The sequence below is a fragment of the Cryptomeria japonica genome, chromosome 9 (genome assembly GCF_030272615.1).
Source record: "Cryptomeria japonica chromosome 9, Sugi_1.0, whole genome shotgun sequence".
NCBI classification, from domain to species: Eukaryota; Viridiplantae; Streptophyta; class Pinopsida; order Cupressales; family Cupressaceae; genus Cryptomeria; species Cryptomeria japonica.
In genome coordinates, this window is record NC_081413.1 from 533698737 (window position 1) to 533770825 (window position 72089).

Below are 72089 nucleotides of genomic sequence, written 5' to 3' on the forward strand. Positions count from 1 at the left end.
AAAGCATGCAAACCATAACACAATGATTTTTTACATGGAAACCCAACTAGGAAAAACCATGGTGGGAATTAGCATCTACAAAATATTTACACTCTTTTAAAATGCGTCCGGTTAAAGGCCTAGCTTGGTTAAGAGCTTACAATATGCCCAGTTAAGAGCAGACCTTGTTAGGAGTCACCTGGTTAAGGGATTTTGCCTCAGCCCTGTTAGGAGCTCTACCCTGTTAAGAGTAACCTTGTTAGAAGATTTCAAACTCAAGTTAATGAGCCATCCGGTGAAGGAATTTACAATATAAAACCTTTTAGGATCTACCTGGATAAGGGATTTAAAATTGTTGTAACTGTTAGGGGACAACAAGGAAAATGATCTGATTATAACACTTCCTTGCTTGCTAGTACAGATCCTTTTCAGCACAACTCTGCTACACACATGAAGACACTTCAAACTAGTTCAAAAACACCTTCTTCTCAAACTACCGACACAAAATCTCTTCTCCAACTAGCCCTAAATACACTTTATAGTTAGGGCGGCTACAAACCCTAATTACATCAACAAGATACAATGAATTTACATTTAGTGCGACAAAACACTATGCCAAAATACATTACAGATCTTAGGATTTGCTAACCTTGTCCATTTAGCAGAGCATCATTTGGTGAACCCGACGTGAATCCAAACACCAAAAAGATCATTTTTTTTAAACCAATAACATGTTTGAATGTTGAAATTGTCACACAGGTTGCGCTTTAGCGCTATTGAACTTGTTCTAGCGCTATTGATACTTGTTGTTCTAGCGCTATTATCCTTACAATAGCGCTATTGTATCAAGTTTAGCGCTTTTGACACTGTTTTGGCGCGTTTGACGCTGTTTTGACGCTATTGACATTGTTTCGGCGCGTTTACCTTCTCTGTCTTTCTTTTTCTTTTAGCGCGTTTGTGTTAAATAGTGCTTCTATTCAAACATAGACTAGCGCTATTGTAACAGAACGTTGTAAAAAAGGACCTTGTAACCGAAAAAGTGAAAGTTTTTAGCTTGTGGAAGCCCCCCACCCCCACCCCAAAAAAAAAAAAAAAAAAAAGGATTTTACTAACCAGTTGTTGTTTGTGCAGGTTTAAAACTCACCATTAAAAATCACAAACTTTCTTTTGGTGCTTTAAAACTTGAACAAACAAAATTTTCTTGCTTTCTAGTTAGGGTCACTTGTTTCTTTGGTGCATTAAAACTGGACAAAACAAACATTTTGTTTTCTTGCAAGTTAGGAAACACACTTCATTTGGTGCTTAAAATCAACACTTCTATTTTTTCTTGCATCAAAAGAATTTACAATCCACACTTCTATTTTTGGTGCACATAAAATACACAATCAACTTGTTTAAAAACTTTTTGCAAAGCGATTTTTTCTTCATACGTGCTTCAAATTCAGTTGACCAGGATTTCCAATTTCTAGATTACAACACATTTTGCCATTGAAGTTAAAACAAACACCATGATTGTTGGAGCAACATCTCCAAATAGTTAGATCACATTGCAATGGCAGATTAAAAAGAACAAGTGTTTTTCGTGCTTGGCACACTTGTGCAAAAAGTCGATCGAGTGGTCCCACTTCTAACACATACTATCCTCTCCCTTGGCTTTCGTGGTCCTAGGTGCAAGAGAAAAGTGTTAGTAACACTCAAATTTTTTATCTTTTTAAGAGAGGCCTACCAAGAGACACATCACTCTTGGGAACGACCTCGCGCAGTAAATCCTTCGAGCCGCTATAGAAATCAGGTGAGAACGAAAGCTGTAGCCTTGGGTATAGCTGTTCCTATAGTGTAACTGGCCGAAAGGACAAATGGGCCCCATTAGTGGTCTGTCCAGCTTAATTAAATAAATATTCGCTATTTATTTGATTAAAAATCCACTAGCCATCAGTTAATTAAATTAATATTTAATTAATTCATCTCCAAACATTCTCCTATTAATTAAATAAATTATTCAATTTATTTTAATTAACTCATTAAACCAAATTCACAATCAATTAAATGAATAAAATCTATTTATTTAATTAAATCCCTCTTTTCCTCTTTTAAATAAATTAAATAATTAAACATTTATTTAAACCATTATCCCCCCCCACTTGCATTTTCCTACAAATACAACTTGCACACATTTATTGAAATAAATGAATTTTTATTTTTAAATAAAATCTCATTTTCCCTCACCCACCAAATCCAATTACATTCCTAAATCCCTTTCTAGATTCTTCTAAAACCTTCCTAATTAGCCTAAATCCATCCCCTAATTATTGTCACATTCCTAAGCAAAATGAAGTCACTTCTCAAAGATTTCAAAAAGTCTTTGAAAAGTATTTAATGCTTTGTGTGTTCAACAAATTAACCCCCAAAGTCTTCCAAGACCACTAATGGCTCTTACATGACCATCTATGGCTCTTACATAACCATTTATGGTTATTTCAAACTCGTCTCCCCAAACATTTATTGTTTTGACCATATTTATCCTTTTTACATTTGCACAAGAGTTTATCCATTGGATAAAAGCTTTACTCTTTGAATAAAGAGTTTATTCATTCAACTAACCTTGACTTTAACTCCCAAGGTCATATCAAGCATTTAATGCTTATTCCCTCTCCTCTCAACCTATCTCACAGTGACACTTGTCATCCTGGGATTGGGTTGAAAGCCCTCACATGGATTTGAAATCATTCAATCCTGACCCTTGTTGAGATTGCTCAATCTCAACCATCCATTGCTCCATTTTCCCTATAAATAGAGCCCATTTCTTCATAATCCAGATCCTGAAAACTTGTATGCATTTAACCTATAGGCATTTTAGAGAGAATTTAGCATAGCAAACTAAAATCTTGTTATTTTGGTTAAAATCAATCATTTCAGTAGCATCTAGTATTTTAGATTTTCATTTTACATTTGGAGCACAATACTAAAATCTCAATCCTCCATAAGCATCCATAGTGCAAAAAGCTACTGAGAGCTACACTATTTTGGAACTTGGAGAGGAGAGGAACAAGGGAGAAGGAGCTAAGAGCATGCTAAGAGGCATTTGGAGATGCCTTATTATCTTTGTTTCATTTGTTAGATATATTAGCATGATTTTAGTATCTCTCTTGATATGCTGTTTAGATTAGTTTTTGATTGACTAACATTAACGATTTCGTGTATCTTGTGTTGTTTGTCATTTGCTAACCTTGTCCATTTAGAAGAGCATCAATTACAACAAATTTCTAGATGATTTTCGTCATTGAATGATCACCGCACATCAATTTTGATAAGCAATCAAACCCTTGTTTCATTCTTCTAAGCACTTTATTATTTCTTAAGAAATTTGATTCTTGTACGCGCTCAAATACCATCTTATCATTACACATGGATTATGACACATCGCCACTAAGTTATGATCATGATAAGATCCACCGCCAAACCTTAAATCATCACCGATTAAAGATCTGATACCGGTATTCGTTCTTCTTCACAGAGTTCATTACAGTCAATTACAAATGTGCTTCTCAGTTCACCTAAGTTGATGTGATTTCAATCACAGACTCATGCCAATGTTATGAACATATATTCTGAACCGCAACACCTGAATCTTCACCAATCGTTCGTACTAGTCACTTGATCATCGATTTGTTCCTGTTTAGCAGTTGACAACAACTTAGCAGTTTTGCTATCTAACTAATTCCACTACCAGTTAGGCTATACCGGTTGGTCTAGATGACCTATATGAGGAAACAAACATGGTTGCCATCAATGACAACACAAATAAAGTCATCAAACATCCTATTATAATTATATCATCATCATCATCAAGCCAACAATCTCCCCATATCAACTTTACCAGTCATCTTCTCATCTCATCATCATCTCCATCAGTTATGCCAACAATATCCCCCTTTGGCATTGATGGCAACACCAAAATCTCATCATGCAAAATTGGAACTCTAACTGTTATGACTGTTGTACTTGTTCTTCTCCCTTTATTAGTTCTTCTCTTTTTGCTCTTCACTGTTCTTCTCTCTCTTTACTTTTCTTCTCCCCCTTTGACAGCAATGCCAAAGGTGCAAAGTGTCAAATTTATCTTTTGTTGCTATTGTTTTCTTCATCTTTGTTGCTCTTATTTTCTTCATCTCTGTTGCTCCCCTTGAGGAGTATCCCTTTTCTCATCAATCCAGAGTGAAAGATCTTCAATTAGTCCACTGGATTGATGTTGCAACAACATCTTAGTTGACCTTATGTAGGGGTATAACCCCTAGCTTGCTTCTGAGATACTCAAAGGTTGTTTTAGGCAATATCTTAGTGAAGATGTCAACCAACTTCTCCTTGCTTGACACATGATCCATCCTGACTTTCTTTTCCTGCACTCTTTCTCTCAAATAATGATACTTCAATTCAATATGCTTTGTTCTAGCATGCATTACCAGGTTCTTTGAAATGTTTATTGCACTTGTATTATCACAATATATGACCACCGATTCTGTCATATTCTCCTTGGATCCTTCTAATACATGTCTCATCCATATTGCTTGAGTACAGTTCATAGATGCAACCACATACTCTGCTTCTACTGTAGACTAAGAAATGCAACTTTGTTTCTTCCTAGTCTAGGATACCAGTCTTCCTCCTAGAAAGAATGCACCACCGGTTGTGCTCTTATGGTCATCTATATTACCTACCCAATCAACATCTATGAACACCTTCAAAGAGAAGTTTCCTTTGTATGGATACCATAATCCATAATCAATAGTTCCTCTAAGATACTTGTAAATTCTCTTCACTGCCACCATATGAGTCTCTTTACGATTTTTCTGATATCTAGCTACTATACCAACTGTATGAGCAATGTTTGATCTGCTATGAACAACATAGTGTAGTTTACCAATCATTGATCTATACTCAGTTTCATCCATTGGATCTGAATCATCTTCCTTGGATAATCTGCAACCAGTAACCATAGGGGTTCCAACTGGTTTAGAGTCTTCCATTCCAAAGGTTTTCAATACCTGCTTCACATATTTGGACTGGCTGATAAAGATTCCTACTTTCATCTATTGGACCTGCAAACCATTGAAAACTTTGATTTCACCTATCAAAGACATTTCAAATTCCTTTTCCATTTCTTCTGCAAAAGTTAAACTCGTGTCATCATCTCCTCCAAATATGATATCGTGTACAGACACTTCTGCAATCAATAACTTGTCTCCTTTTGTCTTCAAGTAAATGTTGTTGTCCTCACTGGTTCTTTGAAATCCAATCTTTATCAGGTGTGAATGGAGTCTCTCATACCATGTCCTTGGAGCTTGCTTTAACCCATATAAAGCTTTATGAAGTTTGCACACCATGTCCTTTTCTTCAGTCAATGCAAACCCATCCAGTTGTTAAATGTAAACCTCATCTTCTAGAATTCCATTAAAAAATGCATAATTAACATCCATGTGATATACCTTGAATCCTTTGAATGTTGGAAATGCAAGTAGCATCTTACTCCTTCAAGTCTTGCAACCGGCAAAGTTTTCTCCATAATCCTCACCTTATTCTTGTGCATATCCTTTGCAAACTTGTCTAGACTTGTTCCTAACCACTTCACCATCTTCATTCAATTTGTTCCTAAACACCCACTTAGTAACAATCACATTTTTATTAGTTGGTCTAAGGACAAGTGACCAAGTGTTGTTCTTCTCTATTTGATCAAGCTCTTCATTCATAGCCTTTATCCAATCATCATCCTTGAGAGATTCCCTCAATGTCTTAGGTTCAATTGTGGAAATCAGACAAGCACTTTCTCTAATCTCTCTTCTTGTTTGTACTCCAACATTCTTGTCTCCAATTATATGATCTACATAGTGATTCAACTTTACATATCTAGGTATAACCAGTTCTGGTATAGAAGTCTCTTCTTGTTGTTCTTCTTCATCTTCCACCGGTTGAGTAGTATCCTCCACACTGTTCTGCTCAGTATCATTTTGAACTTCTGGTTCAATGATCACTATCTTTTGTTCATCTACACCATCAGACTTGCTAGTATCATCAGATCTGTCAGAATACTCATCAACTTTCATATTAACACTTTCGACAATCTTCTTGGTTCTTTTGTTAAAGCACTTGAATGCTCTTCTCTTAGTTGAATAACCAAGGAAAGTTCCTTTCTTGACCAATACCTGGTCCATTATGTATACTGCAATGCTGACTGCGTCTCTCTGAAACATTTTAGGTACATCCCCTTGTATCAACATTTTTCTTGCTTCTTCAACTATGGTCTGGTTCCTTCTTTCTGCAATCCCATTATGTTGGGGTGTCCTTGGTGCAGATAGTTGTCTCTTGATTCCATTCTCATCACAGTATTTCACAAATTTAGCTGATGTGAATTCTCCACCCTAGTTAGATCTCAACACTTTAGAGTCTTACCATTTTCTTTCTCCACTAAGGCTTTGAATGCCTTAAACTTGCTAAAAGCATCAAACTTCCTCACAACTAGGGTTTCCGATCTGAATGCTCTTCCATCGATTCACTTTTCCATAAATCTTCACAATCTACTATCAACTTTGCCAAAGTAACAATTAAATGCTCTTCTATGTTTATGTCGCTTTCCAAATGTTCTCTCGAAAATGCTAAGTGAAAAATGAGACTATAAAACACCCTTTTATTTGCCTTTTACCAACTGCATTTAATGTTAAGCCGGTTGAACGTACCCTAATCACCGTTCAACCCTAGAACTTGCTACCGGTTCACATATCACATCCAATTTATCGGTTTGAGTTGTAACCGGTTCAAAATCACTTCATAACATCATTTTGCATCAAAACATGCAGATTTGACTTACCGCACACCATTCAGGAGGTCTGGAAATAGATCTGACAATATGCTCCCCCAAAGCTTCATACATAGCTTAGTTTTCCAGTGAGGTATTCTCCACACCAGGCGAAGAATTGGAGTCCTCTGATGGTTTCTCCTCACTTTTCTTCCTTCATATCTTATTCATCTCACTTATGGTTTCTTCCACATCTATCTTCTTCTTTCCTTTCTGGTCAATAGACTGATTAACCGGTTGGTTCATTCTAGCTCTACAAAACCTTGCAACGTGTCCCAGTTTGTGACAGTGGAAACATGTCATTACGGATGCTCTCCAGGGTCTAGCATTACCTCTATCAGTTCTTCTCCATAAATGCATAACCACATGACCATAGTTGTGACAAATTGAACATGTCACATTCCATCTATTCTCCATTTCATATAGACTATACCAGTTCACATAAGGTCCTCTGATGGTTTCTCCTTACTTTTCTTCCTCCATATCTTATTCATCTCACTTATGTTTTCTTCCACATCTATCTTCTTCTTTCCTTTTCAGTTAATAGACTGATTAACCAGTTGGTTCATTCTAGCTCTACAAAACCTTGCAATGTGTCCCAGTTTGTGACAGTAGAAACATGCCATTCTGGATGCTCTCCAGGGTCCAGCATTACCTCTATCAGTCTTCTCCGGAAATGCATAGCCACACGACCATAGTTGTGACAAATTGAACATGTCACATTCCATCTATTCTCCATTTCATATAAACTAGACCGGTTCACACAAGGTCTCTGCCAAGTAGGGTTACTCTGGTCATTGTAAGATCTTTGCCAAGTAGGGTTTCTCTGGTCATTGTAAGATCTCTTCCATTCACCATTAGACCTCTAATCCATGTAAGATCTCTAACTGTTTACTCTTGAACTGCACTCAACAACTCTATGCCCATACTTGTTACAATTGAAGCAATATCCATCAAAAGTACTAGGCTTATATCCTTCATATGCAGTATCCTCCTTCGTATGCTTAACGATCTCATGCTCCTGATCTCTTATTTTGTCTTCATTTGTCCTCCTAGCTTCCAACTCTTGGCTCATCCCGATGGTAAGGGCTTCCCACTCTCTCCTTGGATTTGTCTTTTCATCATTTGCCTTTTCCACCTCATTAGACAAGGCATCAATGGTTGCTTCCTTAGATGAACTCTTTTCACTGAGTTCCATTAACTGCTCAACCAACTCTCTTCTCTTAGCCAATGAAGCTTTGTACTTGACCTTTAGTTCACCAAAACTTCTTCAGATTCTGCAAGCCTATTTGAAAGCTCTATGTAACTCATTGAACCTTCCCCCATGTTAGCCTTAGAGATCCTTCCCAAGCAGTTAAGCCTTAAGGGAATTAGGCTCTGATACCAATTGATAAACTTATAAGGCACTAAGAGGAAGGGTGAATCAGTGCAAGCAATAATTTAATAAATCTGATAACAACTTTCACCAACTTGAAAATCAATAAGCATGCAAGAAATATAACCACATAAGCAAACATCCAACAAAGCATGCAAACCATAACACAATGATTTTTCACGTGGAAACCCAACTGGGAAAAACCACGGTGGGAATTAGCACTCACAAAATATTTGCAGTCTTTTGGAATGTGTTGGGTGAATATTTTGTCACCAACGTACTAATGACAAAATATATGATTCACACACAACTATGTTGAGAAATTAATCTCTCCTCTCATCAAGGGGAGGTTCCCTATGAAATTTCTCCTCTAATTAATAAGAAATTAAATTTGTGGGTTGGTGTTGGGCATATAACTCTTTTTTTTCAGAGTTTATGTATTCTCCCTTCACCTAGTTACAATTTCTCTACCTCTTTAGATACTTAAAGAAAATAACTATTAATCTAACAAACTACACAAAGAGTTACTTTTAAGCAGCACAAAGTCTCCTTTATGGTAACACTAATTCACACTGATTGTTACAAATTAAACAATTAGAAACTTAGCTTAAAGCTCAAAGTCTTCAAGTATAGATTTCTAATCCATTAAACTACAAATAACCGCAGCAATACAAAGCTTACTACAAGTCACTTAATTTATCAGCAGATTTCTCAAGTATGCTAAGAGCACAAAGTCTATTGGCAAGATTTGAGAGCTCTCTAACCACGTAGCAATGTCTTAAAGATCAAAGAAGTAAAGGTAATATGTATTCAATGGACATAGGAACATTAAATAATATAAGCAACTTTCTTGATACAACACAAAGTTTGCAATCAACAAAACTGTTTTCTTTATTTGTTTGATTGAATTTTCACCACAAAAGCCCAAAGTCTTAATTGGGATAAAAATCCAGCAGAGTTTTGCTAAGCATGAAAAAGATAAAATATTTACAAAAAGGTCCTCCTTATATAGGGAAAGTAGTTGAGAAAAAGGTGGGCACATTTGACTTATTCAACTGCACAGTCCCATTTTACCACAACTACTACACAAAGAAGATGTGTAGCTGCATAAAAATTGACAGCATCTATTAGTGCAGCTGTATGAAGAAAGGGTGCCAAGAGGGGATACTTCATCCTTGATTCTCTTCTTCATTGGATTTCTGGAAGCCTTCGAATTTAGCAAGGATGGCTTTGATCTCTGCTTCGTTGGGCGTCAAGGTAGAGCTTGTGATGATTTGGACGCGGGACATTGCATCTTGAATCTTCACCTGTTTCTTCTTAACATCCTCCAGCATGGATGCGAGGACTTCAAAGCTAATCTAAATTTCTAACAGTTTATCAAATGTATCAAGCAAGAAATCTTGTCCTGTGCATTGATCCATCAAGGAAAGGAATTCTTGCGTGACAACTTTAGTAGTGACGAGATTATGATCACCATCATATAAATAGCAAGGGAGATCACCAACTTTGGCAAAGATAAGATCAACCTTGTCATCACCTTCTTTCTTCTCTCGGTCTAGCTCTGCAATCATTAACTTCATTGTCTCTTGCTTATGAGGCAATAAAGACAAGATCTAAATGTATTTCTCCCTTGTGAGAATTACCTTATTCTCAACCAGGACATCTATCCTGAAGTCCTCCATTTTGCTCCACAAGGTAGTATTTTTCACAACTTCCTCAACCTCCTAAGACAAAGAGGTTTTGAGTCTTGGCATCCAACTCTGGATTATTTCATAATCAAACAATAGTTCCACTGTTGAGCTCAGAAGATGAGAGCCTTCTAACCTTAGTCTTGAAATCCACTCATCCATCACTCGACCTTTAGCTCCTACTTGTTCAATCTTCTTGAGAGCCTCTGTATCTATTAAGGATCCTATAGGCTCTATCTCTTGAGATGATTGTGTGACTTTTAGAAGAAAATTGGTCAGCTGTTCACACTTTTGCTTTAAGATATTTTTCTCATCCCTCTCTTGATCCAATCTTCTTAATAAATAATTAAGGGTTGTTTGAGAATATAATTTCACACTCTCATGAGTTTCCACCCCGAGCTCTACAACCTGCATGGTATAATCTTCAAATTGTACGTTGCCTTTGTCCTTGTTTGAGACACCATAACTTCAGCATATTTTCTCTTGGAAGCAGGGTCTACTACCACCCGAGATACTGTCTTCGGCTTTTTGATTCCCTTAGGTTTTGGAGGAACTAAAAGTTCAAAGTCAAACTCATTTGGAGATATCACCTGTGTTTTCCTCTTAGGAGCCACTACTTCCATCCAAGGGGGAAGTTCTGGATTGGCTGATGGGATAGTAGCTCCTTGTTGACTTGGAGTTGAGGCTTCGGAAGGAGGTTGACTGGAACTTGGAGCAGTTGTGAGTGTTATTGAGGGTGCTGATATTGAGGCATCTAGTGGAACATTTGTTGTTGCTACCTCTTCAGTTATAGATGGAAGAGTTGAGGGTGCCATGAATGTAACTTCAACACTTACCAGTGGAGGAATTATTGTGGTGGTGGTAGTATTAATAGGTAAATCTATTGAAACTTGTTCTGCAAGTGCATCTTGAAAGGTCTCATTAAAATTCATCATGGTGGATTCAAAAGTAGATCAAGGGATGTCATCTAAATTAGAGAAGTTGGTTATTGTGAAAAACTGACCAGCGGTCTCTGATTGAGTCATACCCATACTTAGGTCTCCATCTTCTTGAATATCTTGCTCCTCTTCATCATAATCAGATTCGACAGAGTGGATGACTACTTGTGAAGTGGTTGAGGTATCTACTTCAACTGAATGTGGTACTTCTTCTGCCTGTACTTCCTCTTGTTGAGGAAATTCACCTTCTTCAACCTCCTTGTGCTTTCCAGCTTCACTGACAGGTGGTTGTTTTGGCTCCTTCACCACTGCTTCCTGTGATGCTGATGATGATTCACCCTTCTTTGCCCCTTTAACTGTAAATTTGATTTTGGGTCCTTTACCCTTCGATTGTACCACAGGAGCTGAGGATAGTGCTTGTGAGTCTGCCCTACTCTTGGTTCTTGTTTTAGCTGTCGCTGTCTTGCCTAATGGACCATCACCGTTGTCATCATCTCCTGAACTAGTGGGAAGTTGTTTCATCCCGAGATTCTTTTTTAGCAACCAAGCATTAGTGTTTGCTAAGATGGGAGAGATCCTCTACGTAATGGACTTTCTTTCCTTCTTTGACCATTACACAAGTGGAAGTGGGGAGTTAGCAATCTTCTTCTCATAATAAACAAGGTCCACTATGTCATCGGTGTCTTCCATAGTCATTGGGATCGTGGCTATATCCAGATTTTCAATTTGTTTTAGAGTAAGGCGGCTGAAATCCATCCTTCTTATATCCTCCTCATTTTGACAATCCACCCAAACATCCTCAATCCTATAAACATGAGTGTATGTCCTTTTGAGTTTTCTCTTTATACCCCGAAAATCAAAATTGGTTCGGACCTTGAATCTTCTCATGGTATTCCACTGCATTTCCTCCTCCATATTTTTGGCCTTGGGATTGGTTAGCATGGAATACCTGCCAATTGACTCTGGAAATTTCAGCCCAGTCTTATGTGCTTGTGATTATTTCTCATGCACACTAATCAATTGTCTGCACAACTCCATAAGGACAATTTTGTCTGAAGGGAATCTTGGAAGGATGAAGGGCTCACCTGAGAAGCATCCAATTTGGATATAGGTGAATGTGGGAAATTTTAGAAACACACACCCAAAATGAGACACCCTGTTGTAAGCGGCCTCTAATATTCTTCTCTTCTGCAGGCCTTTATCAAAAATGCACTTCCATACAACAAAGAAGGCGTCATTAACCCTCCTGTAATGATTACCTTGATTTTTGATAGTTAGTTGGTCATAGTACTCCCAAACGGGCACCACTCTTCTGTCACCCTTGGTTGACAAGCCTGGATATTGCCTCATTGAAGCAACTACGTAAACCAGGTATGAGGTCATATAAAACTTCAGTGTTACCTTGACCTCTTTCAATTGGGCACAAAGCGCATCATTGATCTATTCTCCCCAATCAATTCTTGCAGCTCCCTTTTTTATTATATTCATGTAGTAAGTCATCCAACTTTGGAAATAATGAGAGTCTTTTAATCCTCTCACTCTGGATAACATAGTAACCATGTCATTATATTCTTCATTAAAATCACTCTTGTGTAAGGATTTAGGCCATCGTGAGGTGAGGGAAGTTCTTGCAGCAGAGAGATAAACAATATTTATCACCTTTTTGCATTTATCCTCATGTTTCTCGTAGTACTCTTGAGCACTCTCTTGAGAAATATCAACTACTTCTTCAGCTGATGAGCCTTTGAAGACACTATTGAAGAATATACTTTCTAGGGTCATGATGATATTCTGATCATCATCTTTTACTTGCCTTGTGCTTGGATCAAAGTGATTAGCCACTGCCAGTACAAATTCAGGATCGTGAGCCGCAACTAGGTAAGATGCATACTTATGCAACTCATATTTGATTAAACTGGTTAGTCGTGCAGGAGCCTTTTGGACCCAGTCAAAAAATTCTTGCATGTCAACATACCCAATTTCGGTGTCCCTGATCTCCTTAATATTTGAGTCTACTGAACTCTCTGGGTACATATTCAAGTACCTGTCGTATTTGTATTTCATCTTTTTTAATGATGCTTTACTTGGAGACGGTTGTCCTGAGGAAGACTCGGGCTTGTTGTGAGAGAGCTTTGACATTCGTGCACAATGACTGCATTCAACACTGATGATTAGCTATTCATCATAATCAAAATCAATTTTTCTCAAACGGATCAAAAAATAGGACTGAAAATAGGTTTAGGAGTAAAACTGCCAAAAAAAAGCAGGTCGGGGAAAAATGTCCGACCTGCTTCTTTACAAACAAAAATTTGCACATCGGACTTTAAAGTCCGATGTGTCATTTGGAAAAAAACAACTTGCACACCGGACTTTAAAGTCCGATGTGCAAATTTAGGAAAAACATTAGCACATCGGACTTTAAAGTCCGGTGTGCAGGGAAAAACTCAAAACAAGCACATCAGACTTTAAAGTCCGATGTGCTTACAATGGGAAGGACAACTGGTCGGCATGTCGGGTTTTAAAACCCGATATGCCGATCGACTCCCCTCTGCATATCAGATTTTAAAGTCCGATATGCGGAGGTTAAGATCCCGCATATCGGACTTTAAAACTCGATATGCGGAGGGACTAATCTTCAGCTGCACACCGGACTTTAAAGTCTGGTGTGTAGCTTTAGAAAGACGGCTCCGGAGGGCAATTGGGTTTTGAAGTCCGATTGTCCTCCGGAACAAGGGATGCAATCGAACTTTAAAATTCGATTGCCCTCTGGAGAGAAAAACGAAAAAGACAAACAAAAACAACAAGGCAAACGAAAAACAAACAAGAAGCAAAACCAAAAAAGAAACCCAAAAAGAGGAAAACGGACCCTACCTCTTCCGCTTCACTGATGATGGAAAAAGATCCAACAATGGAGCAAGGAAAATCCGAATCACGATGAGTAGGAGCAGAGGAGGGCGTGCGGAGAAGAAGACAAACCATAATGAAAATTAAAACGCAAAAAATTAACTTTAAAAAGCTTTTAACAAAACCCTAATTAGCAATAAATGCGGTATTAATACAACTCGCAGTCGCAGTTCGGGCTTTAAAGTCCGAACTGCGAGCAAAGACCACCTGCAATTTAGACTTTGAAGTCCAAACTGCAGGCAAAGAGGCTTGCAAATACACACCAGAGTTTAAAATCCGAAGTGTATTTGGCCAAAAGAACCCTGCAGTTCAGACTTTAAAGTCCGAACTACAGGTAAAACTGTGAACTTAAGAAACAAGGAAAACGATAAAAATGGAAAGCAAAGGACGAAATGAACTAACTGACCAAGTCGGTTAAGCTCTCCTAGAAACCATAAGGTACGAAACGGACCAGTTTCGTAGGGTTGCCTCATGATTTTGGCCATGCTGAAATCGAGGACAACAGAATGCACCCAGTTAAAGGCCTAGCCCAGTTAAGAGCTTATAATATGCCCAGTTAAGAGCAGACCCTGTTAGGAGTCACCCAGTTAAGGGATTTTGCCTCAGCCCTGTTAGGAGCTCTATCCTCTTGAGAGTAACCTTGTAAGAGGATTTCAAACTCAAGTTAATGAGCCACTTGGTGAAGGGATTTACAATATAAGAAATGTTAGGATCTACCTGGTTAAGGGATTTCAAACTATTGTAACTGTTAGGGAACAACAGGGCAAATGATCTGATTACAACACTTCCTTGCTTGCTAGTACAAATCCTTTTCAACTCAACTTTGCTACACACACGTATACACTTCAAAATGGTTCAGCAACACCTTCTTCTGAAACTACCGACACAAAATCTCTTCTCCAATTAGCCCTAAATACATTTTATAGTTAAGGCGGCTACAAACCCTAATTACATCAACAAGATACAATGAATTTACATTTAACACGACAAAACATTCCGCCAAAATACATTACAGATCATTAAAACACAAATTTCTAGGTGATTTCCATCGTTGAATGATCACTACACATCGATTTGATAAGCAATCAAACCCTTGTTTCGTTCTTCTAAGCACTTTGTTGTTTCCCAAGAAATCTAATCTTTGTACATGCTCAAATACCATCTTATCGTTACACACAGATTATGACACATCATCACTAAGTTATGATCATGATAAGATCGACCGCCAAACCTTAAATCATTACCAGTTAAAGATTTGATACCAGTATTCATTCTTCTTCATAGAGTTCGTAACAGTCAATTACAAATGTGCTTCCTGGTTCACCGAACTTGATGCGATTTTAATCATGGACTCATGCCAATGTTATGAACATATATTCTGAACCGCAACACCCGAATCTTCACCAATTGTCTATACTAGTCACTTGATCATCGCTCTGTTCCTATTTACCGGTTGACAACAACTTAGCAGTTTTGTTGTCTAACTGATTCCACTACCGGTTAGGCTATACCGGTTGGTCTATATGACCTAGATGACTAAACAAACACGGTTGCCATCAATGACAACACAAATAAAGTCATCAAACATCCTACTACAATTATATCATCATCATCAAGCCAACAATCTCCTCATATCAACTTTACCGATCATCTTCTCATCCCATCATCATCTCCATCAGTTATGCCAACACTTATATCATGCTCGAACCTACAATCAGCCCAGACATCTTCAATCTAATGAACATGCACATATGCCTTCTTCAGATTGTTTCTCATCCCTCTATAGTCAAAGTCCTATTTGGCTTTGAAGAATCTCATGATGACTCTTCTCGTCTCATCCTCCATGACTCTGGCCTTGAAAATAGAATTGATAAAATATCTTTCAATGAAGATAGAAAATTTCAAACCAGTCTTGTGAGAACCTAATCAAGACTCATGTACTACATTCATCTGACGAGCAAGCTCCATTAGCACAATCTTGTTAGAAGGATATCTAGGGAGCATGAAGGGCTCACCATTGAAACATCCAACCCTGATATAGGTGAAGGTTGGAAACTGAAGAAACATACATCCATATTGATTGGCAACTTCCCATGTGTGATTAGACACCCTCTTATTATATAGGTTTTTATCCATCATAACCATATAATAACCAAATAAAGCATCACTGACTCTTCAGAAATAATTATGACTTTCTTTCAAGATCAAATGGGTATAGTATTCATGTACCTCAACTTGCCTTCTGTCGCCATTTGTAGTCAAGCCATGAAAGTGTCTCATTGAAGCCACAACGTACACCAAGAAAGAAGTCATATATAACTTAAGAGTAGAAGGAACCTTGGCGAGCTGCTCACAGATGACATCACTGATTTGCTTTCCCGAAAATATCTTCTCCTTGTTATGTCTGATCACATGGATATACTGATACATCCACTTATGGAAAGTATTAAAAGTGGGAGTCCTTTAACTCTACTTAAAAGAGTTATCAAGTCATTGAATTCCTCAACGAAGTCACATCTGGGAAGAGTTTCCGACCATCTTGCAATAGTCGGCCTTGGAGTTTTAAGCCAATTGTCATTTATATTACGACTACACTTGTCATAATTCCCATCAAAGTAGGCTACAACTGACTGCATAGTGATATATAAAAATCTCTCAATACTTGGACATTTGAACACTAAATCAAAGAACTCCTCATTAAGCCTAATTAACTTCTTTCTAGATTCATCCTTCATGCTTCTGCTTTTAGGATCAAAATGCTTCACCACTGCCATCACAAATTTAGGATCCTGTGCTGACATGGGAAAAGTTGCAACTAAGGGTATACCACTATTAATTACAACTTTCATATTTCAATATGAAGGTGGTTTCTTGATTCTCTTGAGAAATTATTCTAGGTTAATCAACATGACCTATCTCCGTGTCTCTAATGTGATCAATATTAGAAGTAACTGAAGAAGAAGGAAAAACCGGATGTAGGTCTCGTTTCTTGAACTTAATCCCTCTTTTGTTTGGAGATACCTCTGCCATTATTATGATAACAATACCAAGGAAAATATATATTCATTAGTATCAACATGATCCATTTTCTCAATTCATTTGTATTCATATAATTTGGGCAAATTCTGACAATAGTACATTTGGGATAATTAGGTTTTCCAAAAAACCTATTTTTGATAACTTGATATTTCCAAAGTAAATGGAATGAAAAATGACCATTTACATCTGTGCAAATAAATGAATTTCAAAAAAAACATTTCAAAAATCCATTTATAAAAATGTAGAACGAAAAACGTAATCAAAATTCATTTAAAAACATTCTAATTACATTAAGAAAATCCCAAAAACGAGTGTAATTCAGGCTTATAAACTTGGTGTAAATCGGGTCTACGAATCCAATTTGCACCCAAACTTCACAAAAAAGTGAAAAGGGGGTAAAACAAGGAAAAACACGCTTTCGATGACAAAAATATCTCGAAAAGCAAACCATAGAGAAAGAAAAAACACAAACAAGCAAAAAGTTTTGGGGTACCCTCATTTTCCTACAAAATCCACTTGCATGCCTAAACCCCTTCTAGATTCTTCTAAACACTTCCTATTAAGCATAGTTACCTCTTAAACATTTGCACAATCCTTAAGAAAAGGGTCACTTATCAAAAACCCTCAAAGTCTTCATAAACTATTAAAGGCTTTGTCTTCAACGAGCTAACATCTAAAGTCTTCAATAACCATTAATGGTTAACTAAAACTCAACCCTTGGTTAGAGACTTTCTCTCTAGATTATTCATTCTTCAACTCACGGGTCTCTTCGAGCATTCATTGCTTTGACCATGGTTATCCATTAACCCTTGCACAAGAGTTTATCCTTTGGACAAAAGGATTATCCAATAACTCAACCCTAACCTTACATATATATATATATACATATATGTACATGTACATATACATACATACATATAGACACCTAAAATTAATTAAATTAATATTTAATTAATTTAAGCCTGTCAACATAATTAACCAGTTTAATTGTGTTAATTCCCTTCTTCTTAAGGTTAATTAAATCAAATTTAATCAATCTTATCACTATAGTCCAATAATTAATTTATTGATTATTTCTTCATTCTTCTAAAGTTATCTCAACCATTAATTCTTCTAATACCCGCTTAGTTAAAAAAATTTAATTAATTAACCTAACTAAAGTGATTCCTACAAATCACTTTCCCTGATCTCCACTTAGCCTAATTAATTCTTCTAGAAGAATGATTATCATTATTCCTCAATTTTAAATTCCACTCATTCTCTCTCCTCTTGTCACATCCTCCTAACTTTACCACTTGCACTCTAATCCCTCTTTAAACCACCTAATCAATCCCCTTAATCATTTGCACACCCCTAATCACCTTGATCAGGGATGGGTCAACTTTGATCATTTCAAGGAAATTCAAATTCTTTGAATATCCCCATGCATCCTCTTATTTTGGAATTTTTAATTCATTTTCCCTTCCCCCAAGGAATTTTAAATTCTTTTTCTCTTCCCAATGTACTTGGGAGCTCTTCCCCACGTACCTTGAGAGGCGTGGAGACAAGAAATATTTTCATGGCAATCTCTTGAATCCCACACCTTGTCCTCTCAATCCTCTCTTCCATTTCAAATCAGTCTCAACCCTTCATTCTCAAATCAACTTTGGCCTCCTCCAATCTATAAATTGGAGTTTCATCTCCTCATAAATCATCCACTTCCATCATATTCTTGTGTTGTCCATTTGAGGATGAAAATCCTCCATTATTCCCTCATAATGCCCAAATCATCCCACACTTAGCCATTATCATCTAATCCATCCATCTATCAAACATTGTCCAATCTTGTTGTGTAGAGGAGAGCAATCCACATATCATCTATCAAATGAGCAAATTATGTAGAGCAATGAGGGCTCCTCTACTTCATCAAGCTCAACCAGAGGAATGGTAGAAGCTAAGGTATAATGGTTTATTTGTGTATTTGAATGCATTATTTTGGGTTTTATTTGGTTTATACACTAACCATTTGGCTTTAGATTTTCTCCCTCTTCAACATATATATACATATACATATATACATATGTATGTATGTATATGTTATATATGTATGTATATATATATGTATGTGTGTTTGTGTACCCACAATACATGGATGTTCTCTATTTGGAGACATACAGTGGAAAAGGTGACCCCCAATCTCATGTGAAAACATTTCAAACTTTGTGTAGCGACTTCTTGCATGATCATAGACTAGTGGAAAAACTATTTACCCACACCTTAAGAGATAAAGATTTACAATGTTTTTTCTCTTTGCCTCCTCATTCTATTGATTCTTTTCATAAGTTGTCTAATGCACCTGTGCAACATTTTCATAACAATGTTTGTCCTCAAAATTACTTTAACTGATTTGATGCATTGTAAGCAAGGAGTTAAAGAAAAAGTGATTGATTTCATTGGAAAATACAAGCATTTGCATTCACAAATTACTTATCTTGTGCTTGGTGGTGATGTTCAAATAACTTTCATTAATAATTTATAAAAAGGATAGTAGAGATTTTGTTTTCTGATTCCGCTTCTTTCACACACTTATGCATAACGCTTAATAATTATTAGCTTCAAGTGAGTCAATTTTAGTCATCTTCATCGATAGTTCTGGCTGATAATAATGAGGAATCTAAACAATCCTTTCAAAATTTTAAAAAAACAAACAATAGTTTCATCAAGATCAGTAATAATTCTTCCAATCATATTGATTCTCAAGTGGCAGTTGCAACACCAGGTCTGGCCCCTTTATCATTAATCTTTACATGTTGTAATTTCACTCCTCTTTTTGAATCATTGCATAGTGTCATGCTTAAATTGATCAATGCTAATGTGATGAATATTCCTCCCATCAAACCCATAGACACCTCTAATCCATTGCCATCTTCCTTTGATCCTAAAGCCTTTTGCTAATACCATTGTCAAGTTGGCCATGATGCTGAGAAGTGCTATAAATTGAAGGATGCAATCCAAAAACTCATTAATAGTAACACCATAACCATCGAGGGTGTGAATGATAAAGGAAATAAATTTGTGGCACCTCCTAATCTAAACTTGCAAATCTTTACCATCCTTTGCCTTCTCATTCTATCAATTTCGTTGAGTGTATGCATAAAAAAGTTACAACTGCTAGTGATGTGTCTATTGAAGCCAACCATGTTGTGAACTTTATTGAGCAACTTAAGCCTAAGCTTGGCCCTTGCATCACCTTTTACTCGAGGGAGATTATTGACTCACCTGATGGACCATTATACATTAGTGTGAAGATTAAAGGAAAGCTCTCACGAGGAGTGCTCATTGATCTAGCATATAAGTTAAATGTTGTCACGAAATAATGTATCTTTACACAACAATTTTATCAAGATGAATATGATAAATCTAATGTTATGATTAAGGTGCATAATGGTTTCATTTGTCCCACTGCAGGTTTTGTCACCCTTCTTGTAGAGGTTTCATTGCATCTGTCACTTTTGGAGAGGGTTTTTTTCCCATGTGGTTTTTCTCCTTTTCTCCATTTATTGAGACCTCATTGGTGTGAGTTGCATTGGTTCGTAAACGAGTACCTAATCACGCCTTTGTTGCCGGGACTCATTCATACATACATTTTGTATTCATTATTAGCTTTTTAGCTTATTGTCCCTAAGTTAATCTTAAGGGGGGGTGTTGGGGTAATTTTTTAGGACAATTATCTAATTCTTTATTAATTAGGTCTTTTAATTTCTTTTTCACTTAAGCTAAACTTAGGTGCTTTTTTACTATCTAGAGTTTGCTTTTCTAACATTAGTTCTAGATGTAGTTGAGCTTAATTTAGCTTCTACTTTGCATTGCTTTAGTTCAAATAAATTTTAGCATTATGGTTTGCACTTGGGGTTTTATTCATCCTTTATAAGGATCTATTCATTCATTGTAATTGTACCTCCAATATTGTATCTTCTATCATTCTTTGTGCATAATACAAAATTCTTTGGTTGTTATAGAGGATATTATCTTTACTCGATCTCTTTTATGTGATAGATGTTTTTCTTGCAAATGAATCTCAACTCTTGTGGTTAATCATCAACTTCTACAATAGGAATCTTTAAAAAGAGGGAATATTTTTAACATCTACGAGGTTAAAGATGTAGTTTATGAGATAATAGAGAATTTTTTTGAACAGATTTTGTAATAAATTTGTTGCTAATAATTTGTTATTTGATTTGAATGTCATTGTATACATTACATTCTAAAATAAAGTGTTTTTCAATTTCCATTGTTTGACCTGTGCAAACGATACAACTCTCTTCCCAAACCTTTTTGATATTTCCCATCTCTCCGTTTCATACCAAAGACAATGTGAATTAGTAGGCTTTGAGAATATTTTCTCTCTAAAGGATATTGGCCTCTAAAAAGAACTTTAATTAATGGTAAAAAAATTAGTCCAATTCCTCAAGATAAATACATCTATCTAAAAAATGTTGAGATACTTGATGCTTATTTTATTTTACTTTAGAATTAGCATCCAATATCATTGATCTCCGTGTTGATTATTTATGTAAATAATAAAATAGTGTGAGGAGGTGTATCAATTTCAAAGCATCAAAAAAATTATCAATAAATAATGCAATGCACGAAGAAGGAAGATTAGGATTTTCTTGCATCTTGCATCTTGCCTAAAAGTAGAGATGGCAAGTAAATCTCCACTACAACTTTTTTTCTTAAGAATTTGAACCCTAATAGAGAGAGATGAATAGATAAAGTGAGAGGGAGTGGGAAAAAGATATAGTTCTTAAAGATGTAGAGGGGAAGATAGAGAAAAATAGTGAAAGTGATGATAGAAGAGAGAAAGGGGGAGAAATACATGTGTGTGAGGAGAGAGATAATAAGGGGACACAGATAAAGAAAGATAAATATATATATACATAGGAATAGAGGAAGAGAGAAAGAGACAAAGACAGGGAGGCGGGAATAAAGAGTAAGAGAGAGGGGGATTTGAGCTACTATGCCATTGATTTACATTATGGGGGTCCTTAAAAAGACATTCTGTGCTTTGAAAGGTATATCCACATGGAAGATGGATTGTGAAGAAATGAAATAGGTGGAAACCCCAGAGTGTAGAGGTAGACATAGATGAAGAGTGAGGGAAAGAGAGACACATTGATAGAGACGAGGAGAAAGGGAAATATTAAGAGAAAGATAGATAGGAAGAGATAATGTGGATGGAAGAGAATGAGAGATAGAAAGAAAGGGGAGAGAGAGGCACAAATAATAATAGAGGGAGATAGATAAAGAAAAACAAAGAGATAGAGTGGATAGAAATAAATATAGAGTGGTGTAGAGAGATAAATATTGGGAGAGAGAGAGATCATAGATAGAGATGTAGAGAGACATGCAGAGAGATAGAGTGATGAATATGAGAGAGAGAGGGATGGAGAGATAAAGGGAGATAAGATATATCGAGGGAAAGAGAGAACAAGAATAGAGAGACAAAATTTCATTTAGTTTTTTCATGCCAACAAATCTAATGATGAAATATATCCATGGGGTGCTATGCTCATAACATCATGTCATTTATTGTTTGCATTTCTACTCCTTACTCAATGCTTCTCACAACTCAAATAAGGATTTGGACATCTCACAATGTACTCATAATCATCATCAATGCAATCTTCAACCAATCTATATTTGTAAATGGCTTCTTTTCTTTTGCATTAGAATATTTTGAGTTTCTCTTATGAAAATTTGTATTTTATGTTTCAAATAACATGTGAAATTTGTTTGAAAATTACATAGAAAAGCTTTTAGAATTTTTTTAAAGAGAAAAACAAGAAATTTCAGCACATAAAAAAATCCTCCTATCTAGCCTTATATGTAACTATCTTAGTCCATAAAAAGTACCTCTAATTTTATCTTTTTTTAGGTGAACATTCTAAGTTGGAGGTTCCCATCAAATTTACAAAATATCGATAACTTAGTATTCCATTCATATATGGCATTTATGTTTGTAAAATAAATTAATTTGAAGGTACCAACTATCTATGAAGACATAGGCAGCACACCAAATGCCACTTTCTTAATTTGACCTCATGTATTGTCACATTACATTTTAAAATGATTAATGGACAACAAAATATAGTTACGAGAGTATCGATTACACACCAATGTATACTTTTAGTTTATCTGTTATATGACAACACATTTTTTAATTTTAATTTTAATTTATTATTTTTTTTATGTAAAATTTGATTTTACTTAAAAAATGTGATAAAAATTACATGCTTATATGTTACTTTTTAAAAGTTTAATTCTATAGTTTTAGTTTTTCATAAATATATGTAGGTTATATTTTAATTTTTATGTAGAATCACAACATAAGACTATATGACTTATTTTACTAGAGAATGTCTTTATGTGTAATTGTTTTTTTTTTTGATCGGTAATATGATTTATTTTATTATATTAGGAAAATAAGTAGTACATTGTCAACAAGGATTATCCTTAAAAATCAAACCACCCCAAACCCCCTTCTAATTCCACCCAAATCACCCAACAAAAACCAGATGTCAATACCACCATCTAGCAAACCCACCAAAACACCACCCCACACCCAAGTTACAATTTTTTGAGCTCAAAAAAAGGCGCTCGATACGTCATTGCCATACAAAATTAACTGGCAGAGCTAATTTCATACGATATTGTTGAAATAAATAGATGAAACTTGAATTTTCTAGCATAATTTTAAACAAAACCTATGAACAAAGCAAACAAAAAATAGAGCTACCCGGGAACAAGCCTGGTTGTTCTCATCCCACAATTGCATCGCTCGTCTCTCCACCTGTCCCGCCTCCTCCTTCGCTTGGGAGAATTGCCAGAGGCGTGTTCTTTTTCGCCATCTCCACACTCCTGCGTCTACTCATCAGACATTGCCTTCTTCCACCAGCTTCCTCAACCCTTGCCTCCTCGCGGGCCTGCCTAATAACCTCTTCCAATTCTATAATTTGCACATACAATTTCAGAGCCTCCCATCCTGTACTTGTCGTCTCACGAAACTTGGCCTTCACCTCTTCTCACCGTCTGAGGAAAGGAATATGCATATGTCTACCCCTAAGTTCTCGATGCTGCTCTAGAATACCTTCAGACACATCAAACGCTCGACCCGACACTGCCCATTCCAGCAAAGACTCCAAATTATCCAGATATTCATGCGGTACCATAGCCTGCATTACCCTTCGAACCTCCGCACACAAGGAGTCCAATTCAAGCCCCCATGCCATGATGGAATATATGTCCACTCTTGTCCGATACTTGTGGCCTATTACTACCAGTTCTTCTCCCAACACCAACTGCACAGCCTTCAGAAATAATGGTTCCTTCAAACAGAACATGGTCATCACACGTCTCTTCAAAACCGACCATTGGAATGCCAACATCATTTTGGTGGTTCTCAATGTGAAGTTGGCCTCCATTGCACAAGCCAACCACAAAAACTGCCTTTCTCTGTCAAAAAACCACTTTCTTAGACCAAGAGAAGCTCCTACCAACCGCATTGAATGGACATTCATTTCCACTACTTCTATTAATGAGATTATCATAGCTTCTGTCGCCGCTAGAGATAATCGACATTAATTGCCAATATCAGCCAAGTCGGCCTCGACACTCAGACAAAGAATAAGAACACACTTCTCACACGCTTCATCTTGCTCGTTTTTATTGTCTAGTACAAGTTGTTTAAACTTGCCTTTGTGTTATGGCATCATCTCTACCCCACCACCTCGTCACCCATTTATCTAGTTTGCATGCCACATTTCATAAAAAAATCCGCTAAAGCATTCCCGCCCCTTCCAATGTGAGATATACGAAAAATCTTGGAAATTATTTAATTTTGATCGAATCAATGCTATGAATTTATTTACTCTCCAGTTTGGGGTTACTCCTTTCATAATTGCATCCACCACTACCTTGGAATTTCCTTCCAAATGCACTTTCAGAGCCTTCATATTAGCATCCAATTAGACTGCTAATAAAGCGGCTTGCACCTCTGCTTCATTGTTTGTCCCATCTTGTAGTCTTTTCGCACCCTTGAAAAGAATCAACCCATCCACATCACGAGCAATGCATCCCGCCCCTGAGATACCCGGGTTACCCCTAGATGCCCCATCAAAATTGATTTTAATCCACCATTACTCCGGTTTAGACCACACTTCCTCCTTATGCCCATGCTCCCCACACGAAGGATGAATCCTAGAGAACCCATGAACGTGTTAGTATTATATTGTGCTTTTATTTAATAGATCATAAAGTTTATTTATATTTTTATTATTAAAATGGTCTCACTAATATTATGTTTTATAATTAAATGTTAATACTTATGTGTAAATGATTATTAAACTGTTTAAATTTTATCATAATTAGAGCTTTAATTCTCATTTGGCATTACCTCTTTTTAATCAAAATTTGGAACATAATTCTAATTTTTGTTTAATTAATTTCTTTTATTTCAACAACTAAATATCATTTAAAACTTTGAAATGAGTTTAACAAATATCATCTCTAATATGTTGAGTAGTTTAATAAAATTTTATTATATTAATTGTATTGACAAATTAATTATTTTAACAATACTTTAAATCAACTTAATGAACAATTATCTGATTTTAATACAGGAATACTAATTTATCTATTGCACTCAATTTTTTAGTTTAGTCTAGTCAATGAGCATATAGAATTAAGAACTTTTATATTAATTTTAATTAATATAAAAACAAATTTCTATCTTCATAAAATTAACTTTAAATTTAAATTGAGAACTTTAAATTAAGAACTTTGGTATTCTTGTTCATCATAGAATGTGATTTGAAACATTGATGACCTTGATAAAAAATGACATACACAATTGAATCTAGAAACAATTATTGTGGAAATCTAATAGTTTTAACTTTAAATTTACTTTATTTCCTTAATATTTTTAAAATCAAATAATAACAAAATTCATTGCACTTAAATAATGACAGAAACCTAGAGGACGTGTCTTTTGTTTTTTAAATCACTTAAATCAACAATTCCAAAGGCGAAAAACACGAAAAACATTTAAATTATCAGACGTTGTTGTGTCGCTCTCTTAATATATTTTAATAAGTGGATAGTGGTACGGTGATCAGAAGTAGCTCATTGAACTCTGCCACTCTGCGGTCAACATTAGTATCAACCATTCAAATTGCCGGGTCGTATCCCTATTGAAAAAACCCCTTTGCATCAACACTTTTTACTTAATCACAGCTAGAAGAGACAAATAAGAATAAAACACAAAACAAGACGTTCTCCACGTTTCTAGACCTGCGTAGTAACATTGGAGTCGTATTCAACGAACATCCCTGTTACTGGTAAAGCCCAAGATTTTTGGCCACTCTGTAGTTGCATTCTTTGACCGGAGCAGCCTCACACGCCACCGCTTCTCTGCAGAGGTAATCCTTGTCATTCTTAAACTGACATTTATGCGCTCTTCTCAATGGGTTTGGTCCTAGTGATAATATATGTGTATTTTTGTCTTCAAAGTTTTGTTTCTCTTCAAAGAATTCCATAAATAAATTTGTTTCGAGGGAAATGGGTATTGTTTTTCAATACCTTTAATATCACCAAGTTTCTAAATTCAACCAACTTGCGTGCTTAGGGTTTTATCATTTTTAAGCTTCTGTCACTCTGTCAAGATTGCCATTCAAATTTAACTTCGCCACTTTACGTTCCTTAAGATGAGAAGAAAATAAATTTTTGAATAAGGGTTAGTAGATTATGGCACTCCTTTTTACTGGAGATATCCTCACATACAAGATTTGACTTTGGGCCTAGCCGATTGAGAGTGTAGCTATATTTATGCAAAAGCTCGATATCCGCCTTGCGTTTTATCCAGAAAAGCTTCGACAATGTATCTTCCTGCAAAAATGTTTATGCTAGCATTGACTGATTTATACTTTAGTAGTGTTTAAACGTAACCATAACCATAAGCTATAGGAATGCAAAAATTTGACTTCGGGCCTAGCTGATTGAGAGGGAAGGTAGCTCTCATCTCTATACATTTGACTGATTATACTTTAGTAGTGTTTAATCATAACTGTAACCATAAGCTATAGGATGCAAAAAATTGATTTTAGGCCTTAGTGATTGAGAGTGAAGGTATCCCTCATCTCTATTCAAAAGCTTGATAGCTTCTATGCAGTATATCATGTAAAGCTTTGACAATGTATCTTCCAGTAGAAACCTTCTATAAATATATCTACACTAGCGTAGACTGATTACACTTAAGTAGCGTTCAAACATAATCATAACCATAAGCCGTGATGCCCTGTGAACTTTATCATTAACTTGAGGGTTGATATTCTGACTGCCCTGTTTGAAGAAATGAGTTTGGCTAAAACAGCAGATTTTTTGATCTAGATTCATAGTTGAATCCAGCCTCGAGAAATAAATGGCAATATTAGAAGCTTAGTTTGTCAGCCCTTGCCCTAAGTGGATTTTTGTGCACAACACATCCTAGGTACTCAGTGCCTAGATAGACTGTTTGGTTTTGCGGATATTATTAGGCTTTTTCATTTCATTTCATTTTGTTCATTTTCCTGCATTGTATAATGCCAAAAGTCTAAATGTAAATCAGATTATAATTTGTACTTACCAAATTGTATGCAAAATTATTTACACAACAATTACATGACATGGCAAAAGCATAAGTTTCATTAAACTTTACAGGTTTCAAATGGGAAAACAAAACAAAACATGTTAAAATACATTAAGAATAAAAATACCCAAAGTTTTATGGAGTTTTGTGTACCAGAGACATTCTGGGAATGGGGGTATGAAGACAAAATCCTCTTTATACACATTCTGTTTACATGACGTGGAAAATGCTTGAATGTTTTTTAACTTTTCTGATCACAAATGGGAAAACAAACCAAGACACGATGAATTGGAATAAAAAATGCTCTGGGGATGGGGAGATGGGGACAGAATGTGCCTGACTTATTTCCTTTTTTAAGAAAAAATTAGGGACATTGCAGGGATGTTTCCTGGGGTGTTGTGCGGAATGTGGATCCCAGGGGGGTATTTGGATGCCCTTGATGCCCCTGTGATGTTCTGGGAACATCGTGATGTCCCTGTGGGCTTCAAGATTATGACAGTTAAAAAATTCAGTTTTAAAAAAGAAAGTGGTACAAGTTAGAAAATTTGCATTACCAACTTTCCAGCTAAACTTAAACTCTGTCATTCCCTTTTACAAGCTGAATTTTACCTTAAGCTGTTTCTATTTAAAATAACAATGCAATTGGTGTGATTCACGCTTGACTTGTTTACTTGTAGCTTGGTTGCAAACAAATGGATATTTAGTATTTACAAGCTGAATTTTACCTTAAGCTGTTTCTACTTAAACTCTGTCATATATCAACTTTTGATATTAGCATGAGAAGAGAGCATAGATCCCAAAATTTGAGAATCAAACTCAATGATGATCCTTGAAAGCTTGTGATGGAAGCAAGAGAGGCTTGTGCTAAGTTGCAAAAATCAATTCCCAAACCCCAAGAGAAATTGAAAATAGGATGGTTTTTGGGATTGCAACAAATACCTTAATCATTAGCTTGAATTGGGTTGCCTTTCGAGGCGCCATTTGTGTTCAATTTGGTCAAAGTCTCTTTTGGAGGTTCTCATGTTATGGTTGCAAATTTTGAATTAGTGGCCTCTTTAGTGGGGGGATATATTATATTTGTCTCCATGTTTTGTTTCCAGTTATGGGTTTGGTCTATGACTGAAACCATCATGTTGGATAAGGATGATTTGGTTTTGAACCTGTCTTTGTAACCAGTTATATTAAAGTTGAAGATGTAGAAAATCTTCATGGGCTTCCATACTTCTGTCCAAGTCATTTACAACCATTTTACACCTATCCCAGACACTCGTGTAGTTAACATGCCTTAGAATGATTAATTATGTTTTTTGGTGCTCTAAGGATCATACAAACCACTTAAGAATCTTTATAAGAATATTGTTGCAATAGCATTGATGTGTTTTACTTTAAACTACAACTTGATTCATTTTTGATAAATAAAATAAAAATAAACAGCAACAATCAATAGATATTGACATGTCAAAATAAAAATGCGCTCTGTATTCAGCATCAATGCACATTTATAGTAAAAGTTGATCATGTGAACAATAATGATTATCGGTAATCTCAAGTATCATTTATGATAACACCTGTTATAATTAAGTCATGACAATAGTAACCAAAGTTTTAAAACTTGGACTCGCCACAGACTCGGCAAACCAAAAATTTGGACTCGGACTCGGACTCATGAAAGACTCGCGAAAGACTCGGCATTAAAAAAAAAAAAGAAATTAATGCATTTAGAGAACATAAGAGCCATAATTGAAACATTACACATGCCATATGATCTACAAATGCACAATATTTGAAATTTCATCATTCATACTCATAGTTTCAACTCTAAAATGTATAATAGCAGCATAAATTTATAAATGTTTACAAAATTACATATAATGATATGTCCAACTCCAAATGTGAAAAACAACAATGAACAAACTAAAGAGAAGACTACAAACTAATGAAAAAGTCCAGTGTTCCATCGGCGTTGGGGACGGGTTTTCGGGACGGGGGGACCAAGGGCCTAAGTTTGGGGACAACGGGGGGACAGCGGCGGGGGGGGGTGGCGGGGTGGTGGTGCTGATATAGTTATACATATACATATAGTACTTGAAAAACTAGTTTTGAAAAGATTTATGACACTATAATAGTATAAGAATTACATTTCAAATGAAACTATAGGAAATTTGAAATACTAAATCTAAATACCAAGATTTTTTCAATGCTAATTATGTTGTTATATGGAGCCTAATCAGACTCGGAGGTTAAATTTCCCTACTTCCATTAGCGTAGTTTCCCCCTATATTTTTCGACGGGGGTTTGGGGGCAGCGCCCCCAAGTTGGGGTCAGGCGTTGGGTGTTATTTTTTTATTGGCCCATGTCCAATTAGGGTTACCCCTTAACCCCCCCCCCCCCCCCCCCCCAAAGTCTTCGAGACGTCCCCAAAAAGGGGGGGGGAACGCGTCCCCGTAGAACATTGTGAAAAACAACCCTTCAAGAGATATTTCACTCCCTCAGTTATGCCAAATGAAGGCAAAAAAAAAAAAAAAACTCACTTTTAAAGTTTGCAAGTTGCATGACGTTCTTTCTGGGTCGTGCGAGTCCATTTGAAAGACTCGCGAGTCCGTGCAAAAGACTCGCGCGGGTCCTTGCAAAAGACTTGCGAGTCTTTCAGATGGACTCGCTAGGACTCGCCTCGCGAGTCGTTGGTGAGTCGACTCGTGGCTCCCATGGACTCGCGAGTCCGTGGCGAGTCCACGAGTCTCAAAACTATGATAGTAAGTTAGTAACAATACTGTGTTGATGGTGCATGATAAGAAACATCATTAGCATTTATCTATTCTAATTTTACTTGTAATAATCTTTATTTTTTGGAAAGATGATAATGCAAAAGGGTATAGTGATATAATAGGGCCCAAAATATGGAGCACAAAAATTTGATGAGATAAATTGTTAAACCTGAAAAAGTGATCAGAAAACCTCAAAGGATTATGCTCCCAAAAAAGAATAAATTGAGATAATAACGGATACCTTCATAAGGAATATAAGATGATAAAAATATTCAAAGTTTTAAATATTCCAATCTGAATAAATTAGAATGGTATGAAGAGTGAAGGCATATTTGATCCCTTGAGTTAGAATTCATTATGCCAAGGAATTCTTATCAAATTGATATGGCATGATTAATTTCAATTTCAAACGCATATTATTTATTGTAAACAGAACCGCAAAGACTGTAACAAAAATTGAACATAAATTGTCTGTGTATTTTTGGCACCTAAAGTAGCTATTGCTAGTATTGATCACCTCTTGATGGCACCACACTGCCTTCATTGAATTTGGACAATCCTTATAGAACACTTTAGGCATTGGGGGATGTCAAGCATCTTGTGGGCAAAACTGATTCACAACAGAGGGTGTAGCTCAATGAGATGATATTCTTATTTGCATATTGCTATTATAGTACCCAGCTCCCATAGACTCATTCTAGACAAAGTTCCAGAGTTCTGTGACTCGCCATGACTCGCCAAAACTCGGTGAGTCACGGGCCGAGCGACTCTCAGCGAGTCCTGGGTGGCTTGGACCCGGACTCATCGAGTTTTGGCTGAGTCATGGTGAGTCACGTGACTCGGTGACTCGGCTCGGACTCGATGAGTCTCGAGTCCATGACTCGGCCGGCGGAAAATACCGAAAAAGTAAAATAAAAACATGTTAAACAATGGTTTTACTTGCTTTTTTTTTCATTTATATTTGATTCTAAGTTGTAAAAGGCATCTTATTTCATTCTATTGAAAACATAGGAGGAGAAGAGTGAGTTGTGAGGAAAAAGAAGAGAGCATAGTAGGGAAACCAGCAAGGAGGAGTAAAATTTCTTCAACAAATCACATTGGGGCAGTGTAATACTTGCATTTGGTGCATCAAAAGCTTGTTAGAGAGGATTGGAATATGTTTGAGCGCAATTGGAGTATGTTTGGGCACATACACTCCAAGAGGCGCAATAGACTGTCAGTGGAGAGGTTGAATGATCTAGTCTTTGTTCATTACAACCTCTGTCTTAGACAGAAACAGGTTATGGACCATGACAACACCCCGATCACGCTAGAGGAGGTTGATCTAGAATCTGAGTGGATCAGTGAGGCTACAGATCCCATCTTTAGTGATGAGGACTTAGATTGGATCGACCAGGTAGATAGAGAGGCTGAGGTTGTAGTCATGGCAGAGGAGGAGGTTAGAGCGCGAGCAGAGCCAGAGCCAAAGCTAGAACTAGACATAGCTGATGTTGGTGAGGGTAGAATGGAGTCATGGGTAGAGAGTATGGCTGCTGACGCATCCAGGACCTACCGTAGATGCCTTTGTAGGAAGGACCCACGCTCCTCTGAGCCATAGACTTGTAGTTGTTTTACTTTTGATATATGTGTGGAACTGGAACATTTGAATTTTGATGTCATGGATTTCATATTCCATGAGTTTTGTAATATTTTTACATTTGACACTATTTATATCTATGGTTATTAGTTGCTATTTCCTTCAGCTACAATTTGCGTTTATACTAATGTGATGGATGTATACTTGTGTATGTTATCAAATTAACTTCTATTTGATGATGTTATTGTGTATTTAAGGTTTGTTTAATAAAGGGTGCATGAAACAAGTTTTAAATCCTTAAAAATTGCTAAATTTCTTGGGTTTTTCACTTTGCCGAGTCCTGCCGAGTCTTGGCCGATCCGAGTCCCTAGTCCCGAGTCGAGTCACCCTTGCCATGTCCGCGTCGAGTACGAGTCCCGTTTCTATGAGACAAACCCTTGTTTCAGTGCAAGGAACTTCACCTTGGTCTTAGGTCAGATTACAAAGATAAACACATCATACCAATTTTTCCATACCTGCAGAGGTTCTTTGGCTTTGGATGTTAGGAGAGGATCTATGGGCAGAACTTATATTCCTCTTGTTATTGTGTAGCTTGACCCCCTCAATCTTGGACATTGTGCAATTTGAGCATTCTCAGATCTTGCTTTGGTCTTTGACAGTGATAGATGAAGCTGTTGGTTCTTCTAGTTGGTGTCTTTAATGCAGACATGTGACATTGTGTGTCTCTTCTGATGGTCGCGTGCGTTATCTGCTTTGTTAGCTTTATGTTCTTTTGCCCTTTGATTGTAGGGATACTTATACTGTCTTATGATACATGGTTTGATTACCTCATTCATCTCTTGTTGTACTTTGTGTTTAGTTACTTTTCATATCTTAGGGACCCTGTAACCTATACTCATCTTTTATAACTTATTGCACTTTATGAATTGCATTGACCTATTTTTGTTATTTATAGACATAAATGTAATTATCAATCTTTTTATATGCAAAGTTTATCTTTTGTCTTGGCTACTTTATCGTTTCTATTTGCTGGGTGGGGCCTAGTTAGCTAAATGGCCTTTGATAGTTTTTGTTTTTTTGGTGGAAAAAGGCCTGTCATGATAATCATTATTGAATTTCACCACAATTAGTCGTAATATTGCTGTTCCAAACATCAATAACACTATTAATTTTGGTTTGATGAATTTATGAACAGACTGTTGGTTATCAAGCATCCACAGCCATTCCTTAGACTCGAGAAGTTTTATTACAGAAGCATTCTTAATGTATTTCATTAATTGCAAGGAATCTTGAGATTGATCGTTTGAACTTGAAGGATCATTAGGATTTGGAGTCTCCCATAATTATCACTATTTAAGTATTTGTTAGTGTTAAGTTTCTGGGAAATGGGTATGTGAAACACCTTTCTTTTGGGTCCCTGGGCATGGTTTGTCCTCGTAATGTATGTCCATAAAATATAAAGAGCAATAAACTTCAATATTTTTTGTGTAGTCAGCATTAAAATAAACGAAAAATAGTAGAGGTTTTGATGTTAAAAGTTTTTATAGGTGGTCAAGTTATGTCTTGGGAGAGAGGAAGGTTAGAAATAGAAATCAGTTTGGGTTAGTTCAGGTTTACTAGGTTAATTTTTGTTCTCTTGAGTTTTAGCAATGACCTGTAATTGCTGAACTTTTTTTGAAAATATTCACTCTTGGAAGGGTCTAGTGTTTCTGAAGACCTGGCACATTTCCAAAGGGAATCAGATCAAGGAACAGAACCAGAATTGAACTGGTTCGTTTATGAATAATGAGAGGAATTGTCTCTAATCTGGTAACATAGTGTTTATGCTTTTAAATCTTCTCCTTGTCTAAAATTTGGCTTGGTTGATTCTACTTGCCAAAGCTTGTAGAAACTGTTTGGGACAAGTCAGAATAAGAAAGTACAATACCCTAAGTACAGGTAGTTTGAGAGGAATAGTATCTTGAAATGGATAATCATAAAGTGCATGTGCATGAATATTGCAGAATTGGACAATAAGAATGACAATAATGAAGTGTTGCGGATGAAGGTTGGTATGAAGTAGATGTACATAAATTTTGTAATGATTTGAAAATTGGATTTGGGAAACATTCTTCAGAAAAGATGGAGAAAATGTGATGAATAATGAAATTGCACTGCCCACAGTTACTGAAAACAAAATTGCAAATCGACAATAATAAAATTTATTACTTTTGATTAATAGAAATACATTTTATGTCAACTGATATGTGTGAAATTACCAGATATTAATGTACCTCACAGTTTTATAGGGGTTTGGGTATTGTTTGGAAATCCAGGCATATGAGAAACGCATATGTAATGAGTAAACCAGCAGGTAGCAGTGAAACGCCTCTTCCTGTTGCAGCTCCGGAGGACTTTCCTTATATAGGAGAAAATTGTTGAGAATACACACAGGCGCTCATGCATGCACACACACATATTTGTGTGTGTGCGTGGGTGTCTGCATATGGTTGCGAGCGTGTGTTCTTGGGGGGAGGTGGATCAGGTGGGTGGCTTCAGGTGGGTGTGGGTATGTGCCCACAGAGAGAAGTTATACTGGCTTTATTGTATCAGTTCATGCCATTTTCCTTCTATCAGCTGTTTGTCCTTTTCTACAAGAGAGATTTGGGGATAATTTTGGGTATCATCTAGCCGGCAGTTAGATCATGTTGTTGCTGACTTATGTATAGTATTCTTATTTCTCCTATATTCTATATTTTATTTATTGCTGATAGCTCCAGTATTTGGAACCTTGGATAGAGGTTGAATAACAAATTTTCAATGTGTTTGTTCTCTGATATTTAAATTGTTGAAAAATGTAATATTGTTTTTATCTAAAAGGGAATTGGAAATTTGTACGTTCTCATTGTTCTTGGATGTATTCTATAGCCTTGTGTAAAATTTTTAATTTTAAAAATTTATTAACTTTTTTAGTAAGCAGAGTAATCCATTTTTAATTTTTTTTTTTTAATGATATACACAGATGCACCCTCCATGCACTTGAGATTTTGGGGTGCTTTGTACCCTTTACGATATTGTTGAGACTCAGCAAGGACTTGTTAATCCAAGTCAGTCAGGCCCAGTGAGTCTGCAGCCTTGATTTGCAGACTCATTTGAGTCTGACATCCCAACAATGCATAATTCGATTTATCAGTTTATGCCTTAAAAGAGAAAATATTGCCATTTAAGGTGACATTAAACTTTGTATTAATTTTGCAGGCTTTCTTTATTTCACCTAGCTGTTTCAGTGGGCTTAAGATTTGAACTAAGATGGCAGGGACACAAGTGCAGTTTTCAGCTCCTCCTTATAGAATAATCAGTACAAGTCAGGGTAAAATGCAGAACTCTAGAAGAACAAAACAAGCTCCAAAGATGATGTGCAACATCCAGTCACATTCCTTTAGAATTAGAAATTACATTGGCTTGTGCCATGCAACAGACCGAGGTAAGGTGGCAAGTCCTACAACAAACTTTTATGCAGCAGGAGCAGTCTCTAGTCTGGCAAGGAAAGCTAGAAAATCCAGGAAAAGGGTGGTTACTTGTATGTTTGAGCGGTTTACAGAGAAGGCTATTAAGGTCATTATGCTTTCTCAGGAGGAAGCACGACGACTTGGGCACAACTTTGTAGGTACAGAACAGATTTTGTTGGGTCTCATAGGTGAAGGGACTGGTATTGCTGCAAAAGTCCTGAAATCCATGGGAGTCAATTTAAAGGAGGCTCGTGTAGAGGTTGAAAAAATCATTGGCAGAGGCAGTGGGTTTGTTGCTGTGGAGATTCCATTCACTCCAAGAGCGAAGCGTGTTATAGAACTTGCACTTGAGGAAGCACGTCAACTTGGTTTGTTATTATGGCCGTTAAGAGCCTCTCAGCTTGGTGCTTGGTTGGAACATTTTTTGTCAGCAATGAGTGCAACATTTACTTTTAACTGTGTTTAAGTTTGTCCGAAATGATCAGAGTTTTGAATTATGTTCATATTGTGAACTAACAGTTTATGCCTAGTTTGCAAAATGTTTTAATTTGTTTTCTGGATACTGCAGGACATAACTACATAGGATCTGAACACTTGCTTTTAGGGTTGTTGCGTGAGGGTGAAGGTGTCGCAGCTCGTGTTCTTGAAAAACTTGGAGTTGATCCTGGAAATATTCGAACCCAAGTATGTAAAATGTTGATTTTATACTTTTCAGATTAATATAAAACCTAGAAATCAGAATTTAGTTTCTAATTAATTTGTTTATTGTAAATTTTAGAGATTTCTAGATCTAGGCATAGCATAGAAATGGACAAATAAGAACAAAACACAATTAACCTGGGAAAACCTCCTAGGAGGAAAAACCCAGCCAGAAAAGATCCTCAGATCTGATTATGGATTATATTCATATAATGATTACAACACTTATCTCAAGTACTTGAAGATGTCTGAATGTCTGCTCTTAGGGCTGATGAAATCAACAACAGGTCTGCACTTTCATGAGCATCAGGTCTGCCCCTTAAACACACCAACCAGTACTTAGGCTCATACCCTAGATCTGCACTTTTACTTGAGACTGGGCTGCAACTTTAGCGCCTTGATTCTGGAATAGTTCGCCTTCCTTTATGATGGTATTTGCCCTTAATGTTAGTACCTTTGATGGCAGAGATAATTCTGATTATTCCTTCTTCAAACTTCGCATTTAGGCAGATGTATAATTCACACCATTAGCAGATGTATAATTCGCATCATTAGCAGATGTATATTTTGCATGAGGGATGTATTGATTGTGTGTTTGAATGAGGTGAAGATGACTTTATTTATATGGTGCAAGATCTAGGAATGTCGGCTTATGATAAATTAATAACTTTTAATTTATTTATGTCTCTTTTACCGAAATGCTTCATAGGGTCAGCCCTATTCATGGGAGCACGTTACCTTGAATGTAGCGTGAGGTTTTAGAGGTGCCGTGAGAGAGGGCCCAGCCCTATACGTTGAAGAAGGGGCTGGCCCCTTGGGCGGATTCCAATGTTGCCCAAGGCAATTGGAATCCGCCATTCTCTAATTACAATCAACATAAAACACATCACTGATTGATTGAGTTGAGCAGTGAAATGCCTTTGGTGTTTCTATAATTAGATTAAGCCCTGGAGGATATGTGATTGAGGTCTATGTTTTTGATATATATTTGTTCATGCAGAGGCCCTGCCCTGCCTCCAATCTTATACTAGAAGACAAAGGGAATTGACAACAAATTGAAATAATAAAATAACTCTCTGATCGCTTGCCATTTCCGTTTTAGATTGATTTATATCACCAAGTATGCAAGCAGAGTTCAACTTCTGAATCACAGAGATTTTGTAAATAAGAATAAGACACAAAGGATAACATTGACAGAATACATCAACTCACATGGTATCGACCCAATTGTAACTTGTTACAGTGCTGTAAATGCAAGGGATTAAACCTTACGGCGGAAAGAATAAAATGAAAATATGATCTGAACTCTGCTGCAGAAATAGTCATTGAAGATCTAAGTCCTTAAACAATTTGGGAAATTCAGAAGAACTTCTGTAGACTATATTGAAATAAAAATGTAAACTGAACTATGAAGTATGAACTATGAAATTATTGAAACTGCTGAGGTCTGAAATATATCCGAGAACTCTGAGCATTTTACAAAACAGAAAAACTTGGAAGGATGGAACTTTTATGGAGAAGTATTTGATTCTGACAGCAATTTAAATCTGTGGAAACTGCAAATGTAACCGCTTTAGTGTTACCAAACATAGAAAAAGATAAATAATAGAAAGGAAACTTTCCTTTTGAGGTATGGATGCCAGCTCAGGCCCAAATATTCAACTCAGTGTGGATGCCACTCTTGGCCCAAAACATAATGACTGTCAACCTATGCACAGCATTCATCCAAAGTATATTAACAATCTGACACTACCATAGCTGAAGACCTATGTATAATATTTACTGGCCATGTATGACATGGTATTCTTATGTATGCAGCATAATTAATTTTTAACATGCCTAGCCAATACCTACAAAACATCTCTAGTGCATTGCACACCAAACACATGGACCAAAAAGTGGTTTGGTGGATCCACATCCCATGAAGTGCTTAGTTACATAAAAGGTTGATTGGGCCCACAAACTAGAAATTATTATTGGCATAGAATAAAATAATTCATAACTATTGAGATTTAAAAATAGGAATAAAATGATGAACAAAACATAGATATATCGATTGACAGAACAGATTGAGAACTCCAGACGTTCTGTTTTCAATATCATATATAAACTAAAAGGACTTTACAATTTCTTTCCTAGAGAGTTATGGAACATCAAAGATTGAACTAATGTCCAAGTATTATGGTAAGCTAATTTACTAGGCATTTTCATCGGTACTGTTCAATTTGATCTATTTACTTGGTTTTAATTTCCTATAGGTATCCCAAGGGTACCATTATTTAACTGTACGATGAATATTTTATCTTCCTCAAACAGCTCTCTCTGTTAAAGGTTTTCCTTCTTTTTGCCGCTTCGCACAAGTCATTTGCTGAATATGATTTAACTAAGACTTCTCTGTTTTTACTGACATGAGTTCTGTTTGGTAAGTCAGTTAGAGCCACTATTTCCATTAGAATTATCTCCTTTTAAGATTTTGGAAAGGAGACTTTCTAGTAGATGTTTTAAAGGAATTATTAGTAAATTGAAAATTCAGCTTGGGCCAAAATAAACCCAATTGCTTGGGTTGTGAACAACCAGTATTCGCAACATATTGATCAAACTTCAGTTTAGTACCTCCAAGTGACCATCCTTTTGGGGATGATACGTTGAGTTGTGTTGTAGTTTGCAATCAAGATTCGTCCATAATGTTGAAATATCTATATTGTTGCACATGTTTCTGATATTCATTTAAATAAGAAAAATCCATATATGTTGGCAAAAAATCTTACAATATTATTTAATATTCCTAGCTTCTATGCATTTTTAGCTAATTCTATCTACCATTTACAATTGTTCCAGTTGTCCATCTGCTTGTAACTCATTGCTATCTACTTTCAATAGCTATTTGAATTGTCCACCTACTTTTTGATTTATTTGTGTCTGTCTGCTAAAAATCTTACGATGTCATTTATTCTTCCTAGCTGTCTCCCTACATTATTTTTCCTCTATCTATCCCTTACAGCTATTCTAGTTGTCCATCCACTTTTAATTCATTGATATTTACCTTTTATAACTATGTTATCTGTGCACCCACTTTTTGATTTATTTCTGTTTGCCCTTTATTGCTGTTCTACGTATCAACAATTATTTTTAGCTACCTATATAATTATTCCACTCATACTTTATTTCTATTAGCCCACTTGCATAAAAACTCAACTTTCTAATTACATGGAAATCCACATCATTTCCTCTATGCCTAGAGGACATTGTCCCCAATTTCTACATGAGGTTTCAGAAGTAATTTGGGAAAACTGACTTAAGAGAACTATTGAAGACAAACATGATCACCAACTTGAAAGGAATGGGGACGTTGACGTCTGCCTTGAATTACCTTGAATTTTACTTGAGTTTGCTGAAGAATGTTATGAATTTTTGTGTGCAGATTGATACCAATTTTTTCTCAAATATAGAAGCTTTGTCTTGCTCCTTTTGCTGTTGGGATGTACTTGGAGGTAAGGGCAAGTGGAATTTGATAAGATGCCAAAGGTTTGAAGGTATGATAGACTTTGAAAGGGGGATTTCTTGTAGACTCATGAGTAGCTGTGCTGTACCTATGTTGAATATCATGCAAATGGATGTCTCATTGCTTATTCTTCTGATATGAAATGTGGAGAGCATGGACTAAGTGCAGTTAGCAACCTCAGTCTGCAGATGAAAGGAAGTAGAGAGGTGCAAGTGACAATCCAGAAGCATTCATAATGGTTGCCAAAAGTGATGTAAGAAGCATGAGACATGGCTTAAAATGAGTGATTGGAACCAAAAATTGTTCTAAACATGCTTGAGGAATAGTTGTGCAGCTTGTGGAGCATTGAAAGTCTTGGAGAATGCAATAAAGATATCCATTTTGGAAAATTTGGCAGACAATCATACCTATACAATCATGTTGTCGTGGCACCAAGAAATCCATTAGTGAAGTCCATAGAAACAAATTCCCATGGTCAAGAAGGTATTGCGAATGATTGACATGATACATGCTTTTGATTGGAAGGCTTAGACTATGTGCAAGGAAAGCACCAAAAATGTAATTATCAACTTGCTTTGGCATATAAGGTCAATTAAAGTATTGTTGAACGTGTTACAAGGTTGTGAAAACCATGCTGTCCACCATAGGAGGATGAGTGAGCTTTCTTTAGTAAATGTTGGCAAGAAAGGATTGTGGGAACACAAGGTTGAGTGAATTTTCACTCCATTTTGAAAGTATACTTAAGGAAAGATGTTTGGTTCACTACTAGTGGGTTGTAAAGCTTGAACAATTGAACCAATTGAGTGTCCATGAAATAGAGAGATTTCCACTCCTTATATGTTGCACATCGAGTATCCAAATTATGAACTCTTCTAGAAGAAGGATGGCTAAGAAGATCCACTACTTCATTGGTGACCCCTTATATTTTATCACCAATTAAATTTTTTGAGTAGAAGATGGCAGCTTTAAATGCCAATGTTCTTAAATCTTAGATTGGGAGTTAAACTACATAAGCGGTTGGCAACCTATTGTAATGGTGAAAATTATGGTTTTCACTATTGGATGTAGTAAAACCACTAATTTTGCTTAATTACCATCACATTAAGGAAAGATAGGAATTTCATAGATCTAGATTCTGATAAGATTCCAGGGGTCTTAAATGTGATTCCTCTTTTCCTTAAGTTGAATTGAATTGTTGAAGATGAGAAATATGCCATCCATCATCACCTATGTTATTTTTATGGCCTTTGGAGTTGCAAATTGGAAATGTAGATTTTGAAATACTCTGGAAGGGAACCTGAAAATTTGGATCTGAACTGGGAGGACTAGGGCGTTGGGTGCCTTGATTCTAGGACAGGAGCGTCGGGTGCCCTGGTCCCTGGGCACCAGGCTGAAGTTTCAAGTTGACATTAAGAGGATTGGATAGAAGACTAGCTTGTTGGAATGCCCTATGGGGATGAGAAGATGTAAATTCACTAGACAATGGAGGAGAGGATGTTGACAAAGGAAGAGGTTGGAAACCTAGCTTTTCATTAGAAAAGTCTGATTTCACATGACTTTCAAGACTTTGTTGCGCACATCCTAAACCATGTCCATTGTATCCACGTGTAGATGTTGAAATGTCTAGAGGAGAGGGTTTATTCTTAGATTGAGGGATCTTATACCCATTGAAGGAGGGTGTAAAGTCTATTGTACCCCAATTCCTTTTTATAGAAGCATCATTGATAGGAGATGGCGTTGTTGAAGGAATCATAGTACTAAAGGGGTAAATATATCCCACTTCATCATGAGTGAAATTATAAGGATTAGGATCAACCTTTATTGTGTGATGTAAGAACCCCATTGGTTCTAACTCTCTTGAATTACTATTGCTGATGTGTTTTTGAATTTTCAAGGTTTTTGAACAATTTTAAAGCAAAAAATAACAAGTGCCAGGCAATAATTGCACATAGAACCAAATAGAAATGAAATTGAGAGCAACTGCAACTATATTATGAATAAGATAACTGCTACAATAAATTCTACTGCTAATTGCATACCCGTATGTCCTTAGTTTATTTTAAATGAAGAATTTTGGTGTTTGCCAGCCAAAACTGGGAAACCGACGAAAATTGGTGTACAAGTCCAGAATGTGATTTCTCTGAGCCAAAAAGTTGATGGAATAGCTTGAATAGGCTAGGCGTTGGGAACTGTGCACTCAAAATGCAAATTAGGGAGGCGTTTCAATCTCCAGCCAAAAAAGCGTCCTTCCTAGAACCCCCACATGGCAAGCTGAAAGTGTATGGCCAGCAAAGGAGAAGTGTACGTCTTTGCCTTATTGAATTCAAAATGCTGTTAATGAGGCGTCTAACCTGTATTGCCTCTTTATTCCAAAATTGTAAATAACTAAAGAAATAAACCACTGGTGAAGCACATAAAGACTTTTGAATGAAGCCCTCTCAGTTTGCAATAGTTCAGCTGATCTTTCACAGCCTCCGAATCATAGATCCATGAAGAATGAACGTTCTTCAATAGCAAACCCTCTGAAACCCTTGTCTCAGACAATCCACAGAGAAAAAATCAAGCAATGTCAAATAATCAATAATATCAGTTTGAATTGCCTTCAATTCCCTTATAACCCCCAAATGGCCAATTCTCAAAAAGTACGCCCAAATGCAAATTTAAATACATTAAATGTATTTAAATCACTTTTCAATAGTTCAAATTCATCTTGAACACACTTTTTCATTTAAGTGATTTAAAATCACTTTTAATATTTAAAGTGACCTTTTAATTTTCTATAAAGTCACTTTATAATATTTAAGTGGCTTATAATTTTAATAAAGTCACTTTATGACTCTATTAACCACTAAAATATTAATATCTCCCTCAATATTCAGTCTTTTGACGTGCCGTCAGAAGTTGGGGTCAACACTGAATAACAACCATGTGTCCAGGTGCCTTGACTAAAAATATCACAATTGCCAGATTGACTTACTATAAATAGTAAGTCTCTCAACTAAGCCCATACACTGACTGCAAAGGCCTTGGAACTGAAACCAAGACTGAACTGAAGAAGTGGAACTGCCACTGAGACTCTCTATCCAAAATGTTAGCCTACGAGAGTCCAAAATAATAGGCTAACCCATCAGTCGTTGAGACTGACTAGAGTGGGGACATTACATGTGAAGTTCATTGTTATATATGAATTTGATTGTGTGATGAAGGGTAGAAGGGATTGCTTTCATGGTATGAATCCACGGTCTACCTGGAAGAAGGTTATAATTAAGAAGGACAAACATAATTCATTAACGCTTCATCTCTAGTGTGAATTTCATTGGAATAAGAAGAGGTTATGGTGTCACTAGGAAAGGTAGTGATAATATCGTCCACTTGCACCAAATGATCCTCATGGGGGAGGTACATTTTAGGAGGAAGATGAACATCATTCTTCAAAGATTCATGCTTAGGAAGGAGATCTTTGAAAGAAGTGTTCATAACTTCTTCTTGCACCAATGTGCCCTCATTGTTAAGACCAAATTTGGGAAGGATAAGTCAATGTCCATCAATACTTTTTCTCTAGGAGAGGTACCATGTATGGAAGGTAAGGTAGCATTAAGGAAGGTGCATATGATATCATTCTCTTCCTCTAAGATACTCTCATGGGAGAGGCACATTTAGGAGAAATATCAACTTCATTTTCCAAATTTTCATTCTTAGAAGGGAGAGTTTTGAAAGAAGTGTTAATGATTCCTTTGGGCTCTAAAATGTCCTCATGAGTAGGAGGGTCCCTAGGAGAGGGATAGAGTGAAACAAGGGAGGCTAATCCATTATCACATCTATGAAATAAATGCACCATGCAACTAACTAAATGACAACAATTTGCTTTCTCAAATGATCACATATGCAAAATACATGATAAAAAGAGATAATAATATGCAATTTTTATGATGTTTTCACTAATGCAAGTACATAAACAATGATTGAATGTGTGATGTCCCCGATATAATTAAATAATAAATTTAAATACTTTATTGTAAGGCCCCAAATGTAATAACAAATCTTTCGGGGCCTTTATTTAATTAGATAAGTCAAGTCTTAGTTTGGTTGTGTCGACCTATTTGTAACCCTTCGGGAAAGTTCTCGAAGCCCATATTTATGGCCTAGTTTGTCATTTGTGTTGGTATGCGAATTTGTTATTTTCTCTTTGTTTGTGCGAATTCCAGCGGAGTTCGGTTGTCAGTCTTTTCGGAGGTGGAAGATCCTCCCTACTTGGTATCCGCAGTTTCGGTGGGATTCATCCCTCACCCTATTCTGCTCTGTGTACTTGTTCTGGATCTGGCAAATCTGGAACCTTATCATTGTTGAATCAAATATTACTTCTAGTAGCATATCTGATAATCTGGTATACATGCATGTCAACTAAGTCCAAGGATTACTAACATTCAGAATTCATATGCTTGCGGAAGACTAACCCCTTCACGCACATAGGTTGAAGTCCACCGTACACCCCCTTCACCATACTGTCACACTCTCTCCTCACCACCATACGACCTGTGCCTTCACACCACTGTACAACCTTTGCACCGTACGACCCCCCTCATTCCACCGTACGAAATTTACATTGTACGATGCCCTCGTCATACCACCATACAACCACTCCTCTCCCACTGTACGGCCTATTCACCGTGTGACCTTTCCCTTGCCAGTTCAACCGTCCCTACGCCCTTGCCAGTTACACCGTACAGACAGGGAACATTACAGTGGTATCAGAGCTGGTGATCTTGCCAGCCTGTCGTGTAGTGGATGCAAGTGTACACTAGAAGGAGGTACCGTTCGACCGATCGAATGGGGGAACCACAGAATTCTGCAAGAGAAGTCATGGCGCTTTTAAGGGAGCTAACTAGAAGCCAAGCTCAACTCACCGACACCTTAACCAAAGGGGAGCAACGACAACAAATCATGGAGGAAACCTTACGACAATTGGCCTTGGGAAAAACGAATGGAGAACAAAATTGGCAGGGTGATGATTCGGTCACTGGAAGGTCAAACATCCAACACAGGGAGCAAGAACCCATCTTTCAGGAGATGCAAGCACAGTTGAACCAAGATTGGAGGGATGCAAATCTCGAGGGGGACATATCCTTCAAGGATTATGCCGAGCTCCAGATGAAATACTCGAGCGACAGAAGTTGGGGCTATTATGGACATTATAACAATGACATCAAGCGGAAGGTTGGCAAGATCAACTTGTCATCCTTTGATGGGACCGGAGCAACCTCGGCATGAGCTTGGGTTCAAAAAGCGGATACCTACTTCCAACTCAACCCGATTCCTGAAGATGAAGCTATCAAGTTTGTAGCACTTCACCTGGAAGGAGTCGTGCACGAATGGTGGCATCATGGAATGTTTACTCTCGGCCATGACTAGATAACTTCCTATGCCGACTTCATGGAGAAGCTCATAGATCGATTTGATGGGAAGGATCCAGAACTCAATTTCAAGGAGCTAGCGCAACTAAAACAGTCGGGACCTGTGGACAGTTACATCATGGAGTTCTAGAGACTATCCGTGTTGGTAACAAACATCTCAGAGTAGAGATTGGTGGTCTTGTTCATGGACGGATTGATGGAACCTCTGAAAGGTTGGGTGAAAGGGTTCAACCCCAACACGCTCACGAAAGCAATCAAAAAGGCCCGTAACATGGCAACATCTTCCTCTTCTAGGAATTTTACCAAACCACCTTTCGTTTCGAAGGAGAAGGATAATAAACCCTTTCCGAAGAGGTCATTGCTTGATGAAGCCACAAAATAGGAACTCAGAAGGAAGAAGCTTTGTTTCACCTGCAAGGAGCCATGGGAACCAGGACACCGATGTTTGGGCAAAGGAAAGATTCACTATATTGAAGTGATGTCTGATGGGGAAGAGGAGCCTAAGGAAAGCGAACCACCAAGGGAAGAATCTGTCGAAGAAACCAGCCTGGCGGAGAGAATCTCCACGTTGGTACAGAGGGGAGGCGTCATTGCCACACTGGCGGGTACCCCAAGCTGCAGTGTATTTAGGGTACGTGGTACACTCCAAGGACAACGAGTCCTGGTTATGCTTGACAGTGGGGCCTTGCTCAACTTCATAAACTCATCACTCGTCACTCGAAGGGGTTTGTGTACAAAGGAGCATGAAGGGTTCGATGTCAAGGTGGTAGGAGGCAATCTCCTATCATGCACTCACCTAGTTCCGCAACTGAGCATCACCATGGGAAATTACATGGTGACCAACAATTTCTTTGTGGTAGATCTGGATGACACAGATGTCATAATGGGCATTCAATGGATGGAGACCCTCGACCAGTACACGCGGAGCTTTAAAAGGATGGAGTTCTCATTCGAGGTAGATGGCAGGAAGGTGGTTCTAAGAGGAATGTTGAATGGTGGCCCGAGGGAGATTTCCGCTAAATGGATGGAAGCCATCTTTAGACATAATGAAGTAGTCTGGGCAGCACATTGCTTGATCTCGACAAAACCTGTGAAGGAGCAACCAACTTACTACCAAGATGAGGAACTTTAGTCGGTTTTGGATAAGCATAGTTTGGTCTTCGCTGATATTCCACCTGTTATACCCCCACATCGAGGGTTTGAACACACCGTTGAGTTGTAGGAGGGAGCAAAACCCGTTATCACCACACCTTATTGCCACCCGAAGAAATTCAAAGAAGAGATAGAGAAAACGATCCAGGAACTCCTTGATAAAGGATGGATCTGGCCCAACTCTAGCCCCTTTGCGTCCTCGGTGGTACTGGTGAAGAAGGACGAAACTCTCAAAATGTGTGTTGACTACCGTGCACTGAACAAGAAGACTATCAAGAATAGATACCCCATTCCCAGGATTGATGAGCTGCTGGACGAACTACATGGCGCAGTCTATTTCTCCAAAATTGATCTTCGCTCCGGCTATCATCAGATCCATGAGGGAGCAAGATGTGGAAAAGACAACCTTCAGTTGCCATTACATACACTATGAGTTCTTGGTCACACCGTTTGGATTAACCAATGCTCTGACCACTTTCCAGTCTTGCATGAACCACATCTTCAACAAACAACTGCGTAAGTTCCTTCTGGTATTCTTCGATGACATACTCATCTACAACAAGACCTGGGAGGAATACTTGAGACATTTGGATGAAGTATTGGGGATTATGAAATCACAATCATTGTATGCCAAAAGGTCCAAATGTGAATTTGGAATGACCGAGGTCCTGTACTTGGGTCACGTCATTAGCGCCCAGGGTGTACAAGTTCACCAAGAGAAGATTTAGGCAATTTTGGATTGGCCCCCACCCAAGACTCTCTCGGAGCTGCGTGGATTTTTTGGATTCTGCAGTTATTATAGGAGGTTTGTGAAAGGATTTTCACAGCTTGGTGCACCACTGACAGATCTGACAAAGAAAGGATTCTTCCATCGGAATGCGCAGGCACAACAGACCTTCGACAAATTAAAAGAAGTTATGAGTACGTGTTCGGTTCTGGCACTACCGGATTTCACTCGCCCTTTCATCCTGGAGTGCGATGCCTCGGGAGAAGGCATTGGAGCGGTGTTGATGCAAGACCATCACCCCATTGCGTTTGAGAGTTGGAAGCTCTCGGGAGTTGAGCGGTTATACTCCGTCTACGACAAGGAGATGCTCGCCATCATGCACGCACTGACGAAGTTTCAGTAGTACCTCGTCGGGGCAAAGTTTGTTGTGCGGATAGACCACAACAGCTTGCGATATTTCTTGGAGCAGAGGGATCTGAATGAGCGACAACAGAAGTGGGTGAGCAAAGTCTTGGCATTTGATTTCGACATTGAGTATGTGAAGGGCAAGAATAACGTGGTAGCCGATGCCCTGTCAAGAAGGCCTACCATATGTTCTTTATCCCAAATTTCGGCGGATTGGAAGGAACACCTGTTGGTTGAATACTCCAATAATACTTTTGCTTGCGAACTGATGGATGGTCAAGTACAGGATGACCGATACAAGGTGGTTGATGACATCATTTACTACAAGGACAAAATTTATCTGGTACCCAAGTCCAAGATGAAGGAAAAGATTCTGAGGGAAATGCACGACTCGCCCTTGGCCGGACACCCGAGATACTTGAAAACCTACAGATAGATCCGAGAAAGGTTTTCTTGGAAGGGACTTAAGAACGATGTCCTGCAGTATATGTGAGAATGCTCCACCTGTCAGCAGAACAAATCTGAGCACACCCTACCAGCCGGATTGCTGCAACCACTGCCAATCCCCAACCAGAAATGGGATAGCATCTTGATGGATTTCATTACTGGGCTTCCCAGAGTGCAAGGAAAGGATTGCATTTTCGTCGTAGTTGACCGCTTGACCAAGTATGCACATTGTTTTGCCATCCCCACAGGATACCAAGCAGTTCAAGTGGTCGAGTTGTTCTTTCGTGAGATATTCCGCTTACATGGTCTACCACGAAACATAGTCAGTGACAAGGATAGCCGTTTTTTGAGTACCTTCTGGATGGAGTTATTTCGGTTGGTAGGAACCGAGTTGTCGCCCAGCATGAGCTACCATCCGTAGACAGACGGACAGACCGAGATTGTGAACAAATGGTTGGAGGGTTATCTCAGGAACTATGTCTCAGCTCAACAAAAGGCTTGGGTTCGTTGGTTACATTTGGGTGAACATTGTTACAACACCACCTATCACATGTCGATAGGCATGCCACCCTTCAAAGCACTGTACGGTTATGAACCTTCTTCATTTGTTGATCTAGCATTGGGAGACAGTTGTGCACTGAGGGCCAAAGATTGGCTTCAGGAGAGTTTAGACATTCTGACATCTCTCAAAGATAACCTGCAGAGGGCTCAGAACCAGCAAAAGATGTATGCCAACCGACACCGGGTTGAGTGAAATTTTGAGGTGGGTGATCTGGTATACCTCCAACTTCAACTGTACATACAACCCTTCTTGAAGACAAGTGGCAAGGAGAAGTTGAAGTCGCGTTTCTATGGACCCTACAGGGTGGTTCGGAGGGTGGGGCGAAGTTGCCTACGAGTTGGAACTTTTTGAGGGGAGTTGGATTCACAATGTTTTTCACGTGTCATGTCTCAAGAAGGCTGTCGGGCAGCGCGTCACAGTGTCCAAGGCTCTGCCACCCATTGACGAAGAAGGAAATCTAATTTTGGAGCCAGCAGAGATCATCGATGTCAGAGAAAAGACGCTGAGATCACGCACAGTCAAGGAGTTCCTTGTGCGCTGGAAGAATCTACCCATCGAGGATGCCACCTGGGAAGGCGAGCAAATTCTGGAGCATCCAAGTTTGCAATTGCTTGAGGGAAGCAATTTTTGGCTCGAGAGGACTGTGATGTCCCCTATATAATTAAATAATGAATTTAAATACTTAATTGTAAGGCCCCAAATGTAATAACAAATCTTTCGGGGCCTTTATTTAATTCGATTAGTCATGTCTTAGTTTGGTCATGTTGGCCCGTTTGTAACCCTTCGGGTTAGTTTCCGGAGCCCTTATTTATGGCCAAGTCTTGTCATTTGTGTTGGTATGCGAATTTGGTATTTTCTCTTTGTTTGTGCGAATTCTAGTGGAGTTCGGTTGTCAGCCATTTCGGAGGTGGAAGATCCTCCCTACTTGGTATCCGTAGTTTTGGTGGGATTCATCCCTCACCCTATTCTGCTCTGTGTACTTGTTTTGGATATGGCAAATCTGGAACCTTATCATTGTTGAATCAAATATTACTTCTAGTAGCATATCTGATAATCTGGTATACATGCATGTTAACTAAGTCCAAGGATTCCTAACATTGAGAATTCATATGCTTGCAGAAGACCAACCCCTTTACGCACATAGGTTGAAGTCCACCGCACACCCCCTTCATCGTACGGTCACACTCTCTCCTCCCCACCGTACGGCCTGTGCCTTCACACCACCGTACAACCTTTGCACCGTACGACCCCCTCACTCCATCGTACGACATTTACACCGTACGACCCCCTCACTCCACTCCACCGTACAACATTTACACCGTACGACCCCCTCCTCATACCACCATACGACCACTCCTCTCCCACCGTACGACCTATTCACCGTGCGACCTTTCCCTTGCCAGTTCAACCGTCCCTACGCTCTTGCCAGTTACACTGTACGGATAGGGAACATTACAAAATGCATCTAAATCTGAACATAACATGTCATAACAATCAAATCAGAAAATGAAAGTTCCAAATTATGCAACCCACAAACCAAATTAACCAAAATAAATTAGGGTTTTTATGATTTAATCTCTAAATTTATATAATTTGATTAAAATAAGCTCTATGAGTGCAAGATTGAAATTTAGAATGTTCACAAATCGGATTTGAAACAATTAATCCAAATTAGACAACTCACAAGCTCAATTTTAGAATTTAAAATTAGGGTTTTTGTGTATTTAACCTCTAAATTTTTCAAATTCAATTGAATATTAAACTTGTAAATGTAAATTTGAATTTTAAATTGCATAAACACTTAGATCTGAGAACATAAATCAGAAATAAGGGTGTAAGGAGTCGGGTTCACCAAAATGTAATGGTGAAAATTAGGGTTTTCACTATTGGATGTAGTAAAACCACCAATTTTGCGTAATTACCATCACATTAGGGAAAGATAGGAATTTGATAGATCTAAACCTAATAGATCTAGATTCTGATAAGATTCTAGGGGTTTTAAATGTGCCTCTTCTTTCTCTTAAGTTGAATTGAATTGTTGAAGATGCTGAAATTAGGGTGAATGTGTTGAAATCAAAGTAAAAATACATGAACAATGAGCTATAGTCGTTAGATTGAGCCACAAACCTGGATTTGAGCAATATAAGAGTGTTCGGATCTATTCCCAGAAGGAGCTCTTGATTTTTCAGGACCATGGTGGTGGTCACCATGGTCCTCCACACTTTTCACACTCCAATGGGGGATCTGTTCGTCATTGTAAATAAAGCCAATTTTGAAGATCGCAGCTCCGTACTTGTTCCCGCGCACACTAGAGAAGGGAAATAGGCTGGGAATAGAGGTTTGCCTAAGTTTATCCCAGCTTAGGAATTAATCTTGAATGAAATATTGCAAATACTGAAATAAACAACAGAAAGATATACCTCAAATCTACAATGATTGATAATAATGCTTTGCTTCTTGAATGTAATCACATATGTTGCATGAATTGGCATGAGCATGGCAAAATCCTAATCACACACACATGCTTGCATATGAATGATGAAATTTTGCTCCACAATGAATGAATGAAGAATATGCAACCTTGACGACTTCTGAAAATGCTTGGTAATGAATGCCTCAATGCTTTTTGGTCGAACACTTGAATGGATAGATGCTTAGATTGGATTAGATTAAAATGAGTTGAGAAGGATGCCTTATATAGGGATTTCATAAATAAAATCACCTTTAGGCCAATTTAGACTTAATATATTTTTGCACGGAGCTAAATTTGAATAGGATAAGACCGCCCAATCATCCTCTCAAAATTCGGGGAAAAAGTGCAGGAGCATGGTGGTGGGTGCCACGGTCTCTACCACTTTTTTCTAAATTTCTTGGGATGTGAGCTATCGTTATTCTAATTCTAAATCCAGCTCGGTGGCTCAACCCAGTATGTGTAGATATGCGAAATATGCTTTGCGAGTTGAAATTAGGGTAGGATTAAGGAAAAATTAGGATAAAATGATAAAAGGGCACACCTAGAATTAAGGGCCCAAATAAGAGTGATGATGTAATAAAGTGAAATAAGGCCCATAATATTGAATTAAATATTAATTAATTACAATAAAGGTCCTATAATGCATAGAGGAAAAGGGAAATACTAAAGTAGGTGCTAGGAGAGTGTGAAATTGGACATACTAATAAAGGGTGTACAATTTATGATGCTACACCTATATATAAAAATCTCCTTGTCAAGAATATAATGATGCCATTGAATGTGTGCTTGTACCAAGGCATAGAATTTTGTAATACATGCTATAATTAAATAGAGTAAGAAACTTATGCAAATTGACCTTATTCATTGTTGGCCTGCTGCAAAAGAAGTAAGTGTATATGCTGTACATCTTTGTGCAACTGATAGATTTTGGCGAAACCACTAAAGATGACTCTCCACATATTAGATTGCAGCAGCCCAGGGGTGTGACAATACAATCATCTGTATACTAGAACGGCTTATTGCCGAGTGATGAAACATTTGCTAGACATGAGAATGGAATGCCCCTCTTTCTTGATATGCAGGTGAGAATATGCTGAATTTGGCAACTGAAGATCATCTACCAAATTCTGTGAAGCCAAGTTTTTCTTGCTATGATTGTCAAGGTTTAGCTTAACCAATCTACTCATGATTTGATAATTGCTCTCCCATTATCGATTGAGTAGTCATATTATGAAGTCCACTTGGCAAGGAGGGTCTTTGGTGTCTTTATCTACACAACGTCTACCTTTGCAACCTCCACACAGGAAAGTAACTCCATCTATTTACAACCTTATTTATTAATGAGCTAACAAATTGATTTATTGTTTACTTAAAACCTATATATTATTCATATAATATTAATTCCAACAGTAGCAGCAACTATTGAACCAAAAGGCAATTTTGAACATAAAGTCTATTCTTACGATGGCAGATGATTCATGAACTCACTGTATATTCCATTGAAATATTAACATAGATTTATTTCCAATAGCTTGTAGCTCACAAGTTCCATGCATATTTGAATTTTTTTTAATTTTGAGGCTTCAAACTATGATGTAAGTGCATCAACTAAGGCTGATTTCAAACACTATATATTAATGCCTATATCCATTGCATTCTTTAATTCACAACATGCTATTACATTCATTTGAATGCCTAATCTATCCACAAAACTATATTGCAACTAAGTGTTTTTACATGAGGTTAATTCCAACAATTATGTGATGTGAATAACAAGAACTATGCTTGTAGATTGCTTCACCTAGCTGATCACCTTTGTATACAGCTGCTTCTTGTCTACTTGTGCTGTGAATTATTATGAACTTTTAAGGAAAACGCAGAAGCAAGTACTATGAACATCTCATGTAAAGAGAATCAAAGCAAACGATTTGCCTTGGAGAAATCTGATGTAGGAAGAAAATTCTAGCAAGATTCCGCTCAGTTAATTTGAACAGCTTGTTCCTTTATCAGGGCCCTCAAGAACACTAATCTAGCATTCTAGTACTTGCACCAAGTGAACTCCATGATCAAGTATAGTCAAATTATCCTTAGAATTCATGGTAATTAACTTTAACCTTTAATTTGCACATTTTCTAAGATAGGAATTAGATTACAAATCAGCGATTCTCAAATTGAGCTACTTACTATCCCAATCTCTCTTCTTGCATGAACGTCCTACGATTGGCTAACACATACCCCAATTGGTGTATTTATGGCAAAAGATGGGTACATAAATGATAATTTGATCAAGTTGCCAAATTTTAGGAGCAGGTCTCATGCACAACTTATGCCCATTATACTTATAACAGGGTTTGTGGCTACATAAGTCCAGGGACAGGGTTTGAAAATCTAAATAAACAAAGAGTCAGGATTTTTTTATCAGGGAAGCAGAAGAGGTTGATATAGTGAAGTTTGTATAGGTGGGTTTGGAAGGGAATGGACCTCTACAGGAGAGGAATTGTTAATACTGCTGGCAATGGAAAACAGAGCGTCTGTGATTTTCAAGATTTTCTCTCAATCATTCTGCCTTTGTTTCTTATTTTGGAATGTCGATAGTTCTAATCTGTTACAGCTTGCATCCTTGGTGATGTGAATCAATGTGAAGAGAAATGCAAATGTTAGGTGAAGATGGAGTTGTGTTTTTAATTGTTGCCTGCCTAAGTTGTCTAGCATAAGGTTGGAGTCAGGGCAGGAGCTCTGCATCACTTGCTGTTTATCTAGACACCATATTAACTGCTATATTAATTAATAAACAGGTAATTCGTATGGTTGGTGAAAGTTCAGAAGCTGTTGGTGCTGGAGTAGGAGGTGGTACCAGTAGCAACAAGATGCCAACTCTTGAGGAATATGGAACCAATTTGACAAAACTTGCTGAGGAGGTATGCTTTAGCAAAGCCCTCTATTTTTATATTGTACTAATGTTTCTAAGCTCTTGATAAGATGGGCCTATTTCTATGCATTCAGGGCAAGCTTGATCCTGTAGTTGGAAGGCAGCCACAAATTGAACGAGTTACTCAAATATTGGGACGTCGCACAAAGAACAATCCTTGCCTTATTGGTGAGCCTGGTGTAGGAAAAACAGCTATTGCCGAGGGACTTGCACAGCGAATAGCTTCTGGAGATGTTCCAGAAACAATTGAAGGGAAAAAGGTGTAATTGCATGCGTGTGATGTGCAAAGTTCTAATTGTAAATTCCATGTCTGGATGCATTGTAGGAATCAAGTACAAACCTGTTTCTCAATCAAATTCCCTACTTAGAGTTAGAGGATGCTGATAGAAAGCAATTGCTTGATGCAGGTTATTACTTTAGATATGGGGCTACTGGTTGCTGGAACTAAGTATCGTGGAGAGTTTGAGGAAAGGTTAAAGAAGCTAATGGATGAAATCAAACAGAGTGATGAAATTATACTCTTTATAGATGAAGTCCATACTTTAATTGGAGCAGGTGCGGCAGAAGGAGCAATTGATGCAGCCAATATCCTAAAACCAGCTCTTGCGCGAGGAGAATTACAGGTTCTAGATAAACTCAACTTGCAAGTTTCAGATTTGAAACAATCATGTTTTTTACATCGCCAAAATGAGTTAGGTGTTTGCTAGAACATGTTCTTATGTTGTTATTCTTTGAAGAACTTACATATTGATTACTACAGTGCATTGGGGCCACCACCTTGGACGAATATAGAAAACACATAGAAAAGGACCCTGCATTAGAGAGGAGATTCCAGCCTGTACAAGTGCCAGAGCCAACTGTGGATGATGCAATAGAGATATTGAAAGGCCTGCGAGAACGATATGAGATCTTTCACAAGCTTCGTTACACTGATGAGGCTTTGGAGGCTGCTGCGAAGTTATCACATCAATACATCAGGTATATGCTGCTCATGTGATCTTTGAAGTTCTTAATTGCATTTGCATTTTAAGAGTCTACGAGGAACTGAAATATAGGCTTTGAATGTTTCTGGTAGAAGACTGTATAGAGTTTTTCTACTAGATGCATTCAAATTCATTTGCATCGACTGTGAAAATATCATTTCCATAACTGAAAGATATGTTATATACAACAAGCCCCATTTTACTGATGGTTTTTAATTGAAGTTAGCATTATCTTGTCAATCTGTAGGAAATTCTTTGGATGTTCTTTGATTCTTTTATTCACAAATATTAGAAAATGTATAAATTGCAATTTAATTTTGTCCATTCTGTGTAGTGATCGATTCCTCCCTGACAAAGCAATTGATCTAATTGATGAGGCTGGTTCTCGTGTGCACCTTCGCCATTCACAGGTTCATTGTCATTTCTAATTGTAGATTGCCAAATAATTGTTGTCATTCTATTTGCACAGAATATTCATGGACCATATTAGCTATGCCAAAAGTTTATTCTTTAGAGTAAAACCTTTTTTTTCTGAAGCAGCTTCCTGAAGAAGCGAAAGAGCTTGAGAGAGAAGTGAGGCAGATTACAAAAGAGAAGAATGAAGCTGTTCGAGGCCAAGATTTTGAAAAGGTACCAGCCAATATTTTGATTAATGCCCTCCCTAGTGGTTTTTAATCTTTTTGTTAAACCTGCATGACTGCATACTTCCACAAGTTATGGTGATTTCTAAGACTGTATTTTCATGGGATTATATGTTCTGGTGAAAGGCTGGAGAGCTACGTGATCGTGAGATGGAATTGAAGGCACAAATCACAGCTATATCACAGAAAGGGAAAGAGAAATCGAAGGCTGAGCATGAAGCAGGAGATGGAGGTGTAGTTGTAACTGAGGTGGATATCCAGCAAATTGTATCCTTATGGACAGGCATTCCAGTTGAAAAGGTATCATCTGACGAGTCTGACAAACTCTTGAAGATGGAAGATACACTCCATCAACGCATCATTGGGCAAGATGAAGCTGTCAAAGCTATCAGTCGAGCCATTCGCCGTGCAAGAGTTGGTTTGAAGAATCCGAATAGGCCAATTGCAAGCTTTATTTTCTCAGGTCCTACAGGTGTTGGCAAGTCCGAGCTTGCCAAGGCATTGGCAGCATACTATTTTGGTTCTGAGGAGGCAATGATAAGGCTGGATATGAGTGAATACATGGAAAGGCACACTGTTTCCAAGCTAATTGGTTCACCCCCAGGATATGTGGGATACACTGAAGGAGGCCAGTTAACTGAAGCTGTTAGGCGACGCCCTTATAGTGTTGTCCTCTTTGATGAAATTGAGAAGGCTCATCCTGATGTATTCAATATGATGCTTCAAATCCTTGAAGACGGAAGACTGACAGATAGCAAAGGTAGGACTGTGGACTTTAAGAATACCCTTTTGATCATGACTTCTAATGTTGGTAGTAGTGTGATTGAGAAGGGAGGTCGTAGATCTGGGTTCCTTTTTCAATTTGAAGAAGATGAAGAAGATAACAGCTACACTAGAATCAAAAGCCTTGTTTTGGAAGAGCTGAAGGCATATTTTCGCCCTGAGTTCTTGAATCGACTAGATGAGACAATTGTTTTTAGACAGCTCACCAAGTCAGAGGTGAAAGACATTGCAGCTATAATGCTGAAGGAAGTCTTTGAACGCCTTAAAATCAAAGAAATTGATCTTCAAGTTACAGATCGCTTCAGAGACAGAGTTGTAGATGAAGGTTATAGTCCCACCTATGGTGCAAGATCACTACGCAGGGCAATTATGAGGTTGTTAGAGGATAGTATGGCTGAAAAGATGCTTTCTGGTGAGATCAAAGAGGGTGATTCAGCTATAGTCGATGTAAATGAGGAAGGTAATGTGACTGTCTTGAATGGACAGAGGGACACTATAGCTCCAACGGCAGCAGCAGCTGTCTAGGAAAAGGCATCATACATTTGAATATTTAGGCTGAGGATTGGTGAAAAAAGTTGAATTCATTTAAATATGATTAGCCCTTCCACGTCAGAATGTTAGATGTGCAACTAATGGGCTGACAATTGGACAGGACCTGTATGGTCTGAAGCTTAAAGGTGGATATTAAGTTCTTCTAGATTTTATGTATAGTATTGCTTGCCCTGGGTACCCATTCTTGTCCCAGTTATGTCTGGTAGATATCTTAGTTTGCTGCAGGGGACTAAATTGACCATGGTTGGTGTCATTCATATACTAGCTAGCCTTTCTGGAAGTGAAATAGTAGTTTATGTTATATGACAGCTGTGTTTCTAACAGAGCAACTCATACGTGAATTGCATGCTTATGTGGTTTTGTTACCTGCAAAGATGAAATCCTTGTATTATGATCTGTACTATGGTGAAATATTCTAAATCAGAGGCTAACGGGTTTAATTGTTATTTCTGGATGTATTTATGTGCACATTTATTCTCAAAAAAACTGTTGCCGTTGATTCATTCAAAATTTGCTTACAATGTTTTGCTTCAAATTTCAATCATTTTAAGGAACCTTCTAAAGGAATGATACTGTTGTATACCTTTGAGGGTTTGCATTCATGAGTTTCTTGCACTGAGAACCTTAGAGTGGGTTGAAGCGTACCGTTATCTTCTGAATCAATGCCCCCATGTGAAAACTATGGCTTTCTAATACTCTGATTCCAAAAAGATCACAACAATGAACAACTTCTAGTTTTAGCTTGAATGTATCTGTATGTTACAATAAATATAATTTGTTATGATTGGTTGGTTAGATGATAATTGCATGTGAGAAGGTGCAAGGTCCCATGATTGACAAAAAAGACATACACGTGCAATATCAATACAAAGATTCTTGTAGTTCCTTAAAAAATGGGTCATACTTGCAACATGTTTTGCATATCATTAAAACACTTATGTATAATAATAGTTGGCTCTAAATGGATCTAATATAATTTGTTATGATTGGTTGTTTAGATGATAATTACATGTTAGAAGGTGCAAGGTCCCATAACTGACAACAAAGATGGACCCACGAGCAATATCAAGACAAAGATTCTTGTAGTTCCTTAATAAATGGGTCATACTTGCAACATGTTTTGCATATCATTATAACACTTACGTATTATAATAGTTGGCTCTAAATGGATCTAAGAATTGTGATTTAGTTTGCAGCTAGGACTCTAGTAACTTAGCTCCCAATTCTTCACATGGTATGTCTTTTTTCAACTATTTGGAGCCATCCCAGCAATTAGGCCAAGATTGATAAAACTTCTGCCAAGACTGGGCAGAGGAGGAAGAATCTCGCCCAAGGAGTATAAGAGAATTATAAACAAACTAGGGCAGAAAGGGGAGAACCTTGGAGTGGGTTGATGTTTCCTGTTCAATAATCAATGGATAACCCCAATCGCTTGTGGAGTCAAGGCTCCCATTCAAAAACCATGCCCCTGTAATATTGATCTTAAAGGAACAAAATAATTTAACCAATTCTGGTTTTGGCTTGAATGTATCTTTAGGTTCTAATTAATATATTTTCTTATGATTGGTTGGTTAGATGGTAATTGCATGTGAGAATGAGATTGAAGGTCCCATGATCAATAGAAAAGAAAGATACAAGCAATATCAATACAGAGATTATTCATGTAGTTCCCTGCTAAATCGGACAGGCTTGCAAACATGTTTTGCAATTCCTTGGTACCCATTTATAATATAATGGTTGGCTGTAGGTGCATCTTAGCACCCTAGCTCCCAATTCTCCACACAGTATGCTATTTTTCTCTTATTTGGAGTCCTTCCAAGATTTGAAGGCCACGGTTAATAAACCTATTACCAAGATTGGGAAGGAGAGGGAGAGACTCACCCAAATTGGAGCATAAGAGAACAATAAACAAACTAGGGTGGAAACAGGAGAACCTTAGAGTGGATTGAAGTAACTAGAAAATATTCTATGAAAAATCCAGGTACCTGTTCAAAAACTATGCCCTTGTAATTCTAATTTGAAAATATCAAAACAGTGAAACAACTTCTAGTTTTGTCTTCAATGTGTCTTTGAGGTTCTAATTAATAAGTTTTCATATGATTGGCTGGTTAGAATGGTAATTGCATGCGAGAATAAGATGAAAGGTTTCATGATTTTTTAAAGGAAAGGCACATACAAGCAATATCAATGCAAGCACAATCATATTCAGAGTATCTTTTAGGGCATCTATCAAGTAATAATGAATGTGGTGATGTAATGGATCGACACAAGGGAATGACTCATTTTTTATTACTTAAAGACACAGAAGATCAATGCGTCATGGTTAAATTTGCTAATATCAATTCTATAGCAAACTGAGATTTAATTTATAATTAATTAACATAATTAATATTTTATTAAAAAAATAATTTGACTGATCATTAAAATAAATGATTTTATAAAAAGATTAAATGATGAAATTGTTTAAATTATATTTTACATTTAATATCTTGTATGGACCAACATCTTTTAGGGTTGAAAATGAAAATAATATATTACATTACATGTTTAGAACAGCAGGTACATACAAATTGAAAAAAAATCATACAAATTCTAATTTTCAATATAATATAGTATAATAATAATCATTATTTTGTCTAACTTTTTCAGTGTAGTATTTTGGTTTCCTAACAACTATAACATGAAGAGGGTATTATCGAAATGTTTTACCTCCAACCATCTCATTTTCTTATATATTGACATATTCAATAGTAGCATAATCAAATTTATGAAGTAAATATATGTAATTACTGTTGCGGAAGCAAAACCATAAACCCATAAAATTAAGTATTGCTACACAAATTAGTTGCAAAGAAATAACAAAGAGAATAAAATGGAATAAGAGAATAACACATAAGAAACTGATTTATGTGGTAAAACCTTGACAAAACATCAAGGAAACATCCACAGGGCAAGGGTATTAGTATTCTTATTGATCGGAGAAAACAATTACAAACTCCATAGCTAGCGACCACTATCACGTGCTGCTATAACTTTTACAATCTGAATTTGCAATTCACAACAACATCTTAACAATTGCTCTTGCAATATGCAATCCACACCAATTGCTCTTGCAATCTACAATTCATTACAACATTGTCTTCATGGCAACAAAGTTATATAGAATATCTCTAAATTAGAATCAACATCCAACATAAAAATAACCTCCTTGATTCCATTAAAGCAATTAGGAACATTTCCACATGGTCTCCTTCGTTGCATTAATGAAATTAGGTAACTTTCTCATAAAGAAAACATGAGATTTTAAAGATAAGACTAAGTTAGAAATTTCTATTGTCTTCTTTTGTTACCATTATCCAATAATTGTTGTCATAATGCAACAATTACAATCACGAACATGTATCTAGTCATAAAGATCTTATATAGTCTCTAATTACCAATGATTTCAGACTACCATACAATCTTAAATGCAGACAATTGTAACATCACTAAAGTCAAAGCATTTAATAATAATCACATTATAATTATATGAAAATGCAGATTATTTATTCATAATAGAAAATAATTTTCAAAATAAAAAATGCAATTTCAAACACAACTTTTCAAATAAATAAAACATTCCCAAATTTATGGTATATCCCACCTTTGAGTGAAGAACTTAATAGTTTTAAATATCATTTTTAGTCATACTAGATAGGTAAGTACAACCAACGTATCTATATGGTGGGACTACAGTCTTACAAATTTATACAAAAAAGTATTCATTAACACTTTCCAAAGGACAATAATATATAAAGCTGAAGGAAATCATTTTAAAATAAAATGGATAACTTAGGGAAGTTAGTCTATTATTATATTAAAATATTGTAAAGGATAATTTAAATATTTTATTTTTGTATGTGTCATATAAATGGGTACAATGACGTCATTTGTAATTCTTAAGAATATTTTATTATGGATGAGAATTAAAAAACTTAGATTAGAAGACATTTTATGAAAGGAGTTACAAACATTTAAATAAAGTAGTGTAAAAGCAAAAAAGAAAAGGGATCAAAGAGTTGTAGTTCATTTGGTTGAGCATAATTAGTGGATGCGTCTATTTTGGCTCCAAAATGGACTTGTCGTACCAATGACATGCATCGACATACATGTCCGAGATATGCATACCATGCCAACTTGTCGCGGCGCTCGAACCCACGGTATGTGACGTGGAGTTGCTTGTGGAGTTCGCTGAGTTGCCGGTTTCACTCCTTGGGGCCATGTGAAACTACGTGGACATGCCGGAGGATGGCTGCGACTAGCTTCGTGGTTACTAGCGGTTTATTGTGCATAACACACACATTAAAAAGAAAGTGAATGAAGAAACTGCGTTCAGATGACATCCCGACGGGAAAAAGAGGGTGCGGGCTCCGAAAATTGATACGTTCATCAGAGAAAAGACTAACATGGCGCGATTTGATGTACCTAACGCAGGAAAAGTTGCATTGAGGTTAGTTTATCATTTGTGTGATATGGTTTGGATTTTGTGTTTAAAATCACTACGGTTTGCATTTTTAATTTGAAGCTATTACGGTTAGTTTATATTGCTTGATATAATACGACTTGGAGCTATACACACAAGTTGGTTGATATAATACGACTATACACACAAAGGTCGCGTTAGGGTTAGACACGTCAGCTAGGAGCTATACACACAGAGGTTGCTTGATATATTATGGCTATACACACACAGGTCGTGTTAGGGTTAGACATGTTGTGGGACGTGTCCATTATGGCTCCAAAAAAACTTACGGCGCGACTAACAAGCAATATTAGTTCCACCTTTTGAACCGTAGATTTTCGATTGGACGACTGAGATTACGCTAGGGTTAGAAGTTGCGTTAGTGTTAGAAGTAGCGTTAGATTTTCGATTGGTCGCGTTAGGGTTAGAAGCCGCGAAAATAGGTCGCGTTAGTTATAATCGTCGTTTCGTGGGTTAACATGTTGGGCTTATTCCGTGAAGTAGTGAAATGACGAAAGTCATAACCGACTGTGTCTATTCACATGAAACTGCAAAAGTGCTTAAAACTGCGTGTTAGTCGCAATGGTGAACAGGTGGGACTAACACGCGATGTTAGTCCCATCTTTTTAACCATAGATTTTCGATTGGGTTAGAAGTTGCGTTAGATTTTTGATTGATTGCGTTAGTGTTAGAAGCCACAAAATACAGATCGCGTTAGTTATAATTGCCGTTTTGCGGGTTAACAGATTGGGGTTAATCCGCGAAGTAGTGAAACGACAAAAGTCGCAATCGGCTGTCTATTGACGCGAATCTGTGAAAGCGCTTAAAACTGTGTGTTAGTCGCAAGCGCCGTCCAACGGGTGAACAAATTGTTTGACCCGTGAAGTCGCGAAACTGCGAAAGCACATAACAACACATGTTAGTCGCAATCGTTGTTTCATGGTGGTAGAGAATATGTTTAACACGTCAGACGTGAAACTCCGAAAGCACCTAACATGCTGTGTTAGTCGATATCACCGTCTCGCGGGTCAACAAATGGTATAGACCCGTGAAGTCGTGAAATTGCGAAAGCACCTGACACATCGTGTTAGTCGCAATTGTTGTTTGCGCGGTGGTAGAGAATGTGTTTAAAAGGTCACGTGTGAGAGTCCGAGAGCACCTAACATGCCGTGTTAGTCGATAATGCGTCTCGCGGGTCAACAGATGGTATTGACCCGTGAAGTTGCGAAATTGCGAAAGCGCCTGACACGCTGTGTTAGTCGCAATCGTTGTTTCGCTGTAGTAGAGAGTGCGTTTAAAAGGTCATGTGCAAAACTGCGAATGAGGACAACACGATACGTTAGTCGCCATTGCCGTCTCGTAGGTCAACAGATGTTATTAACCTGTGAAGTAGCGAAATTCCGAAAGTGCACACACACTGTGTTAGTCGCAATCATTACTTCGCGATAATAGAGAATGCGTTTAACAGGTCATGCATGAAAGTGCAAAATCACCTAACACGATGTGTTAGTCGCAGTCGTTGTCTTGCGGGTCAACAAATGGCATTGACCTGTGAAGTTGCGAAATTGCAAAAGCGTATTACACGCCGTGTTAGTCTTCATCGCTGCTTTGCAGTAGTAGAGAATGCATTGAAAAGGTCATGCACGAAATTGCGAAAGCGCATAACGCGCCGTGTTAGTCGATATCACAATCGACTTAATGAAATTAAGTTTTTTATTAGCTGTGTGCATAGGATGAATCCAAGGTCTTCGTAGGAGAAGATTATATGTGAGGGTATAGGGGACATGGATAGGTGTAAGTAAAATATTGAGACCTACCTTAATAGGCAAGGTTATTGCACCTAGCGATTATCTACCAACATTATCAAAGCCACAAATAGATAGAGAATAAGGTTGAATAATATAAGTATCCATAATGATTTTACACTTACAGCTCGCCATCTGAACAAATTCATTCATATTTGATGTTAAACTATTAGTTGCAAAAACTTATTCATGTGTTTGAGTAGAAACTCCTTTCAGAGATAATACAATATCTGAAAAGGCCATTGATATTGTTAGTATTTATGAAAAAAAATTAAAAATTCAAGGCACCAATAGTCCTCTCAAACATCGACAAGAGAAAGGGGTGGTATAGTATCAAGATCCAAAACATAGGATCTAGTGTCAAAATTAGTATATGACAATAGTAGAATAGGATAGGGCCCAAATATGCTTAAAATGATCCAAGAGAAGGCATACTAAAGTAGGGGCCCAAGTATAGTGTGAATCTTGTAAATGATTACAATTTACATCACTATAGAATGATAGTAACATAACATAAAAAAGTCTAATTAAACACTCAAATCAAGAATTCTAATGATAGTAACTTAGGAATTAGCTAAGAAAGAAAACACAAAAAAGAGGAGGATAAGGAGGACCCAAGTCAAACTTTGTTACCACAAAAGGCCTTATATCAAAATAATTATAAAATTTAGATCTCACAACCTAATTGACTCATCAAGAACCAAGGAAAACTAGAACATTTAAATATAAGATAACATTTGGCAATAAATTTGAATAGAAATAACTTGGGATTCATCGTTCTTTTTGGAAATATGGGGTGTGTATGCAAGGAACGCCATGTTTCTGTTGGCAATTGACACTCATCCGGTGGTTATCGATGCTTGGTTAATGGTTTACTCTCCCTTTCTTCTCTCTCTCCCCTCTCTAGGTCTCTCCTATACTCTCTCTCTCTCACCTTCCCTCCTTATCTCCATATCTATCCTTCCTCCCCCCTCCATCTCTCTTCTCCTCCTATTGTTTCTCTCCGCTCCGCTCTCTCTTTGTTCTCTTGATCACTACCTATCCCTCCCAATATCTCTCTCCATACCTGTTTTTCTCTCTTATTTTCTTCTCTCTCTCTCTCTCTCTCTCTCTCTCTCTCCCCCTCAACTATCTACCTCTTCCCTCTCTAGGTCTCTCAATCACTCCCTACCCACCTCTCCCTCTCTTCTTAGATCTCTCTTTCTCTTTATTCTTCCCTCTCTCCTTTTCTCTCTCCCTCCCCTCTCTAGGTCATCACCTCCCCCTCCCTAATATAGTATTTAGATAATAGGTTGTAGGATATAATATTTACAATATAAGGTACAAGATTGATGGTACATAGTTTAGGGAACATAGGGTTGAGGATAGTGGTCCTATTGATTTCTCCCTCTATCTCTCCATCTTCCTCTCTCTCTCTCTCTTCTCTCTCACCTCTCTCTCCATGAACCATGGTCTCTCCCTCCCTCTCTGTCTCCCCCGTCCTTACCCTCATCTCTCTCTCTCTCTCTCTCTCTCTCTCTCTCCCTCTCTCTCCCTCTCTCTCTCTCTCTCTCTCTCTCTCTCTCTCTCTCTCTCTCTATCTCCCCGTTCCTTACCCTCATATATGTCTTCCTCCCCTACTCTCTCATACTCTCTCTATTTCATCTATTCTAACACATTTGTTGCCCCTTACAAAGATACCTAGAGGGAAAGAGAGAGGTTAGATAGCTAGATGGGAAGAGAGGGGTGAGACAGATAAAGGGAGATAAAAGAGGAGAGTTGATGAATTAGGAGAATGAGAGAGAAGAGGAGGGAGAGAGAGAAAAGAGAAAGAGATGGCTAAGGAGGGGAAGAGGGAGAGGTATACATGGAGTGAGAGCCCTAGAGAGGTAGATAGGTGAGGAAGAAAGAGAAGGAAATGATAGAGAATTTCAAGAAGAAAGAGAGAGAGGGGTAAGAAGGAAGGGAGAGAAGTGAAAAGGGAGGGAGTGAACTAGATATGGGTTATATCACTAGTACATTCGGAGCTGATTTCCGATGACCGTTTGTCGGATTTTCGACGAATTTTTGTCAGAGTGTCGACAAAATCCACCATCAAAAACTCGGCGTCGGATTGGTTGATGATGCCATGCTCGTCAGAAATTTGACAATCCAATGGACTCTATCGATGGTCAAAGAAGTCGTTGGTCGAAAGCTTGGTATTCGTCGTAATTCCGACGATGATCATTTTTATAAAAAAAAAAATAATTATCATCGATATAAAAGAGCCATTGAAGGAAGGAAACACCGAAAGGACTCACCGAAGATAATAACTTCATTGACAAAAGATATTGAAGAAAGCAGAGAGGGTCTTCATTGACGGGAAAAGTTCTCGAGGAAATAATACTATCGGTGCAACATAAAAAGGACCCACCGAAAGGAGTGTTTTCATCGAAAGAATAATATTGATCAGACAAAAAGAAGCTACATCGATAAAAGATATCGATGAGGATATAGGTTTCAAGGAGGTTAAACTTCATTGACAAAAGATATCGAAGAAAGTAGAGAGGGTCTTCATCGACAGGAAAATTTCTTGAGGAAATAATCCTATCGGTGCAACATAAAAAGGACCCACTGAAAGGAGCGTTTTCATCGAAAGAATAATATCGATCAGACAAAAGGAAGCTACATCGATAAAAGATATCGATGAGGATATAGGTTTCGAGGAGGGTAAAAGGCATGTTCTCGATATGCGTGGTTTTGCCAATGTCACTTTATTGGTGAAGAACGATAAGGGAAAATAAAGAAAAGCTTCGGTGAGATAATAGACTTATTCATCGACGGGGCATAGTGATATCGATGAAAGAAGTATTTCGATGGAAAAATAAAGGAGGACACCGAAGCCCAAGGTTTCTTCGACATAAGACCCGATGGATATCAGATATGTTTCGATGAGGAGATAGCCATACTGACCGAATACAGTATTTCGATGAAGGGAAAAAATACTTGATCGAAGTAATATTCGAAACAAAAGTATTGTCGATAGAAACAAAGAGATCGATGGACTAAAGAAACAAATGATCGAAAGACATATCCTCATTGAAATGATTATTGATTGCCGCGAAAATCATAAACAAATCCCAGGGAAGGTCACATCACCATTAAATTCAAATGTGTGCCCGAGTGACCGTTGTCCAGAGTGCCATTACTAACTGATTAAATACGCCATAAGTAGTGGATCAACCATCAAAGGGCACAACATTAAGGAATTCATGGGCAATGAATTGAAAGCAGGAATTGGGCGAATTCACAGATAAAGCTCAGTAATTCCAAGTAAGTTGTTTGCACACAGACCTCTTTTACAAAATTCAAATGGAATCATCATCTAAAACTAATAAGACTAGAAAGGGAAAAGAACCTATCGTTGCAGAAGAAAAACCTAAAAGACAGAAAAGGGAAGGGCATTCTTTGGCCCAGGACCTGATTGACCAGTGCCCATCATCTAGTTTGAGGTCCAAGAAGATTAGAGCTGATGAGGAAGGCCCGGAGGACCGATTTGAGGATCTTGGAGACATATGGACAAAGTTGAGAGGGTATGAATTATTCATATATGGGTACAACAGAAGAGTTGCCCCTCAACCTATCAACAATTTATGGCGACTGAACTTAGGAAGGTTAGCTGTGGCTAATGTATTCGTGAATGTGGAGCTCATGAAGGCATTGGCAAACAATTATGACCCTAAAACCAGGACCATATATAACTACATGTGTGAGCCAATTCTTGCAATCACAAAGGAGGTTATTGACACTGTGTTCGAGTTGGATTGGGGATTTGAAGAATTGATTGACCTCAAGAAGTTAACAAGTGAATATTTTAACCTAGAGCACATTTACAAAACGTGGAGCCTCCCTATACATAGACCTAGGAATGCAAGGTCCTTAGTGCCACTAGGTCAGGATGACAAAGCTACCTATGATGTCAACTCTTTCCATCCATATTTCAAGTATACCTATTACTATGTTGCCCAAGTGCTAGGGATAAAATCCCATCCTTTGATGGATATTGCAGCCATGGTCATTTGTGCCAATTTGCAGTCTAAGGACCCCCGCTTCTTTGATTTTTCTGCTTATTTGGTTGAGGTTTTGAATCATGGGTTAGAAAAGTTAAAGCGAGATGTCATTAATGTTCATTTCAAGCATTATTCCTTACTTATGCATATGCTATTGTATGTGGGACAAGATGAAGGGTTATGGCCAGAAGAGTTATGTGTTAGGACATATGACAATGCTGGAATGAGAAAACCAGTGCAACTATGGGTTTCTTCATGGGACCAGAGGTATGTGAATAATCAATATTGGCATTTTGAGGAGTTCTTTGTCAAGCCATTATATAGACTGTTGGGATGCCCGTGCGATCATGCCCTTGCACCAGAGGTTCAAAGATTCCTAAGACCAAAAGATTTCGCTGAAGATCCCTCAATTGAACACAATTGGGGAGATTGGTATTGTTTTTCAGACTGCACACAAGTCAGGGTATACGGGTTTGAAGGGAGACCATACTTACTACCACTTACAGTCCCTAACAGAGTGGCTTGTCTGGAAATTGTGAGGCAACTTTCAATAGTGAGTACAAAAAATCTGACAAGCCATGGAAAACAATCAATTGTACCTGGGTTGTTAGTATTTTTAGATTTTATTGTGAAAAGTTCAAAGAGTTATGGCCTGCTGTAGACAAAATTGGATTATTATGGCATGGCTATGGGGGATCCAAGGCCCAATTTCAATCCTGAAGGATACATAAGGATAGCCTGGTCATCACAAAAGCTGAAGGCTGGAGAGCATAAATCTTACCTACCGGATGACCTCATTAAGAACATTGGTAGAGAAGAGGCCAAAGTGAAGCGAATAAAGTTTGAGAAAGCAATGCAGGCTTATAAATGGAAGCTTTATAGAAGGAAAATGGATGAGAATGTGCTACAAAAGATTGAAGACCCCTTGGAGTTGGCCAACAAACTTGTGGAGCATGAATTGGAAATACTTGAGGGAGTCCCACCTGATGTTTTTAGGGATTACATTGATACTATTAGGAATACAGAGCCTTTGGCTCATATGTCTCCTTCTTCCACATCTGGCATCGTTCCATTCACTCCTCGAGAGGATTACCCCCTGTTTATGTAGAGGATACACCGATAGACTTGGAAACAGGACAACTGAATGTTCGAGAAGTGGCTGACATCAGATTCTTGGAGCATGAGGATTTCATTGTTGATAGTGACTTCATTGCTTCCAAGGAGTTCACCGCATTCCTCTATCAACATAAATGATCTCAAATTAGGAATAACATGAGAAATAGTGAAGAGCAACAACTTCAAAAGTTACAAGAGGAGATGGATCTTGTGATGAGAGAAATGACACTTGATAAGGGAAGACAGTTGCTTAAGAAAGCTGGTGTGCTATTATACTCTAGATGGGACATGAACTCTGTCTTGTTGTTTGATGGATTCCTCAAGAAACAGGACCCAAGTAGGCAAATAATGCCAAAAGAGATTGATAAACTCTTTAGAGGATCAGGATATGATCTAGATCAGAAGGCTCTTCTACAGTGGGCTATCTATCCCAAAGATAAAAGACCTATATTGGTTGATACAGAAGAAGCTTTTGGACATTTGATGGTGCAGCAGGTTGGAAAGACTGACCCTAGAACAACTGCCAAACTAAATTTGGATGTCGCTAAACTGAACCAAGATCAGATAGAGTTTCTGGTCCGAGAAAATTGTACATACAAAAGCCTATATGAGAAAACTGATGAAGAAAAACAGAGGTTGCAAGCAAGATTGCTTCAGATTGATACAGGTACCAGTCAAACATGGATGACATACGGTGTTGACAGAGATGCCATGGATGCCTTGACATACGCTATGTATTGGAGGAACAGGGCCGAAAAGACATCTCAGCAACTAAAAAAGGAACAACAAAAGATGGATAAGTTAGTTCCCGAGGTCGTTGACCATAGATTCAAAAGTATGATGCAGGTTGCAGAAATCTATTGGAAAAGTTCTCGAGGTCGTTGACCATAGATTCAAAAGTATGATGCAGGTTGCAAAAATCTATTGGAAAACATACACTGGAACAGTCAAAGCTATGAAAGAGCATGAAAGGCTTAGGTCTCAGTTGGAAGGCTTGATGAATGACAACAGTCTGATGAATCCAGGTGAGAAAATTGAAGCCGAGGCTCACTTGAAGTCCCATGATGAATTGGCAAATCAATTAAGGAAAGAGCATCAGAGGCTGGACGATGGGAATACCCCTATGGTGCCCTCTTTTTACAGTAATGGTGAGTTAATATCGTTGGAATAGTGGAAACAAGAGTTCAGTGATGAGAAGAATCGAGCAGTAGCAGAGTTGGATCGGGACAAAGATTTGTCACTTTGTGTTAACAATATTCTATCCAATCATTTCCAGACAGAAAGCGACATGAGGACACTAAACAATGACGTTCTAATGTATAAAGATGATAAGTACATTGAACACATAGGAATGCTGAACTTGTTTATCTTCCAGTTTGTTAACAAAAGTGCTAATTAATAGTTATGTGCTAAAAAGCCACGATGCTTGGCGACAATGTATACCCTCATATAAATGAGGGAATTTTTGTAACAATAAGGATCATTAGAGAAGAAGTAGAATATAGCCTGAGGCTTACTATTGTACCATTTTGCGAACATACATAATATAATCAGTTGTCTTTCCTTTGTGTATATGCTGTGAATTATTGCATCTTTCTGTAGGCAGTTGCTTGTGATATTATCTAAAGGAGATAAGGTTACTTGTGTTCTTCCAGTAAAACTCTGTGTTTCATATTGTGGATTTGAATAAAAGATTTACTTGTGAATATAGTTTTGTATATAGTGCGCATGCATATTATCTCAACCATGGTGCGCCTGCATATGTATATAGTTTTGTTTATAGGTGGAAAGCCTGAGGTTGAATGTCGAACTTGGTTGCTCTGATACCATATGTAATATTCCATTAATTCTATACTTAAAGAAAATAAATTGTGATCTATATTAAGATAAAAAATTGAGCATTTCAAAATAAAACATAACTACTTCAGTTGAAGGAGAAAACTAACTAAATGTTCTTCAACATAATAAGAATCTAACTAATTTATCTAAAAGGAAGGTAATCTTTTAACGATAAAAAACATTGAACAAATATTATTAAGCTAATCAATTTGAGAAAGGAATTCAAATGGAAAGTTTCATTTTTGAGGGAAGAGATAAAGGTTCAGAGGTTACTGTTATCACTGTTTAAAAAATGGGTATTCTTTTCCATAATTGGCTAAGTCTATGAAATTCTTGGGTCTGGTATGGCCTTGTGACTTCTATTGCTTTGGGTCCTAAAGAGGGTTTAGGGTTTAGGTTTAATTACTTTCAAAATGTCTGAGAAAAAACCCTTATAATTCTATTTCCGTGTTACTTTATTCACTTAAGTAATGGGTCCTTTTGTCATGCAAAGTGTTCTCCCCATTGTTTTTTACCTAGGCGGTCCTTTTAAATGTTTTAATTTTTATTCGCCTTTAAATTGCCTTTTCTAATGACCGTTGGGCCTTGTAATTGTCGTGCAACTCTCAGTCAATCGGATGGCCAGCGTGGATTCGCGAACTCAACATGCCCGAAAGTTACCTATCGCGTAGTAGCGAAAAGGTTTGGTGGGACCCAGCGATAAGGACTTCTTTCTTGGCTAAAAGCATTCTATCGAAGTATCTAAGATTCAAACAATATCGATGAAACCCAGCGATGTCTCATCGATATAAAAGGGGCATCGCAGAAAGCAAATGCCGATGAACTTCAGAAAGGACTCATCGAAGACAGTAACTCCATCGATAAAAGATATCGAGGAAAGTGGAGATGGTTCTCATTGACAAGAAAAGGTCTTCGAGGATATAACACTATCGGTGCAAAAAGACTCACCGAAAGGGATGGTCCCACCAACAAAAGGTATCGAAGAAAGTAGAGGTGGCCCCCACTGATGAAAAAAGGATTTCGAAGAAACAATATCATCGATGCAAGATAAAGAAGATTCACCGAAAGAAGCATTCTCATCGAAAAAGTGATATCGATAAAACAGAAGAAAACTACATCGATGAATGATATCGATAAGGATATGAGTTTCGATGGGAGGACAAAAGAAGTCACCGAAGTCCAAAGTCTCTTTGACATGAAACCCAATGGACAGCAAAAAGATTTCGATGAGAATGAGTTTTGAGGAGACTAAAAGGCATGTCTCTGATACACATGGTTTCATCGATAGAAGCCACTCTCTTTGGAAGAAATCATCATTTTCATTGATACCGTAATAACCCATAAGTTATCGAACAAGTCTAAAAGCATTCTATCAAAGTATCAAAGATTCGAACAGTATCGATGAGACCCAACGATGTCTCATCGATATAAAAAGGGCATCAAAGAAAGCAAACACCGATGAACTTCAGAAAGGACTCATCAAAGACAATAACTCCATCGATAAAAGATATCAGAAAAGTGGAGATGGTTCTCATCGACAAGAAAAGCTATACCTTCAATGAAATGGCTTCTTTGGTTAAAGAATGATCAGGTTGGAAAAAGATCAATGGCTTCTCATTGTTTTGTGGCCAGGAGATGAACGAGCTATACCTTCCGCGAAATAGCGAAAAGGTGGAGGGTCCCGCTAAGAGTGGTAGTATATGTGGTAACCCCAGTTGGCGATGACAAGGCACTCAGTTGGCGATATGCAGTGGGTCCGGGCAAGGTTGTCATTAAAAGAGTAAACAACGAGCAAGTTCTTGAGATCTAACGGCTCGCGTGAATTCGTGAAGATAAGATGCTAGCTAGTTAGTCATTGCGAAGTAGCGAAAAGGCTGATGGGCCCAAGGGACAGGCATGGCATGAAGTTAAAAGCAGATCAGGTCTATTTTGATCTAACGGTTCTCGTGGCTGCAAGCCAAACGAAGAATAATGTTCGCGAAGTTGTGAAAGACAGGTGGAAATCACACGGAGGAGTGACGTGGCATAACAGTTGCAGCTTTTTGTAGAGCTTGATAGTAATGTGTTGAGTGACACGTGGTTTAAAAAAGTGGTTGAGGGCCCACCTAGGTGTAATCGACAGTTATGTGGGAATAGTAAAAGGGAACATGTGGTGGATTAAGGGTGGAACCAAAAGGAGTTTCCAGAGCTAATGGTCGACTGCCATGTGGCGTTTATTAATCGGAGAACAAGTGGGGTAAGTAACTCCCGGATAAGGCGTTCATCTCAAGATTGA

The 72089-nt window shown here is 37.6% G+C and overlaps 1 protein-coding gene across 2 annotated transcripts; it reads left to right on the top strand.

The window, feature by feature from the left end:
* Nucleotides 1–25938: 25938 nt before the first annotated feature.
* On the top strand, nucleotides 25939–56971 carry LOC131077077 (ATP-dependent Clp protease ATP-binding subunit ClpA homolog CD4B, chloroplastic). Of its 2 annotated transcripts, XM_058014491.2 has the most exons (11): nucleotides 25939–26225; nucleotides 34773–34871; nucleotides 35009–35627; nucleotides 35828–35943; nucleotides 53433–53555; nucleotides 53641–53826; nucleotides 53974–54189; nucleotides 54327–54544; nucleotides 54884–54959; nucleotides 55090–55179; nucleotides 55317–56971. In XM_058014491.2, exons 3-11 carry the CDS (start codon nucleotides 35060–35062, stop codon nucleotides 56496–56498), a joined length of 2775 nt encoding a protein of 924 aa, XP_057870474.2. In that variant the 5' UTR covers nucleotides 25939–26225; nucleotides 34773–34871; nucleotides 35009–35059; the 3' UTR covers nucleotides 56499–56971. The 2 variants fall into 2 exon arrangements, with proteins under 2 accessions (XP_057870474.2, XP_057870473.2); XM_058014490.2 differs by lacking the exon at nucleotides 34773–34871.
* The last annotated feature ends 15118 nt before the right edge of the window (nucleotides 56972–72089 follow it).

Excerpts from the sequence above, each read along its gene's own strand:
- LOC131077077 (XM_058014491.2), top strand. The coding sequence starts at position 35,060 with ATGGCAGGGACACAAGTGCAGTTTTCAGCTCCTCCTTATAGAATAATC. Across the intron at positions 35,628-35,827 it reads TGAGGAAGCACGTCAACTTG|GACATAACTACATAGGATCT; the intron begins GTTTGTTATTAT and ends TGGATACTGCAG. Across the intron at positions 53,556-53,640 it reads TGACAAAACTTGCTGAGGAG|GGCAAGCTTGATCCTGTAGT; the intron begins GTATGCTTTAGC and ends CTATGCATTCAG.